This window comes from Numenius arquata, chromosome Z (assembly GCF_964106895.1).
Source record: "Numenius arquata chromosome Z, bNumArq3.hap1.1, whole genome shotgun sequence".
Classification (NCBI taxonomy): domain Eukaryota; kingdom Metazoa; phylum Chordata; class Aves; order Charadriiformes; family Scolopacidae; genus Numenius; species Numenius arquata.
Genome location: NC_133616.1, coordinates 13,568,198 through 13,619,979, shown reverse-complemented (window position 1 = coordinate 13,619,979; position 51,782 = coordinate 13,568,198). Strand labels below are relative to the sequence as shown.

Genomic DNA, 51,782 nt, shown 5'->3' with positions numbered 1-51,782 from the left:
ACACTGAGCCCTCTGTCATAATCCAGCGGGTGGCATCTCCTCTGTTCACAGGGAAGAGGCAGGAGTAGCAGAATGATCTTCTCTGTGTGGTGGTAATTTTTTTCCAGAGGTGGTTTGGGTGTTGAAGTGAGTAACTCTCAACATGGTTAACCAGCCGCGCTCTTCCTCCAGGCGTGCTGTGGTAAGTCGCTACTGTGAGCCTAGCAGGACCTCATTCAGAGGATGGGAGTTGTCCTGCATTAAATACTAACCTTCTGTTATTCAGCGTCAGACTTTTAGTTGCTCAGAGAGCAATATAAATTCTGTTGATTAATTGTCAGCAGCTGCTAATGGAACGAACCTTGTGTGCTCAGTGAATTTTAAGTCTTCCAAAATAGCATTTGCCTGACTGTTGAATTGTCAGGGCTGTGAATTAACCCTGCTCTGCCCTTCTCACTTTGCCTGCGCAGTGCCATGGTGCACCTCGTTTGTCCTACTCTCTGGTCTGCGTACTGTGATAAAGATCTTGACCCTTTCTCTTCATAAACGTCCTATCTTTTTCATCATCTTGTTATGTGTTGATTCATGATTTTTTGGGATCTTTATGGAGAAGCTAAAGTTGGTGAGAACTTGACTTGGACAGAAGACACAGTTTTTCTTCCCATCTCAGGGAATGTGACCTGAGCTGCAAAGAGAGAGAGCTTATAAACAAAGGCCAGGTATTGGAGTGGTTTATGAATGTGCGTTATGCACAAACACACGGCAAGCTTTCAGGGTCCTTCCACAGAAACAGCTTATTTGGTTAAAGGTGTGTGTTTTGAGTCGCTTAGTCAACATCAAAGCAAAGGTGTAGCTGAGGCAGTGCCTGGACATGCTCTGTGGACACCTGCTAAGCCTTTCACATCCAAGTGAACACTCATAGTTAAACAATTCACTCTCAAACGGAATAGTTTCCAAAGCTGAGGAAAGCTTTTCTATTCTATTCCATTCCGTGCCATTCTATTCCATTCCATGCCATTCTGTGCCATGCCATGCCATTTCAAGCCATCTATTCTAGGTAGACTTCACAAAGGCCAGATGGTGGTTGGAATTTTTCTTGTGTGTTCTGTGTTCCTCTTGTTGTCCAGAGGCTGGCTCCTTCCATAAGCACTTAGCGCTCCTGTAAAAACATAATGCTTTTTATTTTGGAAGATTTTGCTGTTTATAAATCCTCGTGAATCAAGAAGAAGATGCAAAAGTGGTGTACTACTACGACGTGGTTCCCTGAGCAGGCAACAGCTATCAAGGCCAGGTTTCACAAATAACTGGCGAGTCTGTTGCAAGAGGCTGGCAGTCGTGGCAGCCGGTGTGTGACACAGCATCATCCCCTTCAGAGTGCACACGCGTGTGGAAAGGAATGAGGCAAAGCGAGCCCAGGGCAGAGAGAGACGGGACAAAGGAAGTGGGTTGAGAGGCAAAGCAAAGCGTGGGAGAGTTATCTGAGTGGTGGTGACAGGGAAGGTGTGATCTCTGCCTGCTCCTGGGGCAACTTTACACCTTTTGCTGCCCACAGCCTCACCTTCAATTTTCTGTGGGAAATCTGATAGCAATGTCTGATGGCTGGCCCCCGAGGTCTGAGAATATGTACCTTTGACGACAGAGGCACAATAAAAACCTGTATTGGGCTTAGTTCTGTGCAAGCACCCTGTAGCTTTTGCCTCTTTTATTTCAGGTATCTAACCCTAGCACAACTCACAACTTGAAGTTAAGAATACCCTGACAGAGGGGAAAAATTGGGGGAAAGATTGAGAGTGGGAGCAAGCATGGGGCAATTCAGAGAACCAAAAAAATAAAGACTCGTCTTTCGTTACTGACTCTCAGGCAGTTCAGTGGTGGGTTGGGAAGTCATAGGCATTTGGAGACAAGTTTTCTGGACTAATGCTTAAAACATCTTTACAGATCACCAGAAACATGTCAGCCCTGAGTGATAAACATTGCAGAGGCTGTGGCTGCTGGCTTGAAAGCTGATCTGTTGTACAGCGACAGCTGAGCCGGTGCAGAGCATCGGGGCGGGGGTCTGCAGGACCCACAGAGGTGGTAGCCCCCTGCTAAAGTGGGCAACAGCATGAACTTTGGTCCGTGTCTTGTCTTGTTGCTTCTGAATCTTTTGGGACACATTTAGAGCTAGAAAACTTAAAAACACTTCCAGAAAATGTGATTGACTTGCTTCCTGTTTACTCAGACATCTGTTGAAATGCTACAGCAATATAATCAGAAATTCAGTCACCATTCATCAGAAACAATAATCACTCTTGAGCCTTAGGAGTGAGCACCTTTATTATACTCTCATTGAAACGAAGAAAGTCTTTGTCACCAGCAGTACCAGGCCATGTCTTACCTGGTTATTTCTCTGGGAACCGTTACAGAGATTCTCTGGATGCAGTAGTACATAGAACAAATAGGAAACCAATCTTTTGATTAGCTATATATTCTAGCTGTTGGAGTCCATAGCTAATCGATCCTCCTGAGGGAGCCAAGCTGTAATTTTCACAGTGTGGCTTTTTGAGCTTATCGACCACAGGGCAAGGTGACACTTCTATTTACCTCGGGCCAGACAGGCCAAACCAGTATTCCTCCAGAAGAGCACGTTCAGCAACAAGGGTGAGATTAATTGGTCCAATGTCACAACTGAAAAAACCCCTGAGCTTTTGATTTTTACTATGAAGTCTTTTAGCTCTTGCAGAGAGCAATAGAACATTTGAGTAACCTGGTCTTGTAGGAGGTTTCCCTGCCCATGGCAGTGGGGTTGGAACTAGATTATCTTTAAGGTCCCTTCCAACCCAACCCATTCTATGATTCTATGACAGTCAGTGAAAACAGTCTGAAAACAGTTCTTTGGTTCTAATACCACCTATGTTGGATTCAAGTTATTTCCTTGGATGCATACACTCTTGAAATATTTTCCCATATCTCTAATTACTTTGAAAACAAGAGCTCCAAAAGCCTCTGTTTTCTGCCACTTTGACTTCTGCCACACAATCAGGAAGGATGGGCTAGCACGTATTACCCTACTTAGATTCAGAAAATTGTTAAAGCCTTTTTTTTTTTTTTAATAAATTAAATAGTCAGATTTGCATTGGATTTTATTTTCCCTTCTTTGCTCACATTTTCAAATTTGGTCTGTTCATGATTTTCTACTATCACTGATCAGAGAGGCACGAAACTCTTCTTCAGATGGTTCCAGAAGTCCACAGTGAAATATTGGAGTGAAACACTGAGACACAAGACATAGGACTGTCCCTTCTAGCTTGTGGCCTCCTACCACTAGGGAGCTCTGCCATGGATCACACCTTAATTTTTCCACAGCAGAGCAGGAAGGATTAAAAGCATCAAGCATGTTATGCCAAACTTCTCCTTCAAGGAATTGGGGTCTTTCAGTATAATACTGGTATGCCAGTTGATTCACAAAACTTAGGTAAATGCTGAACATATGTTTGTATGGGAAGAAAAGCAAGACTTTAACTGAATGTGATTGTTGTTGAGCATTTTAATAGCTACTTCCTTGTCAAATCCATAAATTGTTAATTCTTTAAATTTTAATAGTTTACAAGTTAACAAATTTTGTTAACATTTCAATTAATCCTGCTGAAAAGAATAACAAAGTGTATCAAAAAGCCCCATGCACTAATACCTCTGGATTAAAAAAATATCCTGATGCTTACTACCACTGAAGTTCATGCTTGTAACTTTCAGAGTGTTTCTGCTTAAACAGGAGCATGTTCCTTGTTTCAGCAGCCTCCTTGTCAGCTATATGTGTGACTGTCCCACTCAAAAGCTGCCGCTTCCCATCCCACATCACAGCACACTCCTCTGGACTGCTTGCCCCTTTGTTGGTGAGGACAAGAAACCATGGGTTGCTTTTCAAGAGACCAGAGTTAAGATAAGCACCATGGTGCCTGGAATAGCCTCAGCATTCAAGTGAGGCAAAGTCCTGCCTCCCAGGAAAACATGAGCAGTCTTGAAAAATTTGCTGGTAGGCAAAATCTACTTAAGTATCTATCTAAATATATAGCTCACTAGCTGTCCACACCAGCTACCTAATCAGAAGCTTGTTCTTCATCATAGCTCCAAACTCACCAAATCCCTGAGCTCACTGTAATGATCCTTTCATCTTCCTCATGAGTAGAAGCCTGTCCCCAGAGTAGTCTCCCAGGTTTTACACTGACTCTGGAATAAGATTTGAGTAAGACTAGAGCAGAATTTGTCAAGAGGATGCCCTCTCTGTCCCCTTACGTTGCAACAGTGAAAGACTGGACTGAGCTCTTAGCACAGGCAGAAGGGGTTCAGTCTTCTGGTTTGGATATGAGTTGTGACAGTCCAGAAGATCCAGATATCAGGAATCCCTGATGCAACACATTGTCTCTTTCCAGGAAACTTCTCTACTGGGAAAGTCCCTGGGCTAGAGAGTTGATGAATTTAAGTGCTTTGTAAACTTTGCAAAGGAAACCTTGTACCCCCCAAGAGTTCCTCCCATGCACTCCCTGACTTCTCAGTTAAACACTAAGGCAGGGGATTGATACCTTATTCATGCCACCCACAGAAAATTTCTGGCACTGATGACCAGGGATGTCCTAACCAAAATCCGAGTCCTTGAGAGGAAACGTCACGGTGCCTAAATAAGACATGTATGGCAATTTGTGCTTCCTTTTGTTTCCATATACCTCAGTTTGGGTAACAGCCCTAAGTCAAAGTGTTGGTGATAATAGAGAACTACATTGACCTGAATTTCATGCCTAGAAATGTTTTGTATTTTATTCAAAGCACAAGATCCACCCGGGAAATCTCTGGAGTTGAAACTGCAGGACTTAATTCTATGAATTCTAAAGTCTGTTTTATCTTGCAGCATTAGCTTTGCCTAGGAACAACTTGGCAAAGAACTGTACGTGCATGGGGAAGTCAGAGAGACTTTCTACTGAATAACTTTTGCAGCTTTACTTCATTATTAAAGCCTAGTTTTTAAGAAGCCATTGTCTGGGACTGAGAAACGCTAATGGACTTTGCAGATAATCCAAGCTTGCTTAAGGAACTGTACACAGAAATCACCAAGACTGTGCCTGCCCTCCACAAACCTGTCACTGTTGCTGGCAAACCCTTTTTTACATTAATTGATGCAGTCCTGGTCACCAGAGTACTCGGTACCTTGTAGGGATTGGACTTCTATTTTAACCCACACGATATTTCCATGTTGGACTCTTCGGAGGCTAAAATTAACCTTTTCCTCAAAAATGAGGACTGAGTAACACTTGCTTTTTCACAGCTCTGGGGCAAAAGAAGGCAGAGTTCACAGTTTATTCTGATTTGGATCGCAGTCGTGACAATGACAGTCAGAGAACAACTAGATGTCAGTCTCCAAACCTCTTGGAAAGATCCACCAGCCAGCGGTAAGGCTCTGTGTCCTCATCCTCCCAATTCACTTTGTCCCTAACCAAGAAACAGGCACTGGTTTGTGCTGTGTAATCACAAGTCCTCCATGGTAAGCTTGGAGCCCCGAATTTTCCAAAGGTCCAGGGCCCTCTGTTTTCCTTTTGGCTAGAGGAGGTCTGGTTCCTCATAGGCAACTGAGGTGATAGTGCAGTTAGGAGTGTGTTTAGTTGGTATTTGTGTTAAAGCATCCCTGAGAGCAGCCAAAGCAGCCCCCGGACTCTGCTCCCACCTTCTTTTTGGTGCTGCATGCCATGTTGGTGATGGCAGGACGGGCCAGGCAGTGACACCAGGTGACCTCAGAGGAAGAGGTGGACCCACACATCGAAGGTGCCGCTCGGCAGAGCCACTTATGCTCAGGGATGATGCTGTGAGTTACACTCATGGACTGTAGCCTCTCTCCTTGGCAGAGGCAACTGGTGATGAGCTAAATGCACCATCATTGGACCTTACATAATAACAACAGTAGTAGTATAAGTGGGATTCACGTTATTCTTGCAGACTAATATTGCAGTCTGAGAAATGTTTAGTTATTTTTTGTTGTTACTATGTGAGTTGCGGGGGGGTTGTTTGGTTTTTTTTCTTGGCATCATCAAAACAGCCATCTTTGGTGATATCCGGATCATATGAGTTTGTACAAAAAATTGTGAGTTTTCATCCATCAGAAGATAGCGACTTCCTCCCATAGATAACAAACATGCCAGATTATGGAACATAATGGTAGATAATGTTAAAAAATTCTTGTTAGCACTATCTGGTCTCAAATGCAGGACTAGTGTACCAGGAACATGGCAGTATTTGTAGTCCAGTTTCTTGTTCACATAGCTGAGCTGAATTTTTCACTAGCTTAAATCCATTTTAGACAATTTGACCAACTTTGTTTCAGAAAGGACAAGTCTTCAGGTAGAAAAACTAGTTTACAAACAATTAAACACTGACTCGTGGCAGTATCCTAGACTTGATGCTATGTAGATGACTGCTTCCTAGTTCCTCCTACTGGTTTGTACTGTGGCAGGGTTCCCATCAATGTCCGTGTCGGCAGTGGAGCTACACGGGGAGACACAGAGTGAGAACATTAGCGAGTGTAAATGGTCGTGGCCCAGGTGACTAACTTCAGGGAGAAGTATGGATACAGGACTCTTCATTTCTGTTGCATCAGGCATAACTGCATGTGTTAGACCCCACACTTCTAAAATCAGTAGGGCCTCTGGTAGGGAGTGAAATCACGACTAGCCTATGGGAGAGGGTCTTGAGACACAGGAGGGTGTGCAACGTGTTGTAACTTGGCCTGTGGAGCTAGAAAAGTTTTGGGAATCCTGCTACCATTTCTGCAGCATTGTGTTGGCCGTCTTCTCTGCATTTCCCTGTTGGATGTCCTCTACACCTACAGAACTGTGCCACCATACAATGCTCCTCAGTCCCTTCCTACACAAGCCACGTAGAATCTCTACTGCACTGTGCAAGGTGGGGTCGTGAATGATTGTCTGGGAGCTGTAGTCTCCTGCTCTTGTTGGCACTTCTACCTAACCTGCAGCTGGACAAGAGCACCTGGGTTATGGAAGAAACGCTTGTGTACATTTTGGGGGAGTTTAACATCGATTTTCCACCCCCCCCCCAGCAGTTTTTAAACTAGAGGGCAGACAGAAGGACAAAGCTTGCTGGTGCGAAGAGTATGTTCACAGCTGGAGCATGTTTCCTCACAAGTTGAACAGGAGGATCTTTGCTGGAAGATCTGAATAACTGATGCCAAATCTGCTGGTCATAACCAACACATGCTTTGACCTCTATTTAAATGTGTTCTTGATTATATGCTAAACAAGGAACAAGGGTCAAGTTAGTGGCACACACAAAGACAACACCACCCTGCAGCCAGTATGGAGAGAGACACCATCTGCCTAACTTCCCAGCTCAGAAAAAACTCACCATCCCATTCCAAGGGAAATACTTGGAAAGGGGCAAAGCAATCTCGCTGCTGGGGCAGACCTCAACTCTGTGGATGTGAAAATAAGCACACAGACCATAACAGTAAAACCTCCTGTTAATGTAGTTCGCAGCTGGCGGCATGCATGACATACCTGGGGAAGAGCAGGAGTGACGTTACAGAGCGCCTTTCGGCCCCTTGCTACAAGCTAAGTTGAAGAAACCCCCGTGATCATCTTTCCCCCCTTCTGTTATGCTCAAGGTCTTCTAAAGAAGAAAGAACGCTTTACATGTAAGAAAAGACAAGAATTTACTGTTAATTGAAATCTAAAGAGTCTATTATTGCTAGTCCAAATCTAATTGTTATAGAAAAAGAAAGAATAATAATGATGCAGTTAAAATACCTCAATACAGGGAAAAGTGTCAATAATACAATTAATATATAATACTCATCTCCTACTTTTTATCCATTTTCTGGGGGTTATGTTGCTCTCTTCTGTTGTTCCTCCAGGTCTTAAAGTCGGCATCTTCAGCCTGCAGAATGCTTTAACACTGTAAATCTTCAGCTTCTGGTGTCCTTTGTTGTAAACATATCACACTGGTGCTCTAGAATCTACTTGAGGTCATTTGTCTGTGTCTCCTAACAGGCATTTACGCTGTTCTCTTTTTTCACTGGTCTGCAGCTCCATGTTACAGCTGAATTTACTGTATGTAGTATATTTCACATATGTTAGAGTCTATTTCTTTGTTCTTTTTGCTACCCCTAGACTGAGTTTTATTCGGCTCCAGGTCTGCATTTCTCTAACTGACCATTGATGAGGAGCTGTGGGGTCTCCAATACCAAACCTGTGCCCTGGTTTTTATCATTTCATGCCTGTGCTGCTCTGTGCCGCATCCTGTGTCTCCTCTTCTCAAGGCCTCTGCAATTGTAACAGTATTTCTCAACCCTGCATTTTGTTAGTCATAAATATCTCATTATACGTAGAATCGCTATTTGTAACTGCTATCTTTATAAAATTGCACCATACGAAGATAACCAAAATTAAAACAAATTGCTATAGGCAAATTGCTGTCACAGGAAGAAATAAAAGGAAGCTGCAGGTATATCAAGAAGAGTTCAGACAAAACAAGCCTGGCAGGCCCTCATCCTGAAGCTCTGCAAACCCACGACCAAGCTGGTGGCCTGTTGATAGTAATGGCAATGCCAGGTTATGGGGCTACAGCGCTGCACCTGTTAGCATTTCTTGCCTGTCTCCCAGGGAATAAGGCATGCTACTCTGTTCACTCCTTCCTTAAAGTTTCATGATGCAGTGCATCTTCTGCAAGTCCATACCGCTCTGGTTGAGCGTTCACTGATGAAAGAGACTGTGCAGATCTTGTTTTTTATTTTTAACCTCCCATATCATCCTGCACCAAATTAAGCTTTCAGTGCACAAACACATATTTCAGGACCTTTTCTCCCATTACTAGTATGCTGCCAAATGGAATCATTTGTGTCAAAGGCATGAGAAAATCTTGCTTGTAAGATAATCTATTATCTTTTCATTTCAATGATTTGTAAGATGCAGGAGGTAGTAAGCAGATAGAACTTGTTTTACGTGCACTCCTTCATGTGAATCCTTTTAAAATATAGTCTTTTAAAGTAAGATTTATTTGTCTGAAGCCTTTAATGCCATCATAACAGAAAGAGACAGAATAGTGCAGAAAGACAACTCTAATTTGATTTCCGAAACCACCGTGTGGGAGAAAGGAGCCTATAGGATTGAGATCGTGTGCAGCTATTGAAAGGAATTTCCTGTATTTCATGCTAAGAAGCATGAAAAAACCCCCAGAATTTTAAAACGAGGGTAGGTGGGTTTTTTTGTTTTTGATTTTGCATATCAAAAGCCAGAGAGTAAAGAGAAGCATCTTTGTGTTTCATCATTTCAAGGATGGCTGGCTGGCGATGTGCAGTAAGATCCACACCAGAGTGAAAGCACTTTGAATTTATCAGAACTGAACATTATGTTTTACCTGAAACTATGTTGCAGAAAGCTTTTTCATCAGAAATGTCAAATGTGATTTTGCCTTAATGTACAGTGTAAAGCAAACACACAATTGCCCTCAAAAGGGAAAGTCCACGATAAGTTTCTCCTCCTCACCTGCCAGCAGTCTTGCTTCCCTCCATCACCTCAAAGTGAAAGAGTCATAAGGATGTGATTTTTTGCCAAAATGGAAAGGAACTCCAAGGTCCAAGGGCTGCAGCATCTGACCCTGGTATTTAGGGTCTCGCTGGTGTCTGAAAAGCACTAGTTTTGTGGCCAAACCCCAGAGACAGTGGGATTTGGCAGTTTCTCCTAGTCAGCATTAGCAAAACCACAAAAGTTCACAAGCCGTAGCTGGAGTCTCCTGTCCCAGTGATCTGTTTCCTCCAGTAATGAAGAGCATGCACAGACTGGATGCTGGAGGATAGTACTGGAAAAAATAATCCACAAGCCAAACTATAGGAAGCCAGGAGATAGTGGAGAAGGCATGTCTTCATCTTTATCCAATATACATGCCCTGTAAGAGCTGTGGGCTCAGATCAGGACTCCAGCTGTGATGGCAGATCCACTGTCTCTGCTGAGTGTTATGAATGTCTGTGAGACCCTCACTGTCTAGGAAGCTCTGGGGGAAATGGACACTGAACTCCCTTGAGCTTGCCTGAAGGGTGTCAAAGGCACCTACACGTCTACTGTTTAGGAAGGAAATGCATGCACTTATTTTAAGAAGACCTAAAATTTAGAGACTTACGAAGGCGCACGAGGTGCTAAGCAGATTTAATTCCACCAAGGGTAAAAAGTAGCATCCTCATAAAGCCGTATCTGATGATCTAGCCTGGAATTACAAACCTGTAAATCTGACTGCTACACCAGGCAAACAGGAAGAAACTAGAAAGGAGGTGTGTGCTTAGATTTTTAATTCCTTCTTTTCTTCTTGTGCATGTGCATCTGTGCTATGTGGGCACTTGAGTTGTTGGCCAGCAGTGCTGCTTTCAGCCGGAAAGTGTTAGGGCCACCCCATGCCTGTCCTTCTCAGGCTTTGGTTACAAAACCCAGCAAACCTGGGTTATAGCCCTTGGCACGAGCTTGGCAAGCCTCTTGGCAGAGACACTTTTGCTGGACTTTACCACCTCTTGCCTTCCCATCCTCATTCATCAGTGAGGACACCCCAAAATCTGAAAGACTGCTTGCAACACGAGATGTGACCCGCAGGATATGACAACTCAGTGCTTGTGGTAATTGTTACTGTGAGGTTTTCACATAGGCCAAATGTGTTAATGGGTTCAAAGAGAAGCTAGAAGAACTCATGGAGAATAGCTCTATAGGTGTGACTTCCAGCTCTGGAAGCCAGGAAATGGCTGGTTGCTGGAGGGTGGATGGGGAAGAACTCTACAGGCATGCCTAGTGCTTATACCCAAACAGTGATTGCTGGCCACTGTGAGGATTAAGAGATTGGGCCAGCAGACTTTTGGGGTGACCCAAACAAGCAAACCAATTGTTTTTTAACTTCAGATGTTCTTACGATGCTGTAATTCTATAGCAGGGGCAGCTAGAGGGTGATTCAGTTGCATAAAAGCCAGCACCTGGGTGTTCTGCCATCCCTTCAGCTCCTCTCCAAGGAGAGCTCAGGTAAGTCCTGTTCAGTTCTATGCAGGTACCTGGGGTGTCCTTGGAGGCTAAAATGTCCCTAGGTACATACAGTTGGGCTCTCACTGTTTCTGGGACCAGGACAGAATTGGAGTGGGGCCCTCTTTAAACAGTGATGCTTTTGAAGGAGTTTAATGTTCAGGTGCTGGTGGTCACGAGACGCAAGGTTTTGGGCACTGCAGCATTAGGAGAGGGTAAATGTCAGTATTTGGCATTAATCTGTTTTGAGGTCTGGCCCTGGGCCTTCAGTCTGCTGACTCATCCCTGTAGCATTTGCTCTTTGCAGCCAGAGAAACAAGATCTTTGCAGAGGCAACAAGAACTCATATGCCAAGGTGGCACCATCTCAGGGGTCAACGTGTGCAGAGGAGTCTGAAAATAGTTAATCCTTCTGGGTGACAAAAGTCATTTCTAAAGTGAGCAGGCCATGTAGAGAAGGGAATCTGGGACATCACTAAGGTCTCTAGACCGATGGTGTATCACCAGTGTGTGGATGAGGAGAGAAAGTGGCTGTTGGCGTAGTTAGGCCTGTGCTGAATTGTGCTGCCATGTCAAGCATGGCAAAAGCATCTGGGAAAAGGGAAAAAGAAAAAACAACAAGGGAAAAGTGCCTGACTCACATGCCACCAGCAAGTTTCTGGAGAAGGGAACCAAACCAGTCCCTGGTAATTTGGAGAGGAAGCTCCAGAGAACAAGAACAAAAAATATGTCCTGTTTGTGGTTATTTTATAAATGGTGCCATACAGACTGAAATAATAGCTGCAGTCAGACAGGCTCCATGGGCTGACAAGTGAAATATTCCCCTCACTGGCAACTAATTCAGCTTTTCCTCCCCGCAGCCTCCAGCTACTCCTGCAAGCCAATGCTTTGCCCATGTTCTAGAAGAACGAGCCTCTGCCCTTTCCTGCACGACTACCAACATTGCTTCCTCAGCACCTTTGTACCTCCGGTCAAATTGTGCCTGCATGATCCCATATACCTGTAAAAATCCACATTTCAGGGGACTGGGACATCAAAAAATGATCAAGACTTCCCCTCTTGGCATGTGCCTGTGCCAAAAGCAGAGACTTCACAACACCCTTCTTTCCCCAGCCTGTTCCATCATTTTGTTATGACAGCCTTTAGGGATGCCGCTTTGAAGAGCAGCTAACCGAAGCCTTCTCCTCTCTAGTTTTGGCTCCCTTCTTTTTCCCCTCTTCACTGAGGACAAACTGTTCTGGTTTCTGTTGCAGGAAGCTGCAGACTGCTTTTGTGTTCTTCCTTAACTCCTCAGCTCTTCAGTGATCCAGCACAGCTTTTCAGCATCAGAAAGTATTTGATCCTGCTAAAGGCTCGTCCGTTGAATTGTTTTCTCCTCTAGAGGAAAGAGAGAGAGGGGGGCGAGCACAGAAGTTTTTCATGCATGTCAGACCTCCGTTGCATTGTTTGACTGTAGCTGACAGAAGCCCATTGATATTTTTGAAAAATGTGAGAGAATTAAAATAAAAAGCCCCTACATTATGTATTTTTCCACTTTGCATGAAATATTTTAAAGTTTTATTCTTTCAAGGTGCAAGGTAAAAATAATTGATTTTTGATAAACATTTCATAGAATCATAGAATGGTTCGAGTTAGAAGGGACCTTAAAGATCATCTAGTTCTGCTGCTGAACTTCTTGAAAAGCTGAAGTATCTAGTATTTTCACTTTTCACTCTCTAACTAAGAACAGGTTTTTGGTAGATTTTCAAGAAAAAATATTTCAAAATAACTACACCCTTTCCTGGAATGCTCCTGATCTTAAATCACCTTAAAAAACTTGTCAAGCGACACAGGCCTTTAACAGCAGACATAGTGTTATGAGTAAATAAATCTGTTTGTGCTTCTGCAGAGTGAAGGGAAAAGGTAAGGTAAGACAAGATAGAGGTAAGGAATCCTGGAGACGCGTAGTGGGGCAGAGCAATCCATCGGGCAGCTGCTGCCGGCACCATGGACTTTCTGGGCTGGAAAGGCTCTTTGGCGCGGAGGGATGAGCCGTAGCTCACTGCCGTGGTGTCAGACCCACGTGGGGAGACTGAGCTGCGTCTCTGTTATGAGCAGGGCTGGGGACCATCCCCAGTGGGCAGGTTGGATGTGACCACCCTTGTTGGAAGAGTTCAGAAGCATGGGCATGGTTTGCCCTGTGCTAGCTGGTCTCGCTTCCGAAGAGCAATCATGGGCACAATTGCTTTCAGCTGGATACTACAAGCCACACAGGGAGACAGCATTTTTGGATATAAAAGCATTTTATTAGGATTGGAAGTTCAATTTAATTGGATTATAACTTGGTTTAAAATGAGAATACTTTTCCCTTGACAATACTGCTTACCATAGGGGTTTCTTTTTTGGTGTATGTGAAACTTTCTCAATTTTAATGGCAGGAAAAAACCAGAAGTTTTATCCTGTAAAATTAGTCTTCTTTGGTGTATACTGTTCTGATACTTCATTTTTGTTTGGTTGGTTGGTTGTTTTTAACCTGCTAATTTAATGGTATTGAAAATTAAACACCATGCTGATTCCCCTAGTAAGTGTGAGCAGATGTGTTCATACCTGCACTTGTCACTGCTGGAGAACTTCTCAGTAGTGATGATGACAGGTAGCACATTAAGAAACAATACTAATGCATGTAAACTATGCCAAAAGACCCGATGGCTTCTCTCTTCTCTTTGACACACGGTGCATTTCTTATACCTTCCCTCCTGCCTAAATTCAACAAGAAACCTGAAGTTCTGGAAACTGAAATTGACAAGGTCTCAGTCTCTGTCATGAGTGTATAGACCACGTTAGATGTCATAGATTCTTTTTCTTAGTAGATTCTGTCCACTGCTAAACCACAAACTGAACAGACAGTTCAGGATCTTCAGACTGAACAAAACTAAAAATCAAACAAGTATGTGTTCAGAGCTAGTTAGAAAATGAGGAGTACAAATTCCAAAGTTCTCATGAGATCTCTGTCTCCTTTCTGATAAATTCTGAATTCACTGAGCTCTGCTCACAGCTTTGTGCACGGTAACAGAGCAGGTACAATCAAATAAAGTTAATCGCAGCCTGATGCAATCTAAGACACCTGAAAGCACATTAATAATTGTTCAGATTCGTAACTCATTAACCAGCTCAGCCATGGAGCAGTCCATTTTCAGAGGAGTTTGCTAACGGTGGACTGAACATCCGCATGTGTATGTTTGATTGGGCTCACTGGCAGAGGGCAGGAAAGGCAGCAGAAGGCAGCCAAGTATCCAGATGTTAAATTAACTTATTCTTTTGCTTTCAAGAGCCTGTCCTTGCTGCTCCAATCTACATGCACCCCTCTGAAAGTAAATGCAAATTCTGCATCTGAGGAACTGCTTTACTTACTGAAGGACCGAGCGGTAGTTCAGTGAGAATTATTTCTCCAGTCTCCGTGTCTCTGTTTTAGCTTTGCTGTGTGTGCTGGCAGACAGCAGGTGCTGCTCCTCCTGTGCAGGCAGCCCCAGGTCATATCCAGAGCCCCTTATCTCTTCTGTAATCCCAGGAGGCCTCTGGAGATCAACCTCCAAGACAAAGATAGCAGAAGGGGGGACAATGTCACATTGTCAGAAAGTCAATATTTTTGAATCCCTGAACGATTAAATAAGCATTGTTTCCTGCTTGTGCATTAATGTACAATCCGTTGCCAGGTGGGAGACATAAAGCACGTACAAAGTCTTGCACAAGCTACGGTTCAGTACCAGGAAGTACCTGTTGATGAAAGATAAGCAGCCCACCAGGATGCAAATGTTATTACTCTAGTAATTGCCTAAAATCATTTTTCTGCTCTTGTCAGGACACCATGCACTTATTCATTCTTGCTCGGCGTTTTATTCATGGGCAGAACCGGGTTGTCTCTCCATTTCCCATGCACTCTCATCTGATTTGTAGGAGCTGCTGTTGCCATCAGCCCCGATCCTGCCTGTTCAGGTTGCTGGTGCCCAACAGGGCCAGGGAGCGTTACAGGGGCTATTTTTTACCCGTAAAGAATCTATCAATACACCGATTCCTTCCCCAAGTGTTATAATATGTTACTGATAATGTTTGTGACCTTCTGCAGGCAGAATTGTTAATAGCTGTGTCTAGACATGGAGCAATTTTTCCTCATCCTATGGGTGTTTAACCTTTTCAGTTTTCTTCTTGCTACAAATGAACACAATCTCAGCGTCTCCCCAGAGGTTCTCATCACCAGCAGGTTGTCAAAATGGCAATTAATCAGTGGGGAAAAAAGATGCACTGACAACTTGTTGTTTTGTTTTTGTTTTTGTTTTTGTTTTTGTTTTTGTTTTTGTTTTTTTTTTTTTTGTGAAAGACAATTGACAGGCTTTTACTTATTTTCTCCTATTGTGTTTTGAGGAAAGGATTGAACCACCCAAGTTTCTTCAACCCGATCAACTATGGAGCAGAGAAATGTGTTACCAAAGCGTAGCCATGCCCAGCACTGATGTGATGCTTCTGCACCCTCCTGCAGGCACACCCGGCCATCTGGGTGAGGGGCAGTCCGAGGTGACCCCCACCTCCTCCAGACAGCTCGTCTGGGCAGAGAGGAGAAGGCAGGCATTGATTTGAAAAGAGGTTAAATAAAAGGGCTCTTGCAACCCAGCGGCGATCGCCCGGGGGAAGCAGCGTGATTGCAGGTTGGGCCAGCCGCAGCCACCAGTGTCACCGTGGAGACGGGCTGGTAAACTACAGGCCTCCCAAAAAAGGGGGGGGGCCAAGGCAGCCGGGTGTGTAAACAAGTAAAACGAGGTGGACAAGGAAGCTCTGCAGTGAGCCCACGGCCCTGCATCCCCTCAGCTTGCCTCCCAAGCCCGGCCAGAGCCCGGGAGCGGGGAGGCAGGGGGGGCACGACGCCATCCCAGCCCCCCGACACCTCCCAAGTCCTGGGTGGAAACCCCAGGTGCAGGATAGCATTCAGGTAAAGGATTTTCTCTCTTGTTTGTTAGCTCGCAGTGAGCTTCTCCTACCAGTTGAGCTTGCTGTTCAGCCGAGAGTAGGGGTTTTTAAATATACATCTGTCGTTACATATATATTTTGCAAAATATATGTATATGCAAAATCTCTCTATATATGCAAAATAGGAAGAGCATTAATGGCCTACCTGCCAGAAGACAGGAGTTGGATGATGCTGGGGATGGTGGAGAGGCAGAGGGGAGGCTGCAGGCTGCTGCGGAGGGGTCAGTGGGGTTGGGAAGCCAGATTTTTAGGGAGGTGTTTAGATCGTTGCCAAATACTGGCACAGTTTTCATGCTTTTAATAATTTAATGAAATTATTAGGAAAAACACCCCAAAGGCATGCAATTGGTTTAGGCCACTTAATCAGTTCCCACACTCTGAGATCTTTCTCTCAAGGGTGATGGATGACTTGTGTGTTTGGCCAGGACAGGGGCTTTCAGAAGCCTACGGTAATCCAGAGGCTAGTGTGGGTTTCAGTCAGCCACACTCGGGTGTTTTTCACAGGAGGATTGTGGACTCAGGTGAAGGATAGTGTATAAACGAATGGTGCTGAGCAGTAACAGAGCTTAGATTACACCCGGCTCTTTCCAGGTTTAGGCCTTGGGCTTAGAGGGATGCAAAGGGATCTGGTTGCTGAACAGCCTAAGGTTTTTCTGGAAAAACCCAACCTGAAATTTCAGGTTTTGTATTTGTTAAAAAGAAATGCAATCATTTCTCTTCAGCTTACACAACACAACATGGCCCATAGAAACAAACAATGCTGAGAACGTGGGGTATTGGAATTGCTCATAGCCCAGGCTGTTACACAAAACAGAACTCTCTAGAGTTCAGAATTAAATTAACCAGCCCCTTTTCCATTTCACTGTGGGAAACATCTGATGATCTTGGAAGAGATATAAGATTAAAACCATGCAAAATTATATTTAGGATCTTTTCTTGTTTTACTAATGATTATCAATACATAGCAACTTCGTTATTAATATAACAGAGAACTGCTATATTCAGCAAATCCTGACTGTATCTCTAGTTACTTTACATTATCCAAAAAGGGGCAAAAGCAAAATGAAAGGAGAGAAGAGAGTAGGTGAATCACTGTGAATCCTCCATCGTTGCTGTGATTCAGAATCTGTTTTCTTACAGATATTTTCTTACAGTACAGTATAGTCTTTTAACAGCTTTGGAAGGGTTTATCTCTAACTTAAACTAGCAGCCAACAGAAATAGGGAAGTGGTAGACAAGTTACTATGGACCAGACTCATGTGAACTAGGGTTTATATTTTATTTGTTTTCTTGTATTTCTTGCATGTATAGAAAGGATTCTCAGATGCGTACTGCTGTGTGACACAGGAAGTCAGGTTATGTTTAAGAGGCTTTAGTGAAATATGTCATTTAAGTGCAATCTCTTTATGAACAGACTGTATTTTCTCAGTTTTATATAACACCATGGTGATGGTAATTTTGTTATTGAACATTTTAGAGAATGTAGATTTGCAGCAGAAGTATTTACTGTTAGTGTTTTGAACTATGATGCACGGTGAAAAAATTACCTTATCTCTGCCTGTGGCATTAATGTGATTATTGGAGAGCTCTGTCTCACCTCAGAAGGAATACTGGAAAAAATTGGAAAAGTTCAGGAACAACAGCAGAATTATCTAACATCTGGAAACTCATTTTGTAGTGAGAGTCCTAAGCTCTGTCTAATTATTTGGCAAAGAGCGTTTAAAGGAGGCCTACAATCTTTCATCTAGTTAAAGAAAATAAAACAGCATCTAAAAATGGGGGAAATTCACACTAGGAACAAAGAATGTATTTTAAAAAGAAAGAGATTCAATACTGGAAAAACTTAGCCCAGAGATGGTGAGTTCTCAGCTGGAAAAGGTTCTAGGTGCAGAAGCGAACTGGGTACTTACTGCAGAGAGAACTGGGGACTGGCCAGTTTCAGTGGCTTTTATTGAGTTACAGGAGATCATAATAGATATCCTATCAGATGATCCCTCCTTAGCCTCGATTCACGAGTCTCTCTGCAATGATTATTTGATGCACGTCGCAGTATATGGAAACGCCTCCACTGAGCCTGAGGCAAAGAGCTCCTGCCCTCTTCACACAGTGTGCGTTTGTGTAGATTTTTGCAGCATGCAGTGGAGATGAATTGTGTCATTGTCGGTGTCAGGTTATGTTTGCATAGTATTTATAGATCTCTATAAATGTATAACATAGTATAGAAACTTAATGCGCAGTGCTATGCTTGCAATATGCAGTCCATATATAAATACATAGGCATTATATATATATAATGCTATAGTACATAATTATATAATGTAAATATAGCTTACATTGTGTTTATGTAACCTCACTGTATTTTATATTCTTGCCAGCTAAACATCTCCCCTTAAGGACAGGCGGGTGGTTGCAAAAAACATTTTTGACTGCTGATCTCACATAGCTGTAAGGTCTTTCTGGTCACTTATTAATGAGTTCCCAGAAGAACTTCGCTCATTCTGGCTGAAGCAAAAGGTGAAATGGTCTCTTTTCTACCATGATGGACTTCTGCAATATGCCAGTACTGAAACCATTTTGGGGGAACAAAAACTTATTATTTTTCTGTTTCTCCAATCCCAGCTGGTGTTGTCTGAAGGGGTTGCAAAAGTCAACACAGGTAACGTTACCAGCTACCATAGCCAATGCTCCATAGACTGGAGCAGAGTAGCAAAGATGAAACAGTTTAATTCCATATTTCTAAGAAGTTTTCTCTGGCTATTTCAATTCACACTGCTGCACATGCAATGATAATGAGACTGAAAGTGCAACGTGCACTGATGATGCCTCTCCTCCCAGAGCTGCCCATCTTCTTCATCTCCCCATCCCTGAGCACCCTCAGCAGACCACCGACTGCCCTATGAGTCAGAACAATTTTTACTCTCACAACTCTACCTGTGGGGAACGCTAACGGCAAACCTGGCCAGGCTGAGGAGGCTCTGCAGGGCTGTGGGGGGTGGGTGCAGCGGCAGCAGTGCTCTCCTGGGTGCCTCCACCAGTTTTCACTGTGTGCGGCAAATTCTTATCCACACTTTCATATTTGCATCTGGGTTAATCACAGGGGGGATGGCTGAGGTCTCCTTTCAGGGTTGGTGGCCTGTACTGGCAATATCCCCTTCTGATAGAACAATATAAGGAAAAGGAAACAGTCAAAACGAGTCCTCATGAGAGAGTTGCCAGTACCTTCCAAGGGAGGGATTTAGGATGCACCATATACTAAGGCAGGCTTCAGCACTCTGCCTTGTGGATGTGAATCCATGCCATATGAGTCCTTTGGTCTCCCAGATGCCGGGCACGGCAAGGCATGACCGAGAGATGGCAATCCAGGCCAAAAGAAATCTATCCAAAACCACCGACCCCGTGGAAAGACTTCGCCTGCAGTGTTTAGCAAGGGGATCTGCAGGCATCAAAGGACTTGGCAGGTAAGTCTAAGAAGTTAAATCCATTATTCAGCATAACATTTTTATCTCCAAGAAGCTCATAAGCTAAGCAGGGTCCAAAACTTGAGTTGCCTGGTTCCAGTGCAAATGCTGCAGACCACTTGGGGCTCCTGTGTTTGGGGAGGCAGGACTGACCTGCTCGCTTGGTGAAGGACTAAGGACTGTGAATCCCTCAGAGGAAAGTGCTTTCTTGAGACCAAGAACAAATCCTGATGGTGAGAGGGGGAGAACATAAAACATATCTCTCTCTTTGGTAGTCTATTATTAAGTATCTCAATACTTGGGATTTTGTGCTTCCTTTCCTTTGGGATGTGATTCCCTTGTGTATCATGATCTATTAGCTGTCTAGTCTATGGGAGGCGTCTAGACTCCTGCAGTTACCTTGAGAGTGTGGGTCACCCCACCCCTAGAAAAAGGGAGCTGGACCACAGATTGAAACCCCTCCGGGGCCCTGTAATCCACAGAGGGATACTAGGTGACCAGCTGGAACTTCATCTACTTGCCCAACTCTTAGATGGGTCTATGTATATAATGAGTAGGAAGACTCCTTCAGTTAAGGCAGCCTTCACCTCATTTAACTTCAGCTATGTAATATTCAGGCACCCAATCTAAGCAAGTCATCTCTGCTGTCAATAAGTGTGTGGGTTTTGGATTTTTGTTGTCCCGTCCCTCCTACCCTCCTTTCCCCCTCCCACCCCCCACCTTTGGTTGCTTTTTCTCAGAAGGTTGTACGAGAGGGAAATCTTATCTCAGTAAGGTGTCCCTGTGCTCAGGCACTGTGCTAAACCACTGCATCATTCCCCAAGTTTTCTTATGCATTTTCCTCAAATCGCACATTTTCCACAGAGTATTTCGGATTATGGATGATGACAACAGCAGGACCCTTGATTTCAAGGAGTTTGTGAAAGGATTAAATGATTATGCTATGATGATAGACAAGGAAGAAGCACAAGAGATTTTCCGGATATTTGATAAAGATGGGAGTGGAACAATTGATTTTGATGAATTTCTTGTTACGCTGAGAGTAAGTCTGGAATTTTATGTTATTACTGCAGTAAATGGAGAAAAAGCCTTGATTTGTCATTAGCTGAACATGAAAGCTCTGTTGTTCACCTTAGTAATTAGCAAAATTAGAAAAAAAAAAAGCAGTAGCTCTTGAGAAGTTAAAATAAACTATTTCCATCTAAATGTGCTAATGGGAAAAATCACCCTAAACCTATCACTTCTGTGAATGAGAAAGCTCAGAAGCCAACATGTATCTGCAATTTATTGGCAAGGCATAAGTCCCCTTGCAAATTAACAGAACAGAACAGAATAGAATAGAATAGAATAGAATAGAATAGAATAGAATAGAATAGAATAGTTGCAAATAAATCGTTGTGGGTTTGGGGCTTTTTACATTAATTGCTGCCTTGATTTAGGTACCTAAATCCCTATATTGCAGTCCGGTTACCTATGTGGTTCAGTCCACTGAACTCACGTCTTTGTACATCATTTTATGATGCATCTCGTTACAACATGAACTAGTCCAGTGGTGGTTTTCCCTAATGAACCACAGTGTGACTGATTTTGTTTGGAGCCTCTTTGCTCTGCAATAAAATAAAATAATAAAAATAATATAATAAAATAAATAAATAAAAAAAAATAATAATAGAATAAAAAAGTGTTCTAGGTAGCATTTTCTCTCTTATTGTCCATTTACTATTGTATTGATACCTAATAGTCCCAATCCCACTGCTTTTTTGGTGATATATTGCCCTTCCTAGCTTATGGGCAGTGTAGACTGTCAACAGTTTGTTGTCTCAAGTGCCTTGAAATAGTTTTACTATTAATAACAAGAGTTACTTAAATTTAGGAGTGGGCAAGTAGTTGGCAGAAATACAATGATTCTGTGAATATTTCCTTACAGCCTCCCATGTCGAAAGCAAGAAAAGAGATTATCATGCAGGCGTTTAGGAAGTTAGATAAGACTGGAGATGGTGTCATAACAATTGAAGACTTACGGGGGGTGTATAATGCAAAGCATCACCCCAAATACCAAAATGGAGACTGGACAGAAGATCAAGTTTTTATGGCCTTTCTGGATAATTTTGATTCGCCCTATGACAAAGATGGGAAGGTAGGTGAAACACCTAATGTCAAGCCATGAAATCACCACGTGACTCGGCATTTGACTTAAATTATGCAATGTCAGTGATTGCACTACAAACAACATGCATTTGTAGCACATTTAAAAAGTAAAATGGATGCATATCCTCTGTGTCGGACTGTTGGCCCGGCTTGCTTACACATTCAGAGGCAACAGGGCTCTGCAGGAGGTGCAAGGGTAGACATGAGATTGCATTTACAGGCTTTTAGCCTTAATGGTCTACTTTCATACTTTACTCTTAAGTATATCTTCAGACTACCCCGCATGATTGCTGATTTTCAAAAGCCACATAAATTGGAGGATTTTTCATTTCTTAGGAGAATAAATACCAGAATCCAGTTCCCTAATATGTGAATTACTTTACAGTTAGCACTCTCCGGTGAGACACTTGACTTGGAAATCACTCCATAACAGAGACAGATTTATCCACAGAGAGCTGGAGGGAGGGAGGGGTTTGGGGGAGCTGCCACGAGCCGTGTGGCCTGCAGAGCCACTGGCTGGGGCAGGGCTGGGAGCCCTTCTTGCCCTCTGCCTCGGCTGTCTGGTGCAGGTGGAAACCCCCTGTGATAGACTTCTTATGCATACCCTTTGTAACCATCTCTGAGTCAAGTATGCTTTGCTTCCCTTTGCTATGTGTCTGCAAACTTCTTTGGTCTCAACCTACATGTGTCTGACCAACTTAGAGCAATTGTGGATCTCCACGGTTCACATGGTGATAGTCCAAGCTATTAATAACAACAAACTACATAAGGTTTCACCAGCGCTTTGTGGAATGTCTTTAACACTTTGCACTTCTGAGGTTGCACCTGAGTTTTCATAGCTGCACTGCACTCATGACTTCTACCTGTCTAATGGCTGGCTACTACAAATCCTCCACTTGTTTTGTTTCCAACAGGCAGGTTCTCAGTTTGTAGGGAGATCGTGGTTTCTGTTTCCCTTGGGCATGACTTTGCACTGGGTAGAGCTGAATTCCATCCCTTTTTCTGTTGTGTCGTCCGCAGAGGTACCAGTTGTGTGAGTTGTCCCCTGCCTTCTCTGCAGCAGTGGTGACGTCTAGCAAACCTCAAGCAAAGTGTTCCTGCTTTTTCTGATGAGGTCATACAGGAACAAATAAATTGAGTCTCCAGAATGATCCTTGGCAAGTTCTGTGCCTTGTATGCTCACAAACACTGCAGTGTTTGAGCTTGTAGAAAAGTTACTCTCAGGACCTAGCTCTTGTTCATCAATCCTTAGCCCACCCAATTGCAGTTTCTTCTGAGAACTGACTGTGACTTTCCTGTGCCTGAATCAGAGGTCACTAATGACACTGGTATGAGCTGAAGACCTAAAATGCTTTTAGCAGAAATGCCTCAACGTTAAGTGTCTGCTGGGAAGGTCCTCTTCACTGTGATCTTGCTGGGTGCCTCTGAGAAAGGCAGGGTCAGCGAAACTTGTAATCAGTTCCTGACGGTAGGACAGGCTACAGGGCTCACTTCCCCTCACTGTCACATTGTATTTAGCTATCAAATGCACAATGCAGCAGAAGCAAATATTATTCTGTGATATTTATTCAAAGAATCACCTATACAGCTCAAGAGTTAAGGCATCACAAGAGACATGTACTGCTTGTATCTGATTATTATATTTTTAATGGTCATTTTAAAACTGAGTCAACCTCAAAATACCCATGAAAGACATTAAAAACTCTTATGTATTTGAAAGAATGTTTACTTCTTTAAGTGAGACCTGTTTAGAGCAATGATATTGTCTCTCTAGTGAATGGATATAAAGCTCATAGCTGTCTCTAGGTTGCACTAGAAACCCTATCCACTTTTATTAATAATAATGCAAAGAACCAGATTATAGTATCTCTGGAAAAAAAATGCATTAAAACACTTGTCTTCTTGAGCAGCACTGATTTTAACTTCAGTTCCTGGTAAAATTGGTTTAACTCTGCATGTTTCATTTCCATCCAAGTGTTCCTGGAGGACAAGAGCTCTTATTTCTAGCCAAGAAGTGAACTTGAGCAAATTTTCAGTATCTTCATTCTTCCTGGTGGATTCCTTTTCACTAGCAACAATGTGAAACAGCAGATGTTAAGTTTCATTTAGAGTTCTTCTGAATCTGTGGTTTTGACCTACCATAACATTAAAAAAAATAAAGGTTCATTTTCTTATTTTAAATCCTTCTGTCTCAGGTGACAACAGAAGAATTCATGAACTACTATGCAGGAGTCAGCGCTTCAATAGACACAGATGTCTATTTTATCGTCATGATGAAGAACGCTTGGAAACTCTGATCATATGATTAAAGGAGCAAGACTCCCACCTTTTGTAGGTTCCCATGATTAAGTGCATGCACAACAAAACACACATTTTCCATAATAACAGCTTCCAGTAACTGTTCCAATTACAGTCAATCTGCAGAATTAATTCCCAGATGCTTCGGTAGGCTAAGCCTCAGGGTATCGGAGCATAATCAGAGAGCATATCTGGCACCCAGCCACTCAGCAGATCTGTCCCTTTTCTCCCTGCAACCCTGACGTATCTTTTCTTTTCTGAGATGGGCTGCTCCTTTCTTCTCAGACATCTGCAGTAGGACCCTGTGGCTCCTGAACATATCCCCTCCTCTAGCATTAGATACAGCTCTGTTCGACAGAGGATGCAAAAAGAGGAAACTGAAATATTCTGGAAGGGTGGTGGTGTGGGGCAGACTGTTACAAACATGAGAAAGCCTGTCCCAGGAGGATCATCTTGCCTGTAGCACTGCAGCTTTTTGTCTTCTCAGGTCTCACTTGTGGGATGGGAGCAACTGCTCAGCTCTCTGCTGGGAATGTGCGAGTTCCCAATGCTGGGAGGCTGGAGGGAGAAACAATTCAAGAAGGGAAGACACAGATCAGAATAAATGCAAAATGCTCTTTAAAGCCCTGTTTTCTCTCCAGCTTACAACTCAGCATACAGTCATCTTTCCTTTGTGTGCCTTCTTTCAAACCTCTGTGGGCCTGCTTATAGCTTTTTTCTCCTTTTTGATTTCTTTCTTTTTGTACTGTGTGATCATCTCAGTAATATTTTTCTTTAAAGGGCATCTGTGTGTTACAGTATTTTCTTCTTACTGTTCTTGGAACATTTGTTTGTCTGGTAGCTGTTGCCTGTACACAGCTACACTGAAAGTTGCTTACTAATGTTTTTTATTTATTCTGGTTTATGACCAAGCTATGACTTCAGGGAACTTTCTGGGAACTCCAGAACTTATAACTTCCTTGTCATTTTCTGTTTCTGATGCCGAAAAAAGGATGGGAACCTGCCCTCGTGGTCACACCAATGAGGCAGTCTCAGTTCTGAGATCTTCTGTCCTTTTCCCATAGTGAGAGTGGGGAAATGGCGCACAAATGAAACTGGAGAAAAAAAGAAAAAAGAAAGAAAAAAAGAAAAAAGAAAAAGGAAAAAAGGAAAACGAAAAAAGAAGAGAATAAGAAGAGGTTGTGTGTGTGCTGTCTTATTATTCCTGCCTTGGCTCCTTTTATTTTTGTCTTCTTTCTGCTTCTCTGGCATCATTGTGCTGCTCTCCCAGACTGAGATGCTGCTGCTGTAGCAGAGTAAACGGCTTGTGTATGGCAGCATTAGCTCCACTTCAGGCTGGCAGCCAGCTAAAGCAGTTTGGGCTTATAGACCGGACTTTCAAAAGAGCTTGACTGATGAAGTCTCAGCTTGCGCTCAGCCTGGGCTGCTAACAGTTCAAACGCTGAAGTCCTGGGTGCTTGCTGCTCTGGTCCTGTGCAAACTCCACTTTTGTTTCGTCCAGCCATGATCTCAGTACAAGTAATAGTTTCTTGCAATTCCTGAGTAAGGGCTGTGCAAACTCAGTTTTTCTTTGTTCTGTAAGCCTCCAGAAATTTACACGCTGGCTGACACTGGAAAATGATGGAAAGAATCTCTGTGATTGCCAGCAATTATAAGAGGAGCCTCTACTTACTGCGATGCTACAGAAGTGCCAACATACCTTAGATGAAAAACAAACTTAGTGTCAAATAGAGGCTGTACATATTCTGGCAGTTTGAGTATAATCTATTTCTTTCTCACTTATTAATTGGCTCCACAACAGGGTGTCACGTTATCTGTTTTCTGTGTTTCAAATAAAAAGAAAGTTCTGTGAATGGACTGTGGGAGTCACAAAATGAAAAAAAACTATTTCCTTCTGACACACTATCTCATGTCTTCAGACCCCGCAGTGATCTGTTGTGCTGAAGTTTAATCAAGTGCAGTGGAAGTTTTAATCTGAGTAACTGCAACCACTTTGCTTTTTCAGTGCTAACCCTTTTCAATTTTACTTAATCCCAAGTGCAATACACCTTTTCAGAAGGGAGGAGTGGTACTGTAAGCAACTATGCTTTTTTTGAAGCCAGCAGAAGCTTCGACACCGGCCTTTGGGAGCCTGTGACAGCTGGGGAAAAGCTCAGTGCTCCAGGGTGAGCTCTCTGCACTGAGCTTGACTATTGGGGTTGTGGCGGAGGGGACCTGAAGGACGTGAGCCAGAAGAACTCAAACCCTATCTCCCTAGTGGGAGGGCTCAGCGCCCACCCTATGGGCAAGAGCCACAGCCGATGCACCTCCAGCACCCTCAGAGCAGCTCCCGGCTCCTCAGGTCTGCCTGTGTGCGGACCTCATTGCTCACTGGATGAGTTTCTCAGCATGTGGAGGACATTTTCCACATAGTCGTCATTTCAAAATTTGTATGGAGCATGTTTCCAAGGGCTGGCTTCAGATTCCTGCAAAGCCGGTGGCAAAGTTTGCTTTCACTTCTGTGGGAGCAGAGTTGCTCCTGGAGCAATCTGAGTAAAAACTGGTAACTGCAAAAAAAGTACAATGCTTTCTTTCGGGAAAAAGAAATGATCTGGGAAAGAATAAAACGTGATTTTTCACTTGTTCTACATGCTGTAGAACACAAACTGGAATCTGTGCCATAAGCAATGTCATTCGATTAATATGCCTGCAAATTCATGGGACAAACGCAGGCATTGCATGGATGGCTAGGCAGAAAAATCTCTACTAGGAGACATTCAGCCATAATGACACACTGGCCACACACCCCTCAGATTCAGCGGAAGCACTTTGCAGAGGCTAAGGGCAAGTTAAAGGAATTTGAACCAGACGTGAAGGAGTATCAGAGCTAACAGCAGGTGCCCAGGGCTGCCCTTTAGCACTTCACCTTCCCTGTCTGTTACAAGGGCATCTGGGAGAGCCAAAATTGAAGTTAAAGAGCCTGTATTCAGCTGCAGGCTGCTGTGTGCTGGTTACAGACCCAGCAGATGCTGGAGATAGATGGTGATGCAGGCTGTCCTGCCAGCCTGTGGTTGCACTGCACACACAGCAGATACTGGGAGATAGGTGGCAATGCATGCGATCATATCTGGCGCTACCATCAAGATTGTCAGATCTTGGTTGGTGCTTCATGTTTGAAGCACTATTTCTTCTTTCTGATTGTGCAACAGACGCTAAACAGGATGGCACAAACCATAGTAACATCTGAGTCTGCAGGGCTGTGGGCCAATACCAGAGGTGAAGGTTCTGCCTGCACATTGAGCTCCAGCCTGCCCTTGTCAGGACTAAGCTCTGCCCTCCTGGCCAGGCAGCACTGCAGCTTGCTCCAAAAATGCTGGTGGAGCCCTACGGTCCCTCACAGAGGGAAAAGGCTCCCTTATACCTCCCCCAAAACTCTTCCCTCACTCCCCACCTCTACCTGAGTCATCAGAGCATCTCTGTGACGTTCCCCCAAAAGAGCATGAGGCATGGGGGCAGAAAGTCAGGGCACAGCCTCTCCCTCTGGGGTCTTCCCCAAGGAGAGGCAGCACTCCTGCAGCATCCTTTACTGCATTTCAGTTTTGCCCCTTGTGTGCTTTTTGTGGCTTCATGTTTTTGTCCTGGAGAGGAAATTTTTGGCTTGATACAGTCCAGAATTATCGTTTGGCTCACGCTTTCTCCTCCAGCATAAATTTCTGGTTCAAGCAACTGAGTTTTAATGCAAGCCCCACTCACTGGCATATATTCTTGAAATTAGACCAGAAGGTGTATTCAGTGCCATGATTCATTTTGTTGGTCTCCTGGCACAAAGCTGTGTTGGCAGAGGCAGATGGAGGCAGCTGAGGTTTTTGCAGATGAAACCACCTGCGCACATTGCCGTGTAAAAGCCGACGTGGCTTTATGTAACAGCTTTTACACAGAGCTGCCTCAAACCTCTGCAGCCGCGTGGGCAGAGCAGAGCTTTGCCGTCCCAGAGCTGGGCTCGTGGCCTCTGCTGTCACTGGCTGGCAGAAGGAGCGAGCCTGGTGGTTTTGGTTATTTTTGCCTCCCAGTTCCTTTCCTCCACACCAGGAACAGCAGCAGCAGCAGCATTATGCTCCGCTTCCCCTGGTAGAACAGATAACGCTGAGAGCAACCTGCTGCCCTTGGCAGCTGCCCACTTTCTATGACTTTCGTTATGATCGCAGCCCGTCCTGTTTCTCTAGAAACCCTTTCTCATAGCCAGCTCAGGAGGAAGCGGTGAGCAGAAAGCAGGTTTCCTAGTGGGCTGGACTTAATGCCAAGTCCTCAGGTGCCTGAGAGCAGCCTCCCCGTACTTGAAGCCGCCCCTGGCCATACTGGTTTTCTCCATGATTTCAAAGCGAGCATTGGTTTTGGTTCCATCACCTCTTCAGCTGTCACACCAACAGCGGCTGCGGGAGGTGGGAGCACTGTAGCATTGTAGCAAAAGCTGGTTTGTACCCTACCCCAGGCAGCCCCGTTTCTGCCAAAACCTGGACCCAGGCTTCCTCCTGGCTTTCAGCGTTGCCACTGATCCCAACAGGAGCTGCAGCTGGAGAATGGGGATGGGATTCAGACTTTGCTGAACATCTTGACAAGCAGGAAATATAAGAAAGAAAGGAAGTGCAATGTTTTGTGAAAGTTAACTCAAGCCTGGTATTCTGTTGAAAAGCAGAAATTGTGGTAAAATGTGAGCAGTGTTTATTTTCCAGAAATAAATCTGTTCTTTTTTCATGGAAAATGTGGTATTTTTGCCAAAAGCTGCAATTCTTTTTTTAGTTTATTTTCAATTGACACTTTAGCATTCGACATTTACTGCGTTTTTTTTGTTTGTTTGTTTTGTGTTTGTTTTGTTTTTGCATTTTTTTAGCTTATGTATATTTTCTGGAAAAAAAAGTAGTAGATTTCTTTAGAGAAGCTCTGACTTTGTGGCATAGATTTATTCCTTTAGACATTTCCACCAATGCATTTCTACTTTGTTTGTCATTTTTTTATTGCTTGACTAACCTTTGGGGCTTTTAATATTAATTTGGTGATAGTGCTAATGTTGGAATAATCTAATTTCATTGGTTTTTTTCAGTCAATATTTACCAATAACCTGAATAACTTTCCATATATTCATTTTTCCAGGACATAGCAACAGCTCTGTCTCCCAGTGCAAAAAGCTCAATCCATTGACCTCAGCGTCATTGGACCAAATGCTGTGTGAGACCTTGCTGCAGCAACACATCCTAATGTCAGAGGATGGTCAGTCTGATCTAAAAATCAGACTTACCTGGAAGATGTAAAGAATGCATCGCATTACATAAACATCCTGCTTTGGGCCACAGTATAGCCATCACACATTATAAACACTGGTTTTCTCATTCTTAGGTTACAAAAGATGAATTTTTGAACTACTATTCTGGAGTTAGTGCTTCTGTGGACAACGATGCCTACTTCATTTTAATGATGAAGAAATCCTGGAAACTCTAACCTTTGCTTTCATTTGCCCCAACTTCTGTGGGACCAGAGACTATAAAGAAGTGAAACACTGTTTAGTTTGTTGTGGGTTTGATTTTTTTTTCCCAGTTCCTGTCTGAGCAACGTTTTCAGAGCTGCACGGTTTGATGGCACGAGCAAGTGTCCCAGTGCTGGACTCTGGCAAGGGGCTTCATGTTTCAACAGGTGGCGCTTAAAAGCCGGGGAATCGCCTGCTTTATTGAAACCTAGAGCTGCCGAGTGAGCAGAGGGATGGGATAGTCGGTATAAATTATCAACTGCATTTCCCACCATCATCAGTTGTTTTATTGTGTGTCTGTACATTAGATTTGTTTTGCCAGTTTCCTGTTACACACAGGAGTACTAATTTGGGAGGCTTCATGATCACAGTAATAAGGAACAGTTTGACGCTAAAATAATGCTTCACAGAGATGGTAAATCTCCTTTATGTTACATTTTAGCTGGTTTCGAAGGATAGCTTCAGAGGCCCCCAACCAAAGACATAACTAGCTAGAGCCAAAAGCGTGTTGACTAAAAACCTGCTGCTGTTTTACCCTGGGCTGCAGCACTGCAGTATTTCTGTACAAATACAGGTCTCCAAGTCAATAAACACTTTTGCTGAGAAGCCTAGAAGCGGCTGAACTCCTGCCCTGCAGAAATACCTTGCCAGCATCCCCAGGTCCCCTTGCTGCCAGAAGGGATGGCTTCATGGTCAGCTTGTGCCTGCCTAAAACTTCCCGGAATTCAGCCACATGTCCCTGGGGCAGCAGTGGCCAGGACAACCTTTCATGTTTATTTATGGTCCAGACTTCACTGCACGTCATATATATTTAACCATCCCTTTGCCCTGGCAGAAACAGTTCCCCTGCCTCCCCATGCTTAGCTGGTCTTCTACCACCCCACCGACACACACAGCATTTCTGTGTGTTTTATCAGCCTTTTTAATGAGCATGCATGAGAGGACGAGATTTGGTAAACAAACTAATAAATTCAGCAGGGGACGAATATCGCCTTGGGAGGTAATTAACGTTTTTCAGCACCATTAAAGTTAGACTGTGACTCAGTATTATAACTGACAAAAGACTTATTTTATTTCACGGATTAGCATTTGTGTGCCACTAGGAGATGTCTGCATAGTGCAAATGACATAGATGAGGGGAGAAGCAAAGATGGGAGGGTGGCTGTGTTGTACCATGAGCACAGAAGAGACGGCGGAGCCTGATGATTATGTACAGAGAGAAAAGCAAGCAGCTGCAGCCACAGTGTGATAAAGAAGCTCCATAGAAACCAGGGTCACCAAGCTCTTTTCATTTGTGCAGCTAAGTATGAGCACAGGAGGCAGAAAGTGGAGGAGAGAGGTTATGCTAAAGTAAAGAAGGTACATGGAGTATGTGAAAGATGAGTTATACCCCTGTGCGGATGCTGAGTCAGATGGGAATTTGTGAACAGCTATGGAGGAAACTCTGTCTTGTAGAATAAGGAAACTACTCGGTCCTGACCAGGTGAAGTGTTGTCAAGACATAACTGTGGCTCTATCTTCATATATGTACTATGCATCTAGAAGCTGGCCATGGACCAGAAGTGCTTGTGGTGCATCTTGCTTTGGTGCATATTTGGTTTTCTTTTTTTTTTGCAAAAGGAAGCTGAAAGTTTTTAAATCTGTATACACCCATCAAATTTAGATTGATGGTTCTAAAACCACATATGATGTTCAGGGATGCTGATACTAAGCCTGCTCAATTATTGGTACTCATCACCTGCAAAATAGTTAGGGACCAATTTTTCCAAAAGGTTTAGCTTCTACCGTTCAGGCCAGATTCTCAAAGCCGAAGGAAGCTGCTAACCTCTGCATGCTTCAGAGCAGCCTAATCCCCAAAGACAGTTATTTCAGAGGAGCTTAGCGCTTGTGAAAGTTCAGCCTGACAAGACTTGACAACACCACCATAATGACCAAACGGTTGGGACTGGCTTGGTAGCAGCTGGATGTGGTTCAATGGACAGGAGTCCATTGAATTTCAGGGCCCTTTCTGGGAGGGGAGTAAGGGTCTTTCAGAAATCTTAATGCCAACTTTTAACCCCCCTCGATTTGACTGTGATCGCTGCTGCTCTCCTGGGAAGATACTCTTCTAGTTAGGCTACATCATACACCCAGATGCATGCCTGGAATAAAATAACCCCCATGTCTGGCATGAGTTAGCCTATATCCTCCACCACAAACAGCTACATTGGGATGAACATAATTAATGAAAGGCTGCTTTGTTTTCTATCAGTTGCACATTTGTCAGCATTTAGCAGTGTATTAATCTCTGAGGACACAGCCTATATGGGACTTTGCCTTACTGTACCCATACTTAGGCTATGACAAGCCTGAGGCATTTTTCTCTTTTCTGGTGCTTGCAGTGCAGACTCACAGCTGCACACAGGGGCTCGGGCAAAGCTTCTGTCTCATCTGAGCAAGCATGAGCCATTGGCATGAGATTGGCTTCACCCACCTGATTCCCCAAGCTGTCACCTCTCTGGGTTAACAAGGGCTGGGTGGCAATCTGAGTCAGGATGAACAGAGGCATGCCTGGTCTGAAACATAGGGACTGGAGTTGCAGAGAGGCTGCTCTGGCTCACAGGGTGGTGGTGATGAAAACAGGCTTGCTGTTATCCTACAGTGCTTTTAAGCCTTTGAGCTGTCTAGATTTATTTGGGATTTATCCTGCCTGAAGCTAGGTAGAGCCCATAGAATTATACTAATTTCAGCGAGGGTAGAGTAAGTCCTATCCTGATAGATGTATGTTGGAAGACTGAATTACAGCAGCATAAATTGGTCATGCAAATAGACATGTCCCTTTAATACAGTAAAAACATTATAAAACCAAGGTTACATGTTATCTAATTAAATAAGATAGTAAGACATAGAAAATAGAATGACTATTTAAACATTAGCAGCTATGCAAAAATATGACTACTACATAGGAAAAATATAACTATTTTAGAGTGACTAAAGTCACTAAAGTAATCAGGTTTGTGCTACTTTCCCATACTGAAGAGCAAACACGAGTTTTGCACTACTTTTCCTGTATTGAAGACAGTATACCTTCGTAGACAAACAGAAAGACTATTACACATGGATATCCTGCTGCTTAAATAGTGCAAATAGACATCTGTCATTTTTAATGTCCCTTTCAGTCCTTAAAAAAGTGTATATGAGTTCAAAACAAGCATAGCACATACTGTACAGGATATTTCTGTTGCGCTTTTCTTCTTCCTCTATTCCCTTTTTAATTGCCACTGTGTTACTGGAAGAGGATATCTTTCCAGCACAGTCTGTCTGCATCTGCAATCACACTGTGCAAGCCAGCACAGTATGAGCGTTACCAGCAGCTCTTCTTAAAAAAGAAATGCAAGCATTATTAGGCAAATTAATGTCCATGGCTTTCATCTTGGCATCATTTACGCATTAATCAGTGTTTCATTCAGCAAGAATCAGCAATAAAAACAATTCTGTAAAATGTCACTGGAATGTCTTGAGCCAAATCCTCGCCCCTTTGCACGCAGGCACCGTAAGGCTGTCCCCATGTGAAGGTTTCCCTGGTGTCAGGTGGAGGTGGAGAAAGTGGAGCGATGCCTTGGGAGTGCTGTTTTTCTCCAGCAGGCTGCATCAAATATAGCAACATCTCAGTGCTTATTACCAGTCAGAATAAATTCAAGCAGCTCTGAGGATGAGCAAGGACTCTTTTTACCCTTAGACTCTAGGAACGTGAATACATTTCAGTAAAGGAGAATGTCAAGCAGCTAGAGGAACTGAGACTGCACAGTGAGGTGCACACCAATCCCAGAGCACAGCAAAGCGGCTTGGAGTTCCCATGGCCACACTGCTTGGCTGCCGTGCAACCATGTGGCTCTAGCAGCTTTATCTCCAAGCCTGTGTTCCACAATGTGCAGCATCCCAGAGGGACTGTGAAGTGGCTCAGCCATCTCTGTGTGGCAGCACGTGGGATCCCCTTAGACCTGGACACAGAGTCCAGAGAAAAGTGAATGGGAAGGGACAGGATGCCTCCCCCTATCATAATGTAAAATTAAAGAAAAAAAAAAAAGTAAAAATTGCAATTTTTTACTCCAGGCAATTTGCAAAGTATTTTTCAAAAAATACAGGTCTTCTGATCACTGCCAGGATCCATGACGCTCCACCCGTCTTCCTAAATCAGATGTTGCAGAAGAACACTGCCTGGCCAAATTCGAAGTATTTTCATGCAGTCACAGATTTGTGAATAATGCTCATAAACAAACATGGTCCACTCAGCCCTTTTGTCCCGGAAAGTATTTACACATGCACTAATGCTTGCACAAGAGCCGCAAAGAAAGACAGCATCATGCCTTTTACAGCCCCAATTCAGTTTATAGGAAGAGATGGGTGTTTGCTTTTCATTGACTTTCTTTGGTTTTCTTAGCTAAATATTGCTAGTACATGAAATAGGTCTTTAACCTATAGCACTAGCAGAAGTACCTGTGGATCCTAAAATTGGCTCAAGTAGATCTTCACCACCACCAAAAAGCAGTGGCATGTAGGGTTTTGCTTTGTTTTAATATCTTTCTCTCTCAAAAAAAGATAATACCAGCCTGAGAAAACATCCTCCTAAGGTGAGTCCATGTGCCCTTTTTCCTGGGGACTCAGCAAACCACCTTTGTGGTGGCCAAGCTCCTAAATCCCCAGGCAACTGATGCTCAATAGCAACGCTAGTTTACTCATGTTTCGCAAACTCGTGGACTTCCACTGACCACAGAGGTGTTACTCTTGACCTACCGCTGTTTAAAAGAGATTGGATTCTATTTAACTTGAATTTGTTGCTGTATTTCTTGCTTAGACATTAATAAGAGCTTAACTCTGCAACCAAGAGGTTAACAGAAGAGTTCATTAACTTTTACAAGACATGCAGAGATCCTCGGCTAGGACTGCAGTGTCATTGCCCTGGATTAATCAAATCAAAGGATTAAATTCAGGTTGAATTAAATTTAATTTCTGCTGCAGTGGAGATTGCTACTGACATGCTGAGAGCTGACGTTAGGCCACTTATCACTGAAATGTGGGAGAACCCACTTCACCCTCAGTAAGTTTGCAGATGACACCAAACTAGGTGGGCGTGTTGATCTGCTTGAGGGTAGGAAGGCTCTACTGAGGGACCTGGACAGGCTGGATCGATGGGCCAAAGCCAGTTGTATGAGGTTCAATAAGGCCAAGTGCTGGGTCCTGCATTTCGGTCACAACAACCCCAGGCAATGCTACAGGCTTGGGGCTGAGTGGCTGGAGAGCTGCCCAGCAGAAAAGGACCTGGAGGTGGTGGTGGACAGCTGGCTTAACATGAGCCAGCAGTGTGCCCAGGTGGCCAAGAAGGCCAACAGCATCCTGGCCTGTATCAGGAATAGCGTGGCCAGCAGGAGTAGGGAAGTGATTGTGCCTCTGTACTCGGCACTGGTGAGGCCTCACCTCGAGTGCTGTGTTCAGTTCTGGGCCCCTCACTACAGGAAGGACATTGAAGTGCTGGAGCGTGTCCAGAGGAGAGCCACCAAGCTGGTGAGGGGTCTAGAGAACAAGTCATATGAGGAGAGGCTGAGGGAACTGGGCATGTTTAGTTTGAGAAGAGAAGGCTGAGGGGGGACCTCATTGCCCTCTACAACTACCTGAAAGGAGGTTGCAGAGAGGTGGGTGTTGGCCTCTTCTCCCAAGGGAATAATGACAGGACCAGAGGAAATGGTGTAAAGTTGCGGCAGGGGAGGATTAGATTAGATATTAGGAAGAATTACATTACCGAAAGAGTGGTCAGGCACTGGAACAGCCTGCCCAGGGAGGTGGTGGAGTCACCATCCCTGGAGGTATTTAAGAAACGTGTAGACATGGCACTTCAGGGCATGCTCTAGTAGTCGAGATTGTAGGGTTTTTTTGTGTGTGTGTGGTTGGACTCGGTGATCTCAGAGGTCCTTTCCAACCATGACGATTCTGTGATTCTGTGACTGCACTACGAGCAGGATGCGTTGCAGAGCTGGCAACTTTCAGTACGCAGGAAAACAAAACAGAAAGCTTCACTGTCCTGCTTGTTAGAGAAAAAAATGATATGCTGTCATTCCTGTAAGGTTTACTGAATTTTGTAGAAGCTAGACATGGTGACATAGGCTTCCTCATTGTTTGGTGACCTCATTTCACTGGTAGGTTGCATCTGGGATATGGTGTCACCATTTAGGGGCTCTGGTCCAGGCTGGCCAGAGGGATCCGGGGGAGAAGTGGAGGAAGGGTTGAAACCATCATCACACAGGGTCACCCCGTTGCTGTGGCAGACCTCGTATGTGCTGGAGTCATCGTTTCCTTCGGTGTCTGCAAACTGGCTGGTGCCCAGGAGTCTGTGCAGGGCTTCAGCTGGCCAGATTCCTCCGTAAGTCACAGAAAGGTTCAAGTTGCTTTTGTCTGTAATTGCAGGGATCATCTTCAGGTCTGAGCCGCTCCTAAATTTTTCTGGAAGGTTTGTCTCTGGAGTGGTTGATGGCTGCAGAAAATTTTCTAGTTCTGCTTTTGCTCGAATGCCATCCACTTTATGGATATGAACGTAACCAAAACTCTCTGCATTAAAGCTTATATCAAAATTCTGTGTGGCAAAGGGAACAGCATGATCAGTTAATGGTGGGTATTAGCTTAAGAGAAGAGGTACTTTAATAATTAATTTGATTTTAGAAAGGTATTTATTATTTCTTTAACACTAACCTAAACTGTAAGAATAGGTTAGCAGAGAATAAATTATCACATGGATTAAAGTCCTTTTCCACATTAATCTGAATCTATCCAGTGGCCTCCTGCATGCAGTGCCACTGAAGAGCATTTTATGATCTATGCAATGTGGTGGGAACTGGTGTTTCAGAGACTTTACTGAGCCACGCACCTGTTGCGTGCCTGCCATTTCACAGGAATGAGTCTGCCAAGCCAGGCGGTTCCTTTCAGTTTTACCTTCCTAATTTAGCAGTGAGGGAAGTAAAAGTTTGCCACAACTTCCTGAAACACATTAGGAATCCCTGCACTGGGGAGCACAGAGCATGGGAGAGTCATCTTAGACCTCTTATTAAATTAAGAACATGCAATAACGTACCAAGAATGGAGAGAAGAGCAGTGATGAGTTTCTTAGTGAAGTAATGCACTAGACACACAGTTTTAAGGCAATGGGTTAATCCCACACTTTATGGTTTGTAACATTTGTCCATCTAGCTTTTGTCTGGCAGAACAGTCCATGTATCACATGGTGTATGAGGAATTCTACTGGCCATGTAAGGGTACATGGGCGTCACCAGAGATGCTTGCAAAGGGTCCCCATCCAGCCCCATGATCACAGTTTCATAGCATCACCGAAGCATCTCAGTTGGAAAGGACCTCTGGAGTCCAACTGGTCCCACCTTCTGCCAGAAAAAGGGCCTGGACTGGATTATCCAAAAGCCCTATCAAACCAAGACTTGAACATTTCCAGCAAAGGAGAACCTACCTTTTCTTTGAGCAACCTACACAATGGAGAAAGATTTTTGTTCTTACACCCAGATGAAGTTTCCCCTAAAGCAACACATGCCTGTTGCCTCTGCACACAGCCTTGTGGCAAAAGCACCTCCACCATCTCTCTACCTAAACTTTCGGTATTGGAAATTTGTGATTAGTAGTCCCAACCCTAAGCTTCCTCTTTTCTATAAACAAGTTCCATACCTTCAACCTTTCTTCATATATAAGTTCTCTAGCCCTATGTAGTTACTTTGCAGAAACCAAAGCTCAGGCACTAGTTGAATCATCTGTTATTTCCATACCCTTGACTAGCATCAGCCTGTGCAAATGTGGGCTCTCTTCAGTGAAACGCAGAAGTAATTTCTGAAAGATGTCGCAGTTCATGGCGCAAATGCATGTACTGTCTCTAATGAGTGTTAGTTTTGTTGCCAATAGTCTATACTTAGGTGAAAACAATAGTAGAAGTACATACATTTTTTGGCTTCTTGCATAGTTGCTCCAGCGTTTTTTTATGATCAGGCAGGTTTGGCCACACAGCAGGCTTGATCCTGAAACAGCAACAGTAGAGAAAAAAAGCTTCAACAGCAGCAAAAGAGGGACATGTTGAGATACCAGAGGTTCATATTGCATCATTTGTACTAATTCCCACAAAGCCTTAGGGCTGGCTTGCATTACCCAAAATAATGACGGAGAAGTCTCAGAATAAAACAAAAACAGAAGAGGAGTTGTAAAGGTCACTGAATAGTCATTGTTCTTTTGAGTGCGCAAATTGTCACAGTTAAAGGAAGACACTTCAGCAAGTACTGGAAAAACAGCAAATTATGCTGGCAAAGAGCTCATTTGCATCTAGCTGTGTTAACAGGGTTTTACATGGTGAAACCGATTTCTGCAAGTGAAAAAAGGTTTGTGGTTAAAGTGCAAATTTGCTGATATTTGGCTCTGCATGTTTACATAAGTCAAAGAACTGCATATTTTCCCACTCCTTGGCCAGCTATCTGTGCTTCAGATATCTGTATTGTAGCCCTGTCCAACAGGTCTCATTTTTACTGCCTTCATTAGCAAAGTTCTCGTGTTGTGCTGCTAGAAACCCTCAGCTATGATGCATCTAAAGAATACTGCCCAACTGACATTCAATGTTGAAGTGATACAAATATAGCTATAGACGTATATGAATATATATTTCCTTTTATCTGTGTGTCTGTAGATATGGGTATATACACACATATGTATAAAACTCTCTTCTTTTTAAAAGGTGTCTGTGTTCAAAAAGTCTCACTGTCTAAAAGCCTGTTTTTTCAGCAGTTCAAGGTTCATCTCCTATGGTTAAACTTGGGACTTTTTCACTTCAGATTCTGGTTTCACCACATTATCTATAAATCTGTTCATTTTCTTAAATTTGTCAACTACCTATTCAATATTCAAGAATATACTCACAGCTATCTATCTACTGCTGCGCAGTCAAGACATGAAAAAACCCCCAAAGTAGACAAAGGACTGCCTGTGTAATGAATGTATCTCCTGTGCCACTTCTGCTCTGACTGCTTTGGTGGGGGATGTAGAGCTCAGTTTTGCCACATGGCTGGATGTGGACCCAGTTGGGCTGGTGGCAGATGCCGTCAAGCCCTTGTTGCAGAGAGCTCTGACCTGCTGCTTCCAAGAGTGTTGCAGAGCAAACACCCTGCTGACTCAGCCTCTGAAAGGGAAAGAGGCAATCTCCCCGGTATACTATTTCCATACCTCTTGGGACTTTACAAAAAACCGCAGATCGCTTTTCTGGATCTTGCTTAAAGCTTTTGAGTCAAATTTGCCTCCAGTGTGACATCAACTCTGTAAGTGTTTCATGGTGACTTCAGCTCCCCAAAGGTACCAGTGTTTCAAGCCCAAGACTGAAGTCTGCTCGAAGTGGCAGGTCATCTTCTGCCTGCCGATACCCTCTCTTGTATTCTACCCTTCTACTCTTTGCCTGCCTTCAGCTTGATATAGAGGTCCAGCGATGGATAGAGAATAGTTCACAAGTGTAACAGGGAAAGCAATAAGACTTTCAGAACAGGATTGGTTTCCAACACTTTTTCTGATACAAAGAGACTTAGATTACCTGTTTTCCCAAAACATTATGACCAGGACAATCATCACAATGGATAGCATGAATCCCAGGATGGAGAGTATAACCACGACCACGCTGCTATCTAAAGAAAAATAAAGAACATCACCCAATGCATCTAAATGTCTCACTGTTAAGCCACCATAACTGTACTGTCTCTTCAGACAACAAATCAGGAATTAATGCTAAGCGTTGCACTTGCCTATCATTAGACTGGTGCAGTGGTGCATTTCTCCTCTCTCCCTAAAGGAGGGAAAAGGAACGCTGCCGGAGCATCTTGGCCAAGCTTCAAGCTGGGTTCCCAGGTTGGATTAAAGCAGCTCAAAGTCTGCTATCACCTGCAGCGTGTTGAAGTCACCGCTCACCACATCCTAATAGCAGCACTGACATGACTTTGAACTCACGTAACGCCGAGGTGCTCCTGGGGACTGAAAGGACCCCAAGGACCAGAAGGATTATTCAAGTTTACAAGTGCAATGATGAGATTTTGTCCTGTATCGTATCTGTGATTAAAGTGCCATATTCGCACACAAATCCAGAGCCCTGACATGAGTCATGTTTCCCCACTCTTTCTGCTCTATGTAAAATGCTCAGTGCAAGCCCGTCTTCTCCCTGCACGCCAGCAGGCAGCAAGCAGGGGTGAGTCAGGCTTCACCTCCCTTTGCTGACGTGGAGAGTCAGCCCCAGACCAGAGCGATACAGCTGCCTTCTGGGTCATCTCCTCTGGGCTGCCCGGTGCCTGTGAGGGCTGACCCTGCTGTGGCCACGGGCTCTTCCCCTCCACATGGTCTCATCACTGCTGCCACCAGGGCTGGACAGGGGTCTGGGGACCCCTAGCTCTGCTTTCTTCCAGGTGGACCAAAGTTGTTTCTGGCCCTTACAGCTCTCTGTGGAGTGCTGCTCCCTTGCGGTCCTGAAGCTTTTGGAAGTGCTCCATTCGCTCCACATGCCCTTAAAATATTCTCCGTTGGGCTGTGAACGTACTTTCACCTCATACGAAGCATCATTTTCGAGGTTTTTCCCCAGTAATTTCACCTGAAGGTACGGTGACTTTATTGCCTAAACACACAAAAAAATCAAATTATTTTTCTAGAAGACACGGTAGAATTATCTTTGAGTTTCAGCAAAGTCTGCAAAATCAGGTGCATCCCTGCAGTACTGTGCTGTTTGCTCTGTGTCTTTGTTTATTATATGGGTGGTCATCACGCCACCAGTCTAGTTTAATAGCAAGGCAGTCCAGACAGTACTGAGAAGAGAGACTAATGTTGGGTAAAGGCTCTTTGGAAAACAGCTGGAAGTATTAACTGTTCTTTGCTACTACCAACACTGCAGTGGGAAACACATGCTTCCCTGGGAAGAATCAGAAGAGAGAGGGGAAAAAATACATTTGTATGGCACAAAAAGACAATTCTGAAAAAGCAGAGGCAGAAAAGAAGCTGAAATCCCACTGTGCAGCCCTGGTGATTTTCATTTCAATGTATTTGGCTGCCTGAATCATTTTCTTTTTCTAGTTACACTTCTCCTGTGTTCCCTCTGTAAAAAGCAGGTATAGTCCATGCTTTTCAAACACCTCCCATCTGGACTGGTGTTTGCATGGCTGCTCCTTTGACAGGGGACACAGAGGTGCCAGCAACTGGGCAGCCCAGACCAGATCCATTTCACAGGCAGCTACAGCCCAAAAGATGGTCTGAGGGTGGGAGAGCTGCATGGCTGCACTCAAAGCCTGGAGAGGCTCAGTAAAAAAAGGACATGAAGAAACTCTTGCTAAATAAGAAATGGGGTCATATGATTTACTGACTGATGAGCACGGAAAATAAGAGCAAAACCACCATAGCAGAGAGCAAAATCTCCAGACACTTAGACTGGTTCATTATATTATGTCTTCTCTTTCCACTGCAAAGACCAAATGAAGGAAATCTTGTTAGCTCGGAGAAGTGTCTAACAGACATGGGTGCTGGTGGTCTGGAATTGTTTTGACTGATGAAATGTACAGATGCCAAATATCGTACCTTTCCAAATTTCTGGCTAGAGAACTGTAGAAATGCAGATTTGAGGGTTTTTACCTAACACTGGTATTTCTGATAATGTTTACTTTTGGAAATTAGTGTAAGCTCACCAATACATCATCACTTACCTTCCAAGTACCTTCTTCCTGACGATAGGCTACTTGGTGCATTAATTTGTCCTTTAAGTATTTCTTCCATGAGTGTGGTGTACTATAATGAATAAGATATTCATTTGCCTCCTTTTGGTATGTGATGTTTATATCGAATGGTACTTCAGGCTTAACTGCAAATGATAACAAACCAGGATATAACAGGAGTAGGACAATGTTACTACAAAATAAACAGATTTTGAAAAGTAAAAAAAACCAACAACCAACTTCAAGTTATACCCTCTGCAGGGTGACCTATCTTGAGCGAGTGCTGGCCTGAGCTGGGCGAGTCTCATGCTGAGCCCCAGCTCATCCTTACACCTTCGTCCTGAGGCAGCCTTGCTTTCTGACCTGCTGGAGCAGCAATGTGACCAGCAGGGATGGTGCTTCCTAGGGATATGACATTTAGTCTTGGAAAGCAATTTCCATGCCCACCCCTGAGGTAGCACGGCTAGAAGACCTGAAATTCAGTCCCTCTAACCAGTGCTCTGAGATGAAGATCCCATGGCAAAACCCATGGCTGCTCTGGGAGGAAGGCACTGGGAGCAAACTGGGCACGGGTACAACCACTGCTGGTCATCAGGGCAGGGGGACAGAGGAAGGGACAATGTACGACAGTGTTAGATATAGCAGAGAGGGCTGTGGCTCCAGGCCCTTGCTATAAACACACATCTGACCTGGTCTGCAAGAGACTCTGTCAAATGACCATCTGTGGAACTCAGGTCCAAAATGCAGCCCTCAGGACTCTTCCCAAGCTGTGCCTGAGCTGGATGTGCCCGAGGTCTGTGAGGACCTGTGTCTGTGCCACTGAGGCTTCCTGAATGTGCCATGTAAAGTACACCAGCTCTCACAGGAACAGAGAGCCCACATCTTTCTCCTCTAGGAAAGAGCATATAGCCAAAAATCATGCCCGCTGTTTCTGCAGCCCACAAATACTTAATCCTTCCATGCAGAGCCTGCAGTCTCTAGACACCACCAGATATGGACAAGGCTGGCCCATAAACTGAGAGGTATTGTAAGATTATTACAAAAATATTGGACTGGGGCAGAAATGTTTCATCAGGGAGGGATGACGCAGTGCCTATTGCCAAAGGAAGGCAAAACATGGTGGCACCAGAGCAGAACAGAGCTGCCCTACACAGGCTTCTCTGCAGCCCTCGAGTGAGACTGGCTCCCAAGAGTGGTAAGTCCCAAGGAGCCTCTCTTCCCCCCAAGTTCCCTATTTTTTGGCTCAGGCCATTTTTTTGGCTCATGGGCTCTTGGTGCCCCTTCTGCACTGCAGGATGCCTGAGTACTTCATTCAGACAACAGGCTCCACCAAGAAGCAAGGTGTGAAAAAGTGAGATCTTGCAACTTTGCGGTCCCTGTGCTATTGAGCTCACACTAGACTCGAGGCGGTCAGTCCTGAAACTGCACAATCCCTAGTAAGAGATGAAAAAAATTTCCCTGCTTAACAGCTCGTCCATGCTCAGTAACACTCATGTGCATGATTTGGTCTATGTCCAGGTCTGGGCAGATGTTATGATAAGCCAGAATTCAGTTCCACATTTTGAATGGATGTGAATTTTGAGTGCCTTGAAGCAGAGGGAACACCACACTGTCAATACCCCAATATGAGGCTACACGTCCTGCTAGGGCACTGTTTTATACTGCCTCTATGTCATCCAGATTGATGCTCAAGCTTTGCGCTGGGCTACTTTTTTCACCAGTAACACCTATATCTTAAAAATGTCCAAAATGTGAAGTGTCTTACCAATGTCAGTTACAACCAGACTCCTGCAGACCCTTCTCTTCATCTCAGAGTTCATACAGATGTCTTTATTTGAGAGTATATCAGTGAATTGCAAGAAATACACATCCTCCTGTTTCTCCATATTGAAGCACATGTAATTGCTGTCTTCCTTGGTACTGTTGACCGAAGTGACACAACATTAATTTCTTCTCAGTCTTACTATAACATAGTAAGGGAACAAATCCGTGTCGCTCATTTCACACTAACTGAAGTGACACTCCATGTGAAATTAGAAAAACATGCCATGCAAATAAAGAGTTAAAAAAATTGATAGTATTGTCCCTCATGGTCTTTGAACAAAATATTCAAGTGACATAAGTCACAGTAAGAGCCCTAGGGCTCTTGAAGGAAAAAATAAAATTTTTAAGTTGGAGATGTATGTATTAAAAACCCTTGTATCTTTAAAAATTATCTTACTGATGCCATTTTTAAATATAGGGCAATAGGTTTGGATACTCACTGAAGATAAAGAGAAATTTCTTACTGACTGCAGTGTAGCAAATATAGGGTCAACGGTCAGACAGGCCATGAAGCAGTCATATGGCACAGTTTCAGAGATGAAAATATATCTCTGTGTTTCTCCATCTGTGTGACTCCCATGTTTGAGGACCATCATAAAATTTCAGTCAAAATCCAGAATAAAATCCAGGAAAATAGAAAAATTCTAATAAACTAGGTGGAAAAAAATTAAGTAATGATTAGAATAGCAAGACTGAAAAAAAAATCCACTTTTTCTGGCTGCCACAAAACTTTCAGTTTCAGGAAAAACAGGCAAAGGGAAAAGCAGAAGGAAGCTAAAGAAATAAAAACTGAATTTCTTCAGCTAGCTGCATCAGTCAAAAAAAAAAAGGTGGAAAAGAGTTTCAAGGCCTCAACAAGCAGTGGAGATGACTGACATGTTTGATAACTGTTGGGTTTTTATATACTCATTCTAGTGTGTTATTTGCATGCCTGTGTGTGCAAAGACAATTGCTTAATTTTTGTCTTGACCTAGATAAAGACATTTTCCCCGCAGTGGAAAATCAGCCATCCGGCCAAAGAATTTTCTGTGGAAAGGATCTGCCTCTTCAAAAACATTGTTACTTTTCACTTGGTAAAGGCTAGGTTTGTTTTTTTTAAAAATATTTAATTTAAAGAAAAAAATGCTCTCAGTTCATGCTGGGCTACTTCCGTAATTACAGGTGTTTCAGAGCAACAGAGGCAAAATCAGAACTACTCGAGGTGTTACAATGCCCTTCCAGTTCCTTATTAGGGAGTTATGTTCTGTTTCAATAAACTCTTCTTCTTTGCTGAATATAGTATTCAAACTTGGTAAACACTCTGAAACAGAACTTTGTCTAGCTTTGCTGCTCCTGTTTCCCAGCATACGGTAACATGACTCACTGGTGCTTAGCGTTTCGCTTCCCAGAAGTTTACCAAAGGACGGACTAACAGCACTTACCACAGGGCCAGGGTATAGTTAGTGTTGTGGGGGGGCAGCTCGGTAAAATTGCAGGTCAGGCTGCTATAGGAATCCTTAAATTCCAGCTGGCTGAAGCAGTTGATGTCAAAATTGTCTGGTTCGTCATCTCCAAAAGTCCCTAAGGAGAGATGCGCAGGATGTTATTGAAGCAAACCTGTGAGTGTATTTGATTTGCAGCTCCATTGTATAGGAGGTTGTTTCTTTACGTGGTTGCCTGAAACAAAGAGGATCGACCCACATGTTTTGTAAGAAGCAAAGAAAGCTCGTTCAAATTGAAATTAAAAGCCACTTGCACCTTTCAAGGCTGCTCTGCCCGCAGGCCAGTGAAGCCCACCCACTTACCATACATGAAGGTACATTCTGCATCACCAGTCTCTGAACTATAAAAAGACATAGAGTCACTCTGGTCAGATGAGACACCCTATGTCTGTTCTTTTCTATTAATCACGGGCAAAGAGGAGTGCTGATGTTGACCTGGAAACCTCTGTGAAAAGTCCCAGAGTCAAGCATAAAACAGAGAAAATATATTGTCTGCTCCGCAGTTTAATTCGTCCTAAGTCTGAATCAGGAACAAGGGTATTGTTGTTTTAAAAGTTACGGATAAACTTTATACCAAGATAAAAGCAGGACCTACTCCACCTGAAAATTATCTCCAAAATTTCTCAAACAGGTTTACCTATTAGGAACCACAAAATGCTGCTATTCTTGGGAGCAAGACATGTTCATGATGCCTGTTGAAAAGCAGGGTATTCTAGTCAAGCACAAAAACACCCTTGAAAATAAACAGAACAGAAACACGCACCGGGGAATACACTCCACATGGTCACTGCCAGAGGTGTCTGGGGCTGATGCTCAAGGCTAACACCGGCTCAAGAGCAAGGGCTAATTTCAACGGGAGTTATTTGTATGGGAATTTCAGCTCAGGACAGCCTGTAAGTACGTCAAACACCTTGTAGCTCCTAAGCGGCAGATCCGCAGCCGAGGATGCACGCTCGGCTGTTGCCATTGCTGCACCTGCATCAGGACCAGCCGTGAGCACCTGGGCAGCATCCTCCTGTCCCTGCTTGGCCCCTGTCCATGCTTGAATGTCTGGCCTGTCAGCGGGTTCCTAAGAAGACGGGAAAATGGTATGGGTGGTTTTAGGAAAGCAAGAGTATTTTGGTGTCATGAGGCAATTAAGCCCCATTTTGATTGAACTGCAAAGTTTTCTGAAATGTCACAAATTTGAGCTCAGGAGGGAAAGCTCAGACTTTCTGCCAGAATGCGTGGCTTCCTGCAAATTTGCTTCAATGACTAATAAAACAATTGCGATTTGAGTAACAGCATACGTCTCAAGTCCTACACTTGGCAGGTATGAGTTCGGTGAGGCAAAACCTGATGCTTCTGAGAGGAGTCCTCTCCGGCAGAAACTGCCATTTCAGCCTCATTTCATGATCTCACCCAACATAGCCGAGCGGACAGGGAAAGGGTTTTTGCCATGATCCCCTGAGCAGATCCTCAGGCCAGGAATGCCCCTGTCTCCTTTTACCAGAGGTTAAGGGTAGCTGTGACAATATGTAACCCTCTTCCCCATGTCCAGGGACTATTCCCAGTCCCCTGCTTGGTTCTCTCCTACCCACTCCTCAGACATGCCCTTGCTGTGTGGGTCACCTGCTGCAATGAGAATGATACCTGGGCCGCTTCAGGGACATCGGTGACTCAAACTCACAAACAGTGTGGGGAAATGCCCATGGAAACATTTTGAATGGAAAATCCCTTCCAGAAAAAATGATGGTCATCTCTGCTGTCACCCAGGTGAATTGGATCACTGAGGGGTGACAAGCTACTTGGATACCCTGATGCATAGTTCTGCTGGTGGTGTTCTATGATCCTTGGCCAATCCTGCTAGCATACAGGGAGACCCAAACCTTGTCTGGCATGGGAGAACACCTGAAGATCCAAAATGGTCTTGGTTTGACAGCGGGGAGAAAGAAGGGGAGAGTTTTTTGATTGCTTTAAAATACAAGTAAAGAGCATCACCCCACAGGCTCACTATCAGCAGTGCTTCCTCCTAACCTCAGAGCTGAGGTGCATCTGGAGTAGGGTTTTGAGTAAGAGAAGAAATTCAGAAGTGAGTCAGGAATGCAAAGTAAAACCCAAAAGCAGGGCGGGCAGGGGTAAGAAGGGGGCTGTTGCCACCAACACCCGTGGTGGGCAGCAGGAAGGACAGGACCATCTGATACTGCACCAATCCAGAACCCAGGGGCAGGTCTATCTCCCGAGCTAAGACACAGTGGTCATTTGCTACCATGAGCAACTGGTGCTAAGAAGCAATTACTGGCCTTCCCTTCTCACCTCAGCTCTGCTGGGGACAACAAAATGCGATGTCTTCCACCACCGCTGCTGCTCTGAGCGGATAACTTGTGCAGCACAGAAGACACGGACAAAATAAGTGCTGTACAAAGCTGCTCTACTTGACCAACATCTTCAAAAGAGAGACGCAGAGGTCAGTGCAGCTCTAGAATAAGCCCTGCAGCAGTTTCACACAGGTGAGAGTCTTGACCAATGCAGCCCTGAGCCATCTGGGCATACACGCAATGTACATTACATAAAGTTACATGTTTCTGGGTAAAAGTGTGTGCATATAGATATATGTCTATTCAAAGTTCAGGGGATAACAAGTAAGCTGAAATGAATCTGCATAAAATGGAAAAAAACCCGTATTTCATATAGATAGGTACACCCAAAGCTCACATGCACAGATACGTCACATTTTATGCCTCCAAGACTTTACTGGCAACTACCAGGAGACTGGCTTAGTTATACTCATAGGTGCCTCAACGTTAAAACTTATGAATTAGGATGACTGGTCTTCCTTTATGTAAGAGGGAGAGATTGCTTGGTGCTGTCTGTATATGCAAACTACATATACCAGATTTTGTGTAAACACACAAAACTGATAATCATCATATGAATAAATGGCATATCACAAATAATAATTCAGCTGTCCGCTAATGTTTTGCTGAAAAGTGACAAAAATTTTAGTTCATTCTCTAGCAGGCTTACCGCAAAATGAAAAGAAAGAAAAAGGTTTTGTCTTGCCATTTAATATTTAACCAGCGTAGTGTGCTTTTGGTGCTGCACTGGAAAGAAAGCTGACTTTACCCCTTTGACACTGAACTTTCACATCGTGATTACGTGGTTCCTTACTCATGGAAATAACATCCTAACCATAGAATATATGGTAATTAGACCTCATGAATGTTGTTAAGTAAGCAATTTGAAATGCTTTTTCTGGTATGGTTCCTCCATGGGCTGACCGTAAATTTCTGGTCTGACATAAATATGCATGTAGCCTCAGTTACACTTCTTCCCTAAACCTCAGAACAACCATGCACAAATATTCACTATGTAAATAGTTTTGATGACTCCAACATGACTCATAGTGCTAAAGGACTCATTACACAATTAAAAGTTTACAAGATTACAACTTTTTCCCTTAAGAAGCCCAGATCAGGCAGAGCCCTGAGTCTGCTCTGCTGGAATCAAGGTAGGGCTTGAGATGGGTCAATTCTATTGGGAGAAAAACTGCTCTAGTAGCTACAGCCATGGCAGGTCCTTTGCAAAGATAGTTGTCTCTTGGGTTTTGACAACACCCAGCAAGATGGTTCAAATCACAGTAGGAATCTCATGAGCCTTTACCAAGAGAAGAGTATTAGCAGAGGCTTAAGCTCTGAAGCCACCAGGCCGATCAACAACGCATGAAACCAAAGGCACTGCTAAGCATCTGAAGGATCAGTGACAGAATTTCCAAAGTCAATAAAGTCACTGTCTCCCTAGACAGAGTAATGAAAAATCTCTAGTGATGATCTGATTCAGGCAGAACTTGTTTTAATCATAACAGTTTTGATGTGGGTTGGACAAACCAGAAAAGTCTGCGTAGGAGGACCACTGGAGCCAGCCGTCCTGATGATGAGACCCTGGTGCCTGCTGCCTCCTGCTTCCCCTGCCCATGCCCCTTCTTAGCTCTGTTTGTAGCTCTTTTAGGTCTTTTGGGGATCTCCACCACCTCTGCCAGGCTTGGTGACAGCTCTTGGGGGGCTGTCTGCTGCTTAGAAAAGAGAAGATGAAGGCAAGTGCTGCCACGAGCTTTTCCCTCCTCTGCCCATAAGAAGGGGTGATCTCATGTCTGTGTTGGCTGGTGGCACTTCACCAGGAGGCAGGGTGAGTCAGAACGGTCAAGTGAAAATCAAACATCCACCAGAGGTGATTTTACCTTGGATTGTTTAATTTGTTGGCCAAACCCATGAGACTCAAAGAAATCATAAAAGAGGCAAATTGCTCAATGGGGATTTTGTGAATCTATTTGTTTTTAATTCTAAGCGAATTATGCTTTACTGCAGGGTAGTGATGAAACAAGGAAAGGCTTGGTCATATCTACTTTTGGGAAGCCCTGACAATTTCAGTGACAACAGCGATAAATCACTAGCATTGGTCATTCACCAGTAGTTGCTTGCCAAAGATGGCTCTAAACAGCTGTAGATTGTATAAATAACAGGCAAATAGAAAAAAACCAAGGTTGTTAGGTGCAGTTCTGAGTGACTCCCTGTTTTCCTCTAGCTAAAAAACTTACCATCTATCTATGTAGATATGTATGCATGTACATATGTGTACATACATACATGTTATAATGCATGACACACTGGGGAAAACGAGATTTGCTATCTGCGAGACAATATAAGAACACAGAATAGGACACACATGTCTTCCTAAAAACCAAAATTTCTTTTGCTCCTGCTTTGCAAACAGAGCCCTAAAACTACCAATAGCTGAGTGACTGTCCACGTCGTTCAGGCACAGTGCAACAAGCTCCGTCACTGCTCTTTGCTTAGTATTAGACAAATTGTTTAAGAGATCTGGGATGGAATGTGTAAATCCAGTTTTTCAGTTTCCCTTTGAGAAAAGGGACAGCAGACTGAAACAGTGATTTTATTGCTGTTCTTTATGCTTTGATTTTTTATTTTCATGATGCTAAATAATTTTCACTTCTCTAAATGAGATAATGAAATTATCAACAAACCTAAATTTAAACTGTTGAATTAATTTATAATTATTTGCTGAATAAGGGATGAATACTTTTAGTGACAGGCTGTGAGAACCCCCTGGTTGAGCTGCTGTTTCAGCCATACTACTAGGGAGACTGGGACTATCCTGCAGATACGCCCGATGCAATTGCTTAAAGAGAAAAAGTTTGGCTTTTGAGGTGGAAGAGTTTGAGCCAAGTTCGAGGTACACTGAAACATTTTCTTTGGAGGAATGTGACAAGAGCAAGAGAAGCCAGAACCTCGCCCCTCTCTGACGGCAGCTCAGAGTGACCATGGACTGCAGAAGAGTGAAACAGTTCCCCACTCCCAGGCATAATTCCTCACATGAACAGCAGATACAATGAAAAAGGATTAACAGGTCTGATCTTGCATGCACTTTGCACACAGCTATGGTCTCCCCCCATTTCATACAAATTCGGACATTACAAGGACAACAGACTTGAGAACTAAATTAAATAGGTATCCTCCAGCTCTGCATCTGCCTTAAGTACTGGTACTGGAGGATAAAACAGTGACACATTTAATTCATCAGTTGCATTTTGGAGCACTTAACTCAGGTTTTTCAAGATCATACATGAGTGGAAAGATGAAGATGAAATGACTCACCATCACCATCTGCTGAGGTGCAACCACTTTCCCCAAAAGTGGTGTGAAGAAACAAGATGAAAATGCTCAATACTGTACTCATCTGTGTCATCCTGAGCACGCTGCATGTGTGCAGTACGTGTGTGTGCGAAACCCGCGCTCACTTGCTTTATACTAGACACAGAGCAAACCCATTGCCTGATAAAGAGACCGCAGGCAAGGGGAAATGTAAAAATGCCGACAAGGATGACTAGTGGCAGAGAGCAGGAAGCCAGGGTGAAGATATTTGCAGAGCTTTTACTTTGAAACATGCTTCCCACTTCAAAACTAAGGACCTCCTGGATCAGGCCAATTGGTGCATTGGGCCAAATCTGGTCAAGTCCAGCGGGTCGGGAGCACATTTCATGGACAAGGCTCCTGCCTTGGCCAGTGGGATTTTTTGCTGCTGATTTTGTGGATGCCCCATCCCTGGAGGTGTTCAAGGCCAGGCTGGACGGGGCTTTAAGCAACCTGATCTAGTAGGACATGTCCCTGGCCACAGCAGAGGGGTTGGACTAGGTGATCTTCAAAGGTCCCTCCCAACCCAAACCATTCTGTGATTCTATGAAGTCCCACATCAGGCAATTCTGACCCAGAAAAACTGTGATTTAAAATACTAATCCTGCAAAACCTATATCCTCAGAACAAAGCAGTACATACCACTTTTTTTTCAGGCTTTGGACAAAACAGAGGCAGAAAGCAGAAGATAAAGAGGTGTTAAATATTTCCTTTGCACACTTTCTGTGGCTGTATACACCAACGCACCCTAGAACGTAATGCAGGGCCACGTACGCAGCTGACTGATGTGGCTAACTACAAGTGAGATGAAGACCTGAAAGAGAAGAGCAAGCCTGGCACAGCCCCGGCTGCACCAAAAAAGCTTTATGTCGGAGGTATAAAGGAAACCAAAGGCAAAGTTGGCAAAAATGCCCAAGTAAACAGAAAAATGATGACACTGTAAGAAGGAGACTCAACATGGAAGCCACAGCAGCTTTCTCATTTGCAAGGAAATAATTTAAACCGCTCACCAAAATGATGAAAGCTCAGCCCTCATGTCTAGAAAAGTGTCCTTCCTGCCAGGACATCAAGGACCATCCCCCAGTGTCACCTGCTGCTCTGATCAGGGGACAGAAGAGAGAAAAGGGCATGTTTCTGGGCTTCCCTGCCCTGTTTTAACAGGAAGAAATGCCTACCCTCCACTCCTCCCCCGCCCCCCCCCCCCCCCCTCCCCCACAAGAGCTCAGCAAGGCAGCCAGGAAGATGGACACCTCCCATACATGCATCAGATCCCTCCTTGTGGTAGGACCCTGAGGCTCCCCACCAAAGCATTCCCTGAAAGTGCACAAAGCCTGGATAAATACAGAAAAATGGTTTTGGTTTCATTGGTCAATATGTAGGTATTTACAGTGTATATTCCTGTATCAGAGCTTTTCATGCTTCGCTCCCATCTAGCCAGAGGAGAGCATGATTCATCTCATCCTAACACAGACATTCAAAAGATTAAATCTAAATCCCCAAATACATTTATTTTTCTCTACTGAATTCAAAAAAGAGCCCAAGGTGAGGCAGGGGGTAGATGTATGCCAGGCAGACCTCTACAATACCTCCCACCCACAAACAGGAGTGGGACCTGCCAGCCCACAGTGACCAACCATACAAAGCAGAG

At 43.9% G+C, this 51,782-nt stretch overlaps 2 protein-coding genes across 2 annotated transcripts; one reads left to right on the top strand and one right to left on the bottom strand.

Annotated features, from left to right (window-relative positions):
• Positions 1 to 19,303: 19,303 nt before the first annotated feature.
• CAPSL (calcyphosine like) lies at positions 19,304 to 23,906 on the top strand. Its single transcript, XM_074166604.1, has 4 exons — positions 19,304 to 19,461; positions 20,326 to 20,503; positions 21,389 to 21,598; positions 23,805 to 23,906. The coding sequence occupies exons 1-4, from the start codon at positions 19,304 to 19,306 to the stop codon at positions 23,904 to 23,906; spliced, it is 648 nt and encodes a 215-aa protein (XP_074022705.1).
• Positions 23,907 to 35,504: 11,598 nt separating this feature from the next.
• IL7R (interleukin 7 receptor) lies at positions 35,505 to 50,192 on the bottom strand. Its single transcript, XM_074166713.1, has 8 exons — positions 50,099 to 50,192; positions 44,388 to 44,526; positions 42,908 to 43,062; positions 41,134 to 41,288; positions 39,881 to 40,058; positions 38,994 to 39,084; positions 37,371 to 37,446; positions 35,505 to 36,008 (listed from the first exon to the last, which is right to left on the bottom strand). The coding sequence occupies exons 1-8, from the start codon at positions 50,187 to 50,189 to the stop codon at positions 35,505 to 35,507; spliced, it is 1,389 nt and encodes a 462-aa protein (XP_074022814.1). The 5' UTR covers positions 50,190 to 50,192.
• Between the last annotated feature and the right edge of the window lie 1,590 nt (positions 50,193 to 51,782).

What these genes read in the sequence shown, in the direction of transcription:
- IL7R (XM_074166713.1), bottom strand. Translation starts at nt 50,189, where the DNA reads ATGACACAGATGAGTACAGTATTGAGCATTTTCATCTTGTTTCTTCAC. An exon ending in CACCTCAGCAGATGGTGATG is followed by an intron (nt 44,527 to 50,098) that starts GTGAGTCATTTC and finishes ATCTCTCCTTAG; the next exon opens with GGACTTTTGGAGATGACGAA. An exon ending in ATAATGTTTTGGGAAAACAG is followed by an intron (nt 37,447 to 38,993) that starts GTAATCTAAGTC and finishes TTGCTGTTTCAG; the next exon opens with GATCAAGCCTGCTGTGTGGC.
- CAPSL (XM_074166604.1), top strand. Translation starts at nt 19,304, where the DNA reads ATGAGTCCTTTGGTCTCCCAGATGCCGGGCACGGCAAGGCATGACCGA. An exon ending in GGCATCAAAGGACTTGGCAG is followed by an intron (nt 19,462 to 20,325) that starts GTAAGTCTAAGA and finishes CATTTTCCACAG; the next exon opens with AGTATTTCGGATTATGGATG. An exon ending in AATTTCTTGTTACGCTGAGA is followed by an intron (nt 20,504 to 21,388) that starts GTAAGTCTGGAA and finishes ATTTCCTTACAG; the next exon opens with CCTCCCATGTCGAAAGCAAG.